This window comes from Artemia franciscana, chromosome 3 (assembly GCF_032884065.1).
Source record: "Artemia franciscana chromosome 3, ASM3288406v1, whole genome shotgun sequence".
Lineage (NCBI taxonomy): Eukaryota > Metazoa > Arthropoda > Branchiopoda > Anostraca > Artemiidae > Artemia > Artemia franciscana.
The window spans coordinates 53,015,985-53,088,073 of record NC_088865.1 but is presented as its reverse complement, the minus strand read 5'-3'; the positions used below and the strand labels follow the sequence as shown (position 1 = coordinate 53,088,073).

The 72,089-nt window shown below is 36.1% G+C and overlaps 2 protein-coding genes across 7 annotated transcripts; both read right to left on the bottom strand.

Moving 5' to 3' along the window:
- Nucleotides 1-786: 786 nt before the first annotated feature.
- Nucleotides 787-24,725, bottom strand: LOC136025405 (uncharacterized). 3 transcript variants are annotated; one of them, XM_065701418.1, is made up of 6 exons: nucleotides 24,580-24,725; nucleotides 17,346-17,513; nucleotides 13,245-13,405; nucleotides 10,847-10,977; nucleotides 4,868-5,035; nucleotides 787-915 (listed from the first exon to the last, which is right to left on the bottom strand). In XM_065701418.1, the coding sequence occupies exons 1-6, from the start codon at nucleotides 24,678-24,680 to the stop codon at nucleotides 793-795; spliced, it is 852 nt and encodes a 283-aa protein (XP_065557490.1). In that variant the 5' UTR covers nucleotides 24,681-24,725; the 3' UTR covers nucleotides 787-792. The 3 variants fall into 3 exon arrangements, with proteins under 3 accessions (XP_065557490.1, XP_065557492.1, XP_065557491.1); XM_065701420.1 differs by having other exon boundaries at nucleotides 24,611-24,702; XM_065701419.1 differs by lacking the exon at nucleotides 24,580-24,725 and adding an exon at nucleotides 20,807-21,302.
- Nucleotides 24,726-34,465: 9,740 nt separating this feature from the next.
- LOC136025404 (protein D2-like) lies at nucleotides 34,466-64,231 on the bottom strand. 4 transcript variants are annotated; one of them, XM_065701416.1, is made up of 5 exons: nucleotides 64,195-64,231; nucleotides 44,899-44,996; nucleotides 42,922-43,045; nucleotides 38,633-38,846; nucleotides 34,466-34,709 (listed from the first exon to the last, which is right to left on the bottom strand). In XM_065701416.1, exons 2-5 carry the CDS (start codon nucleotides 44,968-44,970, stop codon nucleotides 34,571-34,573), a joined length of 549 nt encoding a protein of 182 aa, XP_065557488.1. In that variant the 5' UTR covers nucleotides 44,971-44,996; nucleotides 64,195-64,231; the 3' UTR covers nucleotides 34,466-34,570. The 4 variants fall into 4 exon arrangements, with proteins under 4 accessions (XP_065557488.1, XP_065557489.1, XP_065557487.1 ...); XM_065701417.1 differs by having other exon boundaries at nucleotides 64,199-64,220; XM_065701415.1 differs by having other exon boundaries at nucleotides 64,118-64,215.
- Nucleotides 64,232-72,089: the final 7,858 nt, after the last annotated feature.

Here is a 72,089-nt window from a genome sequence, read left to right as displayed (position 1 = left end):
GGAGATTGAAGTTATGGAGAGTGAATAAATTTTTTCCAAATAAAATTCGGAAGACTGTAAAACTGTATTATTTGTATTATTATTTCTAACGTGTCTATTTTCAATTATTTTCTTTATTAATTTAGCCGACACATCAGTACGAGATAAAATGTCTTTTAAATAAAATAATTCTGGATCGCGATGTTCCTGGGAACAAATTATAAAAACCCTGTCAATTAATGAAATCACAACCCTCTTTTCACTGAAATTGGATGGTACGATTGAAAATTTAGACATCAGTCACTGTGTGTTTTCTTTATATTGAGAAAAGCAAGTGGTTATCTCTTTTAATTAATAAAATTACAAAAAATCGTAGCTTTTCATTTTCATCAAATTCAACTCAAAATTTAATGTTTTTATCAAAACTATTTAGATGTTCAAGAAAAAAAAAATTAGAATTCAAGTCCGTGCTTCTAAATATAAACTACGCCATCTATGAATCTACCCCAGAAACAAGAGCAAAGTATAAAACTCTGAATAATGGACGTTTCAACAAAATCCACGATAAGGTTTGCCAATAAAGGGCTAAGAGGGACTCCCATTGGTAAACCAAACAGCGTAGCTACCCCAAACTTTCATTTTTTTTAGTCACAAAAATTACAATTTTTCCATGTTTTTCCAGGAAAAGAAATTTACTTTTTAGTGCATTTGGATAAAAAGATTTTTTAGAAAAATTATTTTTTTCTCACCGACTTTTTCACTTGAAACCTTATCCAGTTCCATCAATGGCCATATTATCTGCATACATAACAATTACATTTTCATTGGGATAGTACAATTTAACAAAACAAACACTTTTTCAACTGCAAGAAGTAAATGACCAAGAATGTGTACTCGTTGTCTCAAAATTGAGGCTTGATGTTCTTGCATTTTCTCCTAAAATAAACAACCAATCATTAAAATTACAGACTTCAATTGAAATTAGTTAACATGACTAAAATCAACAATTTCATAGTGGATACTTTTGGAAAATGAGTGATTTAATTTCAGTCCTTTTTGGGAAGCTAAGAGCTAAAAAAAATGTAATTTTTGGTAAGGAGACACGGGACACACAAACACCGTTTTGTGATCACGAACAGAAAAATTTATTTTTGCAAAGTTGCAAGAGAGTTGAAATTGTAAGAATTTGAACTCTGTTCAAATTGTCCATGTTTGTCATTAATAAAATCATCTCAAAGTGCTGACTATTTTTTGTGGAATCATCAAATAAATTATCCCTAAACATGAATTTTTTCAGCTGGTCATAAACATCCCTCTGCAAAGCTCAAAGTAGGGCTGAAGACAATTATGATATTCTACTATTGAATTTCTGACCCCTGTATTACGAGTAAAATTTATGCGATTAAATTTTTAAACTGGCAAGAAAACAAGCGAAGATGAAAATATGGAGGAATTTTATGGAAACTACCAAATAAAGAGATTATTTTAAAAAAAATGTTTAGGTGTATCAGAGAAGAAACTGTTTGACCCCTTCCCCCTCCTCCCAGAAGAAAATTTGAAGTCCGCTCGACCCAACCTCTCCCCTTCTTATCAACAATACCTGAAAGTTTCAACTTTATCGCAAAAGCCGTCCCGATATACTACAGACAATCACATCGTTCGGGGGGGGGGGGCACAATTTGGAAAAAAATATTATACAGCCAATGCCACTTGACTCTCCAGATATGGATCACTCTTGCCCCCTCCCCTCCCCACAATAAAAATGTTGGAGCTAAGCTCCTGATTGCAGATATTCTATTTGATAACCTTGATCCAAATAATGCTTTCGATCTAACTGTTTCCTTCACCCGATTGAGAATTTGAGAGCCACTTGACCCCCCCCCCCTCAACATTCTATTTCGAAAACTCAGGGATACGTACCCAGGGATAGAGTACCCATGTCATTTCTGAAGTATACTCTTGGGAGACTCTTGGCCAAGCGAAGAGTCCCTCAAAGCTCCCAGCTAATTGGACGACCAGGAACAAACAAGACGGCCTTTTTACAAAAACCTATCTATAAATAACAGATAATTTGCATAATTAAGAGCCGTTATTTCCTAATTAAGAGTCGGGGATTTCGGGGATATCAACCCCGGAAGGTATACTTATTAGACCTTGCGATGTGCCTAAACAAAACAAGTATCTCAAAAATTCTCATCCAGCATCAAAGAGGCTACGGGGAACCGGGTTTCAGAAAAAGGCATAGAAGGGAGGTTGTTTGCCCTCCAACAGCTATCAGCCCTAAAAAAAGGGTACTCGCACTTTCAAGTTCTAGTCGAATGAGCTTGCCAAGTTTCCGCATCCACCCCCCTAAATACAAGACGGTCGAAGAAAAAAGTTTTTCATGTCCTTTTCCGATCAACCCTTCTGACTATGAGAATCCATAATCTTCAACCCTGAGAGTTTCGAGCCAATCGAATACCAAAATCACACAATCCCCTCCCCTCCTTTTTCTATTACAAAAACCTCAAACAATTGGCAATTTACATTATTTATGACGTAGAAACAGTGACGGTCATGCCAATCCCAAGGCATTCTTATTGGAACGTTCGACTATATTGAACAGAACTGGTATTTCAAAATTTTGATCGGATGCATTGAAGCAGCTAGGGGGAGGAGCTTAGCAAAAATGAAGCAGGGGGGTGGTTACCCTCCAATCACTTTCGACTCTTGAAAAAATTACACGAGTAATCAATCCAATGAGCTCCCTCCAATGTTTCCACGATAACATTTTTTCATAGAAAGTGGCCACAAAAATAAGAATAAAACAATATATTGAATGCATATAGCTCTTTGCTCAGGCAGCATTGAGAATAGATATCAGAAATTGAATAATAAAATACTGCAACTGCCTTCAGCCCTACTTAAAGTATGTTTTGTAAATTAGCGAGGTGTTTCCTCTTGCATCATTTCCCCTGTTTACAGTATGTACAACAAGCTCTCGGCTGTCATCCTGATCCCCTCTCCGTCCGGCACTTTTCCTTCTAAAGAAATGCTGAGTGTCAAGAAAGGCGTACGTCAAGGTGGCAAAACTTCACCATCACTGTTTAATAACACTATCATCGAAGCACAACAAGTAATAAAGCCGTCGTGCTTTTTCCGTGGGATCAATCTTTCCCTGCTGAACTTCGCTGATAACATTCTTCATGTTTCTCGTTCTATATATTTATTGCAACAAAATTACGACTCACTCGCAGCGGCATACAAGCAGATCGGACTTTCCTTCAACGAATCTAAAACAGAACTTCTTTTCTTCAATGGTTCTAAAAATGAGCTTTCAATTAACTTCTCCGTTAAAATTGGCGACACACTGATTAAGCCTTGTGAGTCCCTTACCTATCTTGGCCTTCCTATTTCTTCTACATTGAAGGACACACGCTCAGCACTGACAAACCACCTCTGACAAACCACCTCGTCTCTAAGACGAGCGTCTTACGGATTACTTGTTGCCAATAAGTATCGTTTCAACCGTCCTCTCCTTGCCCGGCTATACAATGCTTTTGCTACCCCCATCTGCTTGCTCTGGTTCCCTTCTGGAAAATATTCACAGCTACCGAAAAGAAAGCCATTTGTAGTGCATTCTACAGATATGCTAAGTTTCTCCTGCGTCTCCCTTTGTGGCACAGCAATGGCGACATCTCCAGGAAATATAAGGTCACCAACCCTTCCATGGCCATAGAGAGAAGAATCTCCAAATTCAGCATCAATGTTTTAAGAGCCAACCACCCCTGGACTAGTGTCATATTATAATATTTGTAGTGGAAGTGTATTTAAATTTTTATGCTTTTCTTTCTTTTTCTTTTATATACTCCGTCTTTTCCCTTTTTGACGGGTAAAAAATTAATAACAATAATAATAATTAACTTAGGCCATTACCCAACAATACCTTTTGTTTCTGAAACAAAAATTTTTCATAATTTAGTTACGCAATATAACTTTATTTCAAAACTAAATGTACTATAAATGTATGCAAACTATGTTTTTGTTATACTTTTGCCATAGAGACAATAACCCAAATCAAACCAAAATGAAGCTTTCTAAGGATCGGAGTGCAATTGGTACTAATTGCAAATTTTCATTACTGTGAAACTTCCAAATTGAGCCTAGGACTAAAACCAAAAGGTTCTAACGGTAAAAACTTGGAAATTTTCTTACTTAGAGAACCTGTTTGTGGTTGGTAGCTTAAGGGAGGCAAGAATACACAACCAAAAATTTGCAGAACCAATAAACTCATGCCCATGATTTTATTTCTCAGCTCTTCGTTTTTAAAATAAGTCTGAATATTTGACAATTTTCAACAAATATCTATAATTCTTGCAAGGTAAAATGAAGATGCTGAAATTCCACAGCTAGCAGTGAGTTGCATAAGACCAAGAGGAGAGGGGAACGCAAATCATAGAACGAATTCTATTATACACAAAACAATTTTTTTCTCATTTTTATGGAAAATGGCTTATTCTATATAAAATGTATAACTTTCCTCAGAGGTATTTACGACTCAACTACATTTTATAGGCCAAAACTTTCAGGTCTTTCGTTTGGACTGATTTTCCAGGATTGCCTAGAGATATAGACTTTTGCTTATATTGCAGTAAAGGTAACAGTATTACAGTGATTGCATACTGATGGCAAAATCCGAACCGGGTTTTTAAACTTTCTAAAAACCCAAACAATATTCGGATAAATCAAATGGGACACAATCGAACAGTCAAATGGGTCACCAACTCTCCGAAATCGTAGAAACAATTCGAATTTTCTCGTTTGGACTGATCAAAGGGGATCTCCCTGAAGATTGTAGACTACTGCTAATATTGAAGCAAAAGAGAATATGCTAATAATGACATCTTACTGGTGGCAAAACTCGAACAGTGTTGTAAAACTTATTAAAAATTCGAACAAACTCTTGACACCATCGTATAATTAAATGAGCCACCAAATGTCCATTACTAGTGTCACGGGTCCACTTCGAGTATCTATTAGGGAAATCACTTGTGAATACTTTCAGAGCCACGTCAACCTATAAATAATTCATTTGATAGAAACATATTTTCTTATTAATACCACTGCTAATACTGACGAAATTATAAACTCAAAACTATTGTATATACAAAACTATTCTAGGTACATTAGAGAGCAACAAAAGAGGCTGAAATGACTCGTCATAGGCAAAGGAAGAGGATGGGAAGGATAAATCTTAGCAGAACTAAGATAAAGAACATTTTTAGAAACAGAAAATGAAAATTTAGAGAGAAAAAAGGTAAAGTAATGCTGAAGAAATTATATGCTCAAAGCTATTCTATATACAAAACTATTCTAGGTACATTCGAGAACATCAAAAGAGGCTGAAATGACTTGTCATCGGCAAAGGAAGAGGATGGGAAGGATAAATCTTAGCAGAACTAAGATAAAGAATATTTTTAGAAACAGCAAATGAAAATTTAGCGAGAAAAAAGATAAAGTAAAATTAGTTTGAAAAGTTTGTGCATACCTTTGTGGTAAACCTGTCAGGTTTTTGTGACATAAGAGGGAGATTATCTTTTTTTGTGAGACTAAATATAATATTGGAGTCAAATAACTGAAATTGATTGTTAAAATAGCTGAGAGCAAGAGATATCAACTAGACATGATCAAGTCACTATATGTCAATGAAGTTTTCGAATATATTCAATGAAGTTCTTGGGTATACTTAAAAAATTCCTTGGAAAGGACATTTTCAATGAAGTTACTCAACAAAAGCATTTTCAATGAAGTTTGTCAAGAAAGAGTGCCCAAATTCAAATGTCAGTTTCTTTTTCTTTGTTCAGATCATCAGCTTTGAACACTGGGTCAGAAAATTAAAGTGCAGCGGAACGAAACTTTCGGCAATAAATCTGAAGTTCATACTTGGCCTGAGAAGTTGTTTCCACGTTCCTATCTTCATCTCATCTCGTCTCTAGTTGTAATCAGAGAACCAATTCAAGAATATATAGAGGTGGGGCCAAATATTTTTTTTCAGTGACGATACAAAAAAAGTATTTATCACAATATAGGAAGGGGGTTAATTTTGTATTTTTCGACTTTGTCAATGAAAATACCGAAAATAGGTACATAAGGGCAATAAATATATGGGTGAAATCTCCCCACCCCCCAATTGGCACCCCTGCTGGTGAGGTCCGAAAGAGAATATGAAGATCGGTCTATTACTATCTGGCTTATGGGCTTACTGAAGGTGTTTTGGGTTTCTCGAGAATCTGCGAATATAAGTAAAAACGAGGGGGGAGGGCAAAAGCAGAATGTAGACTTGGCTTTAAATGACATAGATATCAAATTGGCCTAGGCTATAAATGTACAAATAAAAAAAGTCGATGAGTTGCGGAAAACTAATTAAAAAGACCGAGTCGTGTAAAACCCAGTTCGTTCTACGACCCCCGTTTTCAATCCTATTCATAGATCCCTAGAAAAATTAATTACTAAATTTTAAAAACGAGTTTACTTTAATTTTTTATGTTTATTATTTTCGACTTTTTACTCTCTCGATTTTATAAATGTTATTTTTCTGCAGAAAGACTGCAAAGATGTTAAACGCCTCATCAGAAAGTAAATTTTCATTATTTTGCTTCTTTACTTTGACATTTACGGAAAACTGATCATTAGAAATGGATTGTCACTTGAAAGAGAAAATGTAATTCAAAAAAATTGTTTTATCTAAGATTCGAACCTAAGTGCTGTGTTCTGTTTATCATTTCTGTCAATTAAATAAGAGAATTTTAAATATAGGAAGTCCAATATTACCACACCACAATGTTTTACGATATTTTGAGTGTGATTAAAATTAACATACAAAGTTGGAATACTGCACTTGCACCTTATGCAAGTTATAACAATAAAGGAGGCAGGCTAGGGCACCAATTGAAGATAAATTAGGGGGTAGGACAAGGATTTTTGGGGATTTGTTTTATAAAATACAAAAAGGTGTGTTTCAAAGCCTAGGGAGGGGTAATTGCCCTTACCCCACTATCACTCCTAGAGGCAAGCACATTTGGAGAAAATAGGGATATTCAGGTCTAAAGGTCTAAGTCCCACTAAGTGTATAGAATCGTCCAGTTTTTTTCTAATTTGCCTTTCCCCTCTCCACTAAGAAAAAAAAGCTTTTTAACTAGCTAAAAGAAAAGCGAAAAATTGAAAAAGAGCGGTAGGAGGCACGCGGGGGGGGGATTTCTCTTTGATATTATATATAAGGTCAGTGGAATCGACTGAAAGCAAAGAAAAACTACGATTCGTTGCTTCTCTTTTCATGATTTAATCATTTTCTCCTCAATTTACACAAGAGTTTGAAAGCGAAAATAGAGAAAATTTCGCTACTGTTGAAATAATTCTTAAGAGACCCACTAGCTTAGCTTTGGGTAATTAATCTTCCCTTCCATACATCTGTTTATAATGCATTAGTTAAATTAAGAACAAAAAATTGATAATATAAGGGAACGACAAAAAATTTCTAGATATTTAGCACAAAGGAATTGTAGGTCCTAAAAAAAAACAAAAAACAAATTCATAAGTTTATTAACCCACATTCACAAGCAAATAAATAAGTTAAACAACACTTCCGCGGTGGAGATAACTTATGAAGGTTTGCGATCGCGCGAAAGTACACGTAACCACTGACCTATTAACTCGACTTTTTACTTAAACCTCAACTATTTAATTAAAATTATTATAAATAAACCAAAAAATAGATAATTATAGCCTATATATAATATATATATATATATATATATATATATATATATATATATATATATATATATATATATATATATATATATATATATATATATATATATATATATATATATATATATATATATATATATATATATATATATATATATTTTATTATTTGAAAACTTTATATCATAATATACGATCGTAGCTTTGCGACATAATTTGTTTACTAAATTGCGCTTTTTTTGTTTTTTTTTTACAATTCATACCAACCATCACTTTTATCATCTAGATATCTTTGATAAAACTCAATCTTTAGCTTTCTTTCTTCCAGTATTTCAAACATTATCCATGGCTTACGGGGTTCCTGTTTCTTCACTTTCATTACCTTAATAGGACATGAAATACAAAAATGTTAGCCAAAAACAAGAACTCTGAATCATAATTGGTGAAGGGAGGGTTCCGTATCATTATCTACTAGGTAAGTTTGAACTCACCGCGTTGGTCGTGAGAAGGAGTCTCCTGCGCCTTCGCTTTGGTACCAAGACCCTGTCTGTTCCCTGATGTTCCATCATCCCAGAACCCTACCTTCCCACCGACAACAGACCTTCCAGTTTAAAGTCCCAAAAAGTGCCCAAATTGACTCCAATCCCTGCTAAACCTGAAAGTTTTCGCTGACATAAGCATCAGCGATGACAAAACTTTTCTATACGATATATACTAGCTTTTAGATATTCTTTCAAATGAATTCAGATTTTGTTTTAAGTCTGCTTATGAGTATTTAAAGATAGAAACCCCCTAGAGAACCCCGTTTTCTGTTTATTATGCATTTTAGCCGATTTGTCCTTGCTCATTCTAAGCATCAAAACTTCATACTATCAAATAGTTAGTGGCGATGAACTGTAGGCAAACAATTACTCTTTTTTAAAGAAACTGACCATAAAAAGAAGAAATTTCAACTAAAATTTAAGCTTCAGAAAAATTTACTTCATATATTGCGACTAATTTTTATAAAGTTTAGTTTATCTTATAAAAATGCCACCATAAGTTTTGGGAAATCTCTCCTTGCTAGTTCCAAGCGTCCAAAAATTTAATCCCCTGCAGCCAACTCAGTAGAAAAAACATAACACCAGAAAAAAAAATTTTTCAGTGCTAGTTGTTAGTGTTACCTTGCAGAACTAACCAGTTTAACAAATTCATTCATGCCCTTTTTTATAGTGCCTTTAATATAAAGGGTTAATGCACTATGTAATAAGAGCTAAGAGCTCTAGGCAATTGTGACGAGGTCAGAAGAGCCTATGTAACAAAGCTCATATGGCATGAGCTCTAGCAAAATTCTAAGAATCAATAGATTAATTTAAAAAGAAAATCAGAGGCTTATTACCGGTCGGGGTTTAAAATAAGTGCTCGGAGAAACGAGTCCTTCTAAATGCAAAAATCCATTAAGATCCGATCACGCACTCGTAAGTTAAAAACGCCTCATTTTTTCTAATTTTTCCTCTCCTTTCAGCCGCCCCCCCTCATATGGTCGAATCAGAGAAAACAACTTTTTTAAGTCAATTTATGCAGATCCCTGACACGCCTACAAGTTTTCATCGTCCTAGCACGTCCAGAAGCACCGAACCCGTCAAAGCACTAGACCCCCCTAACTCCCCCAGAGAGAGTGGATCTAGTATCGTTACGTCAATTACGTATCTAGAGCATTTGCTTATTCTACCCACCAAGTTTCATCCTGAACTCTCCACTCTAAGCGTTTTCCAAGATTTCCGGTCCCCCCCCCCCCGACTTCCCCGAATGACACTGGATCCGGTCGGAATTGAAAATGAGAGATCTGAGTTACGAGGTCCTTCTAAATACGAAATTTCATTACGATCTGATCCCTCCTTTGTAAGTCAAAAAACCTCATTTTTCCTACCTTTCAGAATTAATACTCCTCCCAAATCCACCAAAGAGAACGAATCCGTTCCAGTTATATCAATCACGTATCTAAGACTGGTGCTTATTTTTTCCACCAAGTTTCATTCCGATCCCTCCACTCTAAGCGTTTTCCAAGATTATAGGTTCCTTCCTCCAACTCCTCCCAATGTCACCGGATCCGGTCGGAATTTAAAATAAAAGCTTTAAAACACGATATCTTTTTAAATATCAAATTTCATTAAGATATGATCACCCGTTCGTAAGTTAAAATTACCTCAATTTTTCTAATCTTTCCGATTTAACACCCCCTCCAACTCCTCCAAAGAGAGCGGATTCAGTCTGGTTATATCAATCACGTATCTAGGACTTCTTCTTATTCTTACCGCCAAGTTTCATCCTGATCTCTCCACTCTAAGTGTTTTCCAAGATTTCCGGTCCCCCCCCCAACTCCCCCCAATGACACTGGATCTGGTCGGGATTTAAAGTAAGATATCTGAGTCACGAGATAATAAGGAATTTCATTAAAAATCCGATCACGCCTTTTTAAGTTGAAAATACCTCATTTTTCCAGTTTTTTAGAATTAACCCTCCCCCCAACTCCTCCACAGAGAGCGAATCCATTTCGGTTATGTCAACTACGTATCTAGGGCTTGTGCTTATTTTACCCACCAAGTTTCATCCCGATCCCTCCCCTCTAAGCGTTTCCCAAGATTGTAAGTTCCCCCATCCAACTCCCCCCAATGTCACCAGATCCGGTCAGGATTTTAAATGAGAGCTCTGAGGCACGATATTCTTCTAAATATTAAATTTCAGTAAGATCCGATCACCCATTCCTAAGTAAAAATACTTCATTTTTTCTAATTTTTCCGAATTAACCGTCCCCCTACTCCCCCCCCCCCCTCAGATGATCAAATCGCGGAAAAGACTATTTCTTATTTAATATGGTCTGGTCCCTGATACGCCTGCCAAATTTAATCGTCCTAGCTTATCTGGAAGTGCCTAAACTAGCAAAACCAGGACCGCCAGACTGACAGACCAACCGACTGACAGAATTTGCGATTGCTATGTACCAAGTGCCATAAAAACCAGCACCATTCAGTTTGTGAATTTTTACGACTGATTACAAAGCTGTTTTGAAGTAAATTATTCTGATTCTAACAGAAAACTCAAAATCTTGGTACTAACCTGGTAAATTAAATATCTTACTTACTTCTGTCAACTTATCATTAAAGTTGTCTAGGTCTTCAAGCATAGAACCAGTGATGAAATTAAAGCCTCTTTGAGCGCAGTTTCCAAGAAGAACTTTCAGTCTCGAAGCATTATATAACACAAATATTGCATCTAAACAAAAATAAGTATGATAATTGATAATGTTTATTTCTCAAATATTATGAAAAATCAAGTTATTCAAAGATAATTAAAGAGCTAAAGACGAGCAGAAATAAAATCATACAATGAATTCAACATAAATGAACCGAAAATGCTATTGAGATTCAAAACGAACAGAAATGGCTAATTAAATCAAATCTAAAAATGAACAGAAATTATCACAAGAGTAATGCTGAAGCCCTCTAAACCTTTTAAAGGCCAGGGCGTCATTGCACTTTACTAAAAATAGAATATATTTAAAATATTTTCTCTTTTATAAGATTAATAGATCCAAAATTCAAGAGACTTCCAGGAATGAACATATTAAACAATCAGTTTGCTTTCACTAGTTCTTTTATTAAACTTAGTCATTATGGTGATTTTCTTTCTTTTTTGTTGTTGTTAAATATTTAATAAATAAAACCACCCTTTTGAAAACAAATTTTGGTTTCAATGAAATATGAGTGATACTCAAGCCGTTTAGAGGTTTTGAGAGGGAGAAAAAAGGACAAGTAATACCCCTCTTATTTGTAAACGTTGAATAGCCTTTAGATTTATTTCTCTTTTTGTGTGTTGTTGTTGATGTTGTGACAAATAAAATCAGAGTCTACACACAGTTTTCAGTAAAGCACAATAGACGCTCTGGCTTTTAGAAGACTTAGTGGGCGTTAGCCTTCCACCTGTTTGTGATCATTTCTGTTCGTTTGGGTTTCACTTAACTATCCATTTCTGTTCCGTTTCGAATCTCGTTTATTCAATAATTGAAATTTCTGTTCATTTAAGATTGAATCATTATGTGACTTTATTTCTCCTAGTCTTTGGAACAAATTTTAAAAAATAGTCTTAGAGCAGAATTTTCGATGGGCGGGAAGTTGGAATACTATCCAAATAGATTGAAAATCTGCATAATTTAGGCCTCGAATAGGGTGGAGGCCATCCTAACCTCATCTTGGTATCACTTTGGATATAGAAGAATATCGATTTTCTTTTTTCGAATCTTAATTTTTAAACAAACAGATTTTGAGCTCATATATTAGAAAGAGATATTCAGAGATAAAAATAAAACAAGACTTCAAGAACCAATGCGACTGGTTTTTTCCCTGGTTGAGGCTCCAAATTTTTCTAAAATTTTTAATCTTAATTGTTCAAAAAATTTTAATTGTTCTAAAATTTCAATTGATGCATCTTTAGGTTCTGAAATTTTCATACAGATCAGCATAAAGAAACATAGAATATTTAACACTAAGAATCAATAAGACCATATTTTTCTTAAAAAACGTATTATCCTTGGTAAGCTCCCCTTGCTGTCGTCAAGTCAAAACTTAAAGTCTACCTCCCCCCCTCTCTAATATTTTCTCAAAGTTTCAATTGAATCCTATAAGCTTTTAATTTCCGTTCCAGGCTATTAATTTTCATTCCAGGGTATTGCAAGTGTGGTGTTTTAAAAACCTAAATGCGTTTAGTGTCTTTCGACTCAATTATATTCTTTTCGCCAGGCCACAATTCAGCATCCACTTGCCCCCTACCACCCCCCAAAAAAATATTATAACCTTCAATTTAAAAGCCCACCGTGCATAAGTTATAAGTCTCATAGAAGCTTATTGTGCAAAAATGTTATCAATTTGCAGTTTGGATACAAAGATTGTTTAGCTCTTTCCCTCTTCCTCATGACCAAACTGGAATTTTTCATGTGCAATTCTCCACTTTTTTTTCTCCGACATTGCCTGACATCTCCACCGCCCAAGACATTTCCAAAACATTGCTGACATACTATTTCTAAGACCAAAACACATACTTTGCCTTCGATCTACCCTCCCCCCCCCCCTCTTAAGTCAAAACTATGAATCTTCTTGACATCCAACATTCCCTAGAGTTTCAACTTGATCATTTGGAACATTGTAAAGATATTGTAAATAATTTGAAAATTCAGGTTCACATCACCTATATCAATTTACTCAGGTAATTGCATCATTTCCAGAGTACATATTTGGGAAACTATTATATTATTTGGCACAGGAGGGAATAGTTACCCTCTAATCCCATTAGAACTTTCAATGACCTATTTCCATTTGGAGGTTATTGCAGATATGCCCATTCAGAGTTTTTTACACAGACACTAGAGGCCTTTAAATTTTTCCAACTTTAGGGGAGTTTCTTTTGAGCTGGGTATGTTTTCTCAAGTCATTTTAGTCTCTTTAGAATTTTTAGAGCCACAAAAAAAGAAAGCAAATTAATCAAACCTTTTAAAACTGAAGTAGATGCTTCACCAGCAGAAATGATAAGTGGTTTATTTGGAGGTACTCGAAGTAGAACATATCTTTCTACAAAGTCAATCACTGTGTTTAGTGGAACCTTTTCATCCTCTCTATTTGACAAATGCCGGATTTTATCATCTAAGTACCTATTAAGAAAACAAATCAAAAGTTAATGTTGTTTTTAAATTACCTTAAAAGAAAAACCCGGCAAGTAAAATTGGTAAAATAAGGTAAAAATTTGGTAAAATAAGGTACTGCCTAGGAAATATAAAGTAAAATTGCTGTTTTAGAGTTGGCCTGTAGCTAGAAGACAAGTTGAGCATTTTTTTCTACCATTTTTCAACTTTTAATGAAAATTTTTAATGATTTTGATTTTCCTAGGGTTAAAAAGGTAATGCCTACCCTCTAGAGTTTCCTCAGTTTAATTAAGAGTCTAGTTTATCCTTTTGTTAACTGTTTTGTCAGAGCTTTGATAGTCCCTAATTTCAGACAACTATTTTTTTTTTATAAATTTTAAAACTTTATTCTTGTTTTTCTAGTTCTTGCTTTATCACAGTTAATTTAATTCACAAGTACACGGGTTGAAACAAGAGAGACGCATTGGCAGAATGCATGGGAAATATGAAATTTGGACTATATTTTGCAAGTTAGGGGAGAGGGGGTTGGAGAAAAAGTATAATGGAGCTGCATGTAAAGTATGTTAGAGGCAATTGTTATGCATATTATTAGATAAGAATTGTTTTCTAAAAATGTTTCCTTCTCAATGGGTTCCCTTCTTGATTAAGGACGTTTCCGTCCCTAATCAAGACCTTTACCAAAATATTTGCTTATAGACCTTATACATCATACATGTAAAGGAAATAAAATTCTTGCTTACAGCCTTATTCTTATAAAAATCAAATAAAAATAAAATTTTCAACTCAAAGTAAGGAGTAAAATTAAACCTTAAAACAAACAGAAAATATTACGTATATGAGGTGGGTTGTCCCTATTCAACACCTCACTCTTCATGCTAAATTTTTGTTATCTTCTAAAAAGCTTCTTATTGGTCTAGCTAAACGACACTTGTGTATCAGGAGTCTTTCTTAACGAATTTGGACAAAATTCTAACTCCAAAGCAAAGAGCAAGGTACTGAGGAGGGGGCCGCCCCCTTTTACAGGCATAATTTCTGTTTGCTTTGAGTTTTAATGTAGCTTTTTACGCTCAGTTGAAAAAAAACTTTTTTTTAATATTTCTTATCGTTTTTTAAATGAAGTCGGGAAATCCGGCTCCACCTCCACGAAAATAAACCACCATGGAAAAATCCTCTAGACAATTCAACACTACTACTAATAATAATAACTCACCGCAGCACCAGGCCGTCTGAGGCCAACATAGCTACGCACGCTCCTTCTCCATCCCAGCCTATTCAAAGTCTCCCTCTTTACACTCTCTAAGGAGTTGCCCGTTCCCCTTAAACCTTTCCTTTCAAATTCCTCTCCCACCCCAACTGAAAATGACCTGCTTTCCATTTAACCCTTGACGGTTGGCCAAAAAGGACAATTTTTGGCAATCTGTCATTCTTTATATACAGAATGTTCCCTAGCCATCTCAACCTTTCTCTTATTATAGCCCTAGACACCCCACACTTTTCGTACAGCATACAGTTTGAAATACGGTCAGTCGGTTGGGTACCCAAAACAATCCATAAGCAATTTCTCTGGAAAAAAATCTAGCAAATCTTTCTTCATTTCTGGAGCGACCATACGTAAGAAATGGGCAAATTTTGTAACTTAAAGACCTTTCCCCAGAGGCTGAGGGGGGCGTATTATCTCCAATCTCCAATATTATCACAACGATGCTGAGCAAAATGGCTGTCCCCAAATTTTTATCAGACGTTTTTTTGGGGGAAAGGGGCATGGTACTCGCCCTCCAGTATTTTTTTTCACTTAAAAATGGCACTAGAACTATTAATTTCTGTTAGAAGAAGCCCTATCTTGATATTCTAGGTCCACTGGTTTGCTAAGATCAACCCAGGGGAAAAACAACAACAAAAAATAAACACACATTCATGATTTTTCTTCTGACAAGAAATACCAAATTCTACATTTTTACAGATAGGAGCTTGAAACCACTATAGTAGGATTCTCTGGTATGCTAAATCTGATGGTCTGATTTTCATCCAGATTCTTTTATCAGGCAAAATTTCTCAGCCTCATAGCCTCTTATGGGCAACACTAAACTTAAATAAACTTATACATCTGGAATCAGCTTAATAAGCTAATTCTTTCAATACACCTACTGGTATCACAATTCCGTTCTTTAGAGTTTTGGTTATTATTGAGCTGTGTTACTCCTTACTTACAGTTTGTTACCACGAGCTGTTTGATAAGACTATAAATTATCTTTAAAAACACACAGAATTTTATTTCAGGTAATATTCCAACATCTAAAAATTATAACCATTTCTACTTTTATACCCTTTATCATTCTGATATGCTTTATTAAGTCAGACGGCCTTTTAAGACCTGAGACAACTTGGTGGTTTTTACTGAGCGTTTGTTTTGCCAAGCATTTCTTAGAGGTGTCTAGGATAGCATTGCAATGGACTCATTGGACATTATAAAAAAAAAAAAAAAAAAAAAAAAAAAAAACTTGGTAAAACAACGGTAACAACTTAAATCATGACTAAGTAAAATCTTAAGTGTTAATTATAATTAAGAAGATGTTCACCAGCTCCTATATTGTAAGGATGTTTCTATATTATCTGACTACAACATTATGGTAATAAATATATGTTAGCAAATTTAATCATGATTAGGTCTATCATTATGACTAAGGTTAATCATGATCAGGTCTAGGGGCAATACACCCACTAGGGTTGTTTTGCCTCCTGCCTGAATACATTTTGCCCTCCTCCCTAAATTTCGTAAATTGACGCCCCTGACTTGAGGTAGTTAATCAAGGGTAACACTTGTCGCTATGATTAAGAAAATACTCTGAGTATTATTGCTGAAATCTTAACCGTTTTGCAAAAAAGGTAGCAAAATGAGACTGTGATTTATAAACGTAATTAAAGCAATTGGCACATATTGTCACTGCCATGCCTAAAGGCTGTTTCTGATGTTTTCACACTTTTGAGATTATTACCAAAAGCCATTTGCTTTCTCTTTGCATCTCTTTTCAAATGGAGGATCAACCAGGCAGTGTCTGCTGAATCACTCTTTGATCCGCTTGTGCTACACTTTTGGCTCATCCTTCCTTTGACAACAGCTTGGTCAACAGTTTCTACCATTATTTCAGAAATAGAACACTTAGGTATGACAGTGACAATGTGTATCACATGCAACAAACCTACATAGCAGGATCGAAATGAAATAGAATTAGAAAAAGTAGCTATTGAACAAAGTTATGGAAAAGAGAGTAATTGGGTAAACAAAGTAGCAGTCTAAACTATTTTGCACCAAGTTTTCCTTGGGGATTTGAAATCATAACTGGATACAAAATAAATGAAATTAGAGTTGACATGGACTTAAAAATTATTGGGCTATCAAGGATAATAGCAAAATGCGAAATCAAACATATTAAAAAACCAAAATAGAACTAAATATTGGTGTTATTTTTATTTATCAGAGCTAATTACCATTTTTAGCCAGGAAGTTATTCCATTCTTGGCACAAACCATATTTTACACCCAACTTCTGACAGAATACCATAAATTCCATCAACCCTCAAGACAGAGTTATATCACTACGTTAATTCCAGCTGACAGACCTGGTTAAAACAGAAATTTACCTTGTCTTTCCCCCAAGTTTCTTTAAAAAAAAAACTATTTGAACAACTGTCTTTAAAAATTACGAATAGTACCTTTTCACCATCAAGATACAGGAAGATGTTATTCATTAAAGGATGAAATTACTAGCTATGAAAACAATTTTTTAGACTCAGATCCAAAACAGGAACAAACATAATATATGCCAGCATTTCTTTCTTTTTTTCATCAAGAGCCAGAAATCTGGCTGCCCAACTAAAATTCACTCTCTGTTAGAGCTCATTGTAAGAGTACAATTAAGTTATGTTTAATACAAAAAATAAAAAAAGCTTACCCAGACAAAGATTTGCCTTTAGCATCAACATCTTTAATGACAACAGGAGCTATATGAATCCATTTAACTTCACCAACTATCTCACAACCTTTGGGCTGTGATCTCTGAGAGAGCACAAAATGTTTTCTTTCAGTTTTGTTGTTTTCCAAATATGAGATGCTAGCAAGTCTGTAAGGATATAATTTAGCAGTTTAAAAGTGTCAAAATTGACCTCTAACCCCTTGCCTCGATTCCCCTTCCCATCCAACCTTAGGCTTTGGAAAGCACTTTTTAGGACATCTTTGTAGAAAAAAAAAATAAAGAACAAATTTACTCCCCTGGAATCTGAAAAATTGAATTAACCCCTCCCCTTACGTCTTTTTCAATTGGAGCTGCTGCCTGGGCTATATACAAGAGTTTGTGGATTTTGTTGGTTTACACTATTTCTTATAAATAATTGGCTTGTTCTTATCAACAACATAGATAAAATTTGCTTCCCCCTCAATATATTTTCCATGCATAGTGCCATAATTAGCTGATCAAAACCAATTATTGAACTAAAGATTGGTTATATTTGTAAAGAGTTGATTATATCTGATTATGCCAACTGTCAAACTTCAGGTCAACAGATATAATCAACCCTGAACTGATATAATCCACCTTCAGGTTGAGTTTGATTCATTCAGCCAATTTTAGCAAGCAGATGACTAACAAAACTATATTAGGGGGGTGAGAGGGGGAAACAAAATTTCCCAGAGTCATAACCTATATATATTATTCTTCACACCAAAAAATGGTAGCAGTCTGTGATTATCATTACTATTCTTAAATGTTTAATGTCTGGACTGTTCAAGTGATTTTTCAATGTTAAAATGATCTAGATAGATCAAAACTTTGGAAAAATTTGTTTAGAGCCTTAATCTTGAAAAAACTTTTTCAAATGAATGACACCACATTGTTACATGTATTTGTTATTATTGTGTTTCATTTATTAGCGTTCACAACTCTGCTTAGCATAATGGACAGCATGTCAGACTTATAAACTAAAGATCATGGAATTTACCTCTTACTGTGGTCAAAGATTTCATTTGAATGTTTCCATAGTTGAATTCTTCCAGCATTTTTCATATGAATGATGTCACAAATATCTTTCAATAGTTATAATAAATTTTGCTGTCTGTGCTAAATATTTTAAAAAGCATATTACAACTTAAATTTGATTTTCAATAGCAACCTACAGGATAATTTTTCAGTAAAAATTTGCAAAAAGGTTTGCTGAATAAAATAAAAGTTCTTAAGAAAACTGTCTCTCTTTTAACTGAATAAGCATTGGTTCCCTTAGTTATTTCATTAATCTGCAAACTTTCACATATAACCAAGGGTATGCCATAGTAGTAGGGGACAGGGGGTAAATTTTTTATAGTGGTGAATAATATATTTTGAAAGAATGACTAGAACAGGAACCAAATGGTACTAATTTTTTGGTAGTTATTGTAGATAGCTTTGAAGTCTTGTACCAAGACGACCAAATCTGTTTCCTATTCTTTTTTTTGCTTACTACATGAGTTTGATTGAATAATAAAGAAAATAGGGTGAACTTCAAGATGAGGGCCTTTGTCCATCTTGGAAAGTAGTTGAGTTAGGTAAATGACACTTTCAGGAACTAATCCAAAGTCTAAAATATATCCCTAAAAGCTGTCAACAACCTATTGCCTCTACCATTTCCTTATTTCTAGGGCTTAGGAAGAATGCACTAAAGACAGTTTATACCAATTAAAACTAAGATAATCTTTCAATCTTCAAACTGGTACTTATAGCTGAAACTAAATCCAAGTATTGATGTTGACAGGGGGGGGTGCAATCCTCATACTAGTGTATACTACATTTAGGAAGAGTGTTTGAATTAGGATTCAAATGGTATTACTTTTTGATTATCACTGTAGGTAGTTCTGAAAGTCATCTGCCTATATGAAAAGATCGTTTCTTATTCCCTTTCTCTGGATTTCTACATTATTTTGACTGAATATTAAGGAAAATAGGGCGAAGTTCTAAATTAAGGCCTGCCCCATCTTAGATAAAACTTTCAGGAATGAATCCAGGGTCTACATGGCCCTAGAAATTATTGACAAGCTACTATATCAATTAATTTGTTATTGCTAGGGCTAGGAGGAATATACTGAAGACAGGTATAAATCTATTAAAACTATATATGTTAATATCAAGCATTACGAAAAATTTATTTTGTCTTAATTTTTCATCTTTAGTCTCTTTTTCTTTGGTACTAGGTTTTTGATTCTTAATCAATCAATAGGACTTTAAGCCATATCAGTGTTTTTTTTTCTAAATTTAAGAATTAAATATCTTTAGTGTTATGTATCTTCAAAGCCTTATAAATCAGAACACTTTCTTTGTGTCTTATTTGAACTATAGATATATTTCTAAAGATCTTACTTTTATAACAAAAAAAAATCTTAAAGCCATGCCTGTTTGAAGTAGGAAAGGGTGGAGATAGATAATTCACCAAAATTTTCTAGGGTATCATTGAGGCTCAGGGTCTCTTCTAGATAATCTTATTACCCAAATTCAGTTACTTTCTAAGATGGTCAAAAGCCTCCCATCTAGAATGTTATGGTTATAATTTCTTTATGTTTCTAGGTAGGCCTAGAAAGCCTCAACCATTAAAAATGATGGTTGGAAATGGCATGAAACAGGATTCACAACTAAGGGTTAGTTTTTCTTATGCAACAAAAATCAAACAAAAAAAAGCAAATATACAATTCAATGTCCTTTCTAAATATAGGCTAATAACTGCTGCAGCAATTGTGTCCCAGGCCTCTTTAATGGGGCCAGATAGCCTGAGGAGGTTGCATATATGGGGAGCAATACCTTGCAATACCTCCTGATCAATACCTTGCTCTTTATGCTAGAGTTAAAATTTGTGCACAAATTTCTTAAGAATGGCACCTGGAACAAGAGGGTTGTTTAATTGGAACAATAGGAAGCTTTTTTAAAGCATTAAAAGCTTGAGTGTGAAAAACAAGGTATGGAGGGGGGCTACTCCCCCATCTCCATATACTCAATAATTTATGTTTGTTTTCAGTTTTAATGCTATTCTTTACTTTCAGTTGAAAAAACTTGTTTTTCTTATGTAATATAAAAAAAAGATTTTTAGTTCAATTTAGTTATTTGGTTGCATTTGAATAAACAATATTTATAATTTATTTTGGTTCAGTTATAATTGGTATAGCTTTTTTCAGTTTCAAAATTTAGACTTTGACCTATTTATATTTTAGATGAAAGAAATTACAATTTTTTAATGATAGCTTTATAATAGAATTTTTGGTGTGCTGGAAGGGGGGAATGCAATTCAAATATTTTGAAAATATATATAGTTTTGAGGACCCTGTAGAGCTGAAGCCATCCTAACCCACAAGTTTTTACAACCATGAATATCAACCCTTTTATCACAAAAAATTACTTACTTAATCGTCATGCCAGGGTGGCATTGAAGAATGTTGTCAGCCTCCTCCATGTTGAGCAGTCTGCAACAACGGTCCCTGCATCAACAGCAAAATTCCAACTTTGTTTAGGAAATTCCTAAGATTATCACTAATGCTTCCAGCCACTACTGCTTAGTTAAAAGTTGTAAAAAATCTAAGCCAGAGTGTCAGCAGTCAATCACAAAAGATGTCCCAACGAACAAAGTATCAGCTTGGCAACCAGGTGTGACAAAGGTGACTAGGAAGTCATACTTTGAAGGTGGTGATTGCTGACAAAGTCTGTCCATTGGATACCTTCAATTGTTTGAAGCCACTTGGATTGAAGAGTGTTGAACCAGCACTGAACAGTTTTAATTGCAGGCCAAAGTTTCAGCTTTGTATAGCAGGATTGAGTAGACTGATCCTCCAAGAATTTTCATTTTGGTGGCTTGTTTGATCATTGGCTTCTTCCAAACATGGCTCAGTCTACCAAAGATGGCAGAGGCCTTGGCTGCACAAGCAGCAACTTCATGGTCAATGCAGACATTGATGATATTGTGGAGCCAAGATAAGTGAAGTGGTCAACTACTTTGATTTGGTTTCTGGTGACCTAGTAATTATAATTGTCAGCATCAGACTTTGGCTGAACTACCATGTAGCTGCACTACCTACTTTTTTATTTTTATAAATATATTTTGAGCTGATTTATTAAAGAGTTCTATTTTGTAGCTTAAAAATTATATTAAACTATTAAAAAACAAATTAAAATAGGATATCAAGAATCAAGACAATTAAATTTACTAAGTAAGGTCTTCTTGGTTCTGCAATTTCAATCAAACATGCAGTCCTTGTCAATTATAAAATCTATTCATAAATAATTTTTTCAACTGAAAGTAAGAAGCAACAATATAACATAAAACAAACATAAATTATTCCATATACTAGGGGGTTACCCCGCCCCCTTCCTCAATACCTTGCTCTTCACATTGAAGTTCTTAGTACTTTTAAAAAAGCTTCTTATTCTAAATAAACAGTCCTTGTGTTTCAGAAGTTGATCTTAAGAATTGGGACAATCTGTCAAAATATAATAATTGAGTAGGGGGGTAGCCCATCAAAAACAGAATAATGTGTGTTTATTTTAAGATTTAATGCTGCTCCTTACCTTAAAAAAAATATTTAATGTTTTATCTGCAGCTCTTGTGCAAGCTCTACAAGTTATAGCAAGACAGCTCAACCAATTCTAAATAATTGTTATTTGGCCACATAAAGGGAAAAAGTTTACAATGAAAAAGACAGGGTGACCCTTTAAGGTGTGTTATCACCTTATGGTGGAAAGTGATAGGAACAGAACCAGACCCCTTCCCACAGCTTTTTTAACATCCTGCTCCCTCTAGATACAGCCTTGAAGGCAAGTATTCAAGAAGAGGGGCCATAAACCTCTACTTAAGGGATTTTTAAAGTTGCAGAGGGGATGATTCCAAACAAATCTCCATTTGAGATGATTCATTACCTTAATTTGGACTTCAGAGCAAAATTAAGGTCTATACCAGATCTGCTCTGCTCTGTGTCAATGATTGTAATTTGGAATGTCACTGTGATATGGGCCCAGTGATGTTGTATTAGTTGGCAGCTGAGAATGATGGACGGTCCAACGTATATTTCCATGGCTTGTTGTTCCATTCTTTGTCAAGTCTTGACTTGAAGGAGGCACTAGTGGGTTCAATCACAGTTTTGTCTTCAAGGTTGTTCTAGTTGTTTGAAATACACTTGATAAAAAATTTTGTGCATTCTGCTGTTCACTCTTTGCTTTGCTTGCTTCTGTAAGTGTCCTTTAGTGTTGTGTTGACCTGTATGTTTTGTGAGGAATGTGTTGTTTGGTTGACTATTATATTTGTAGGTCACCATCATATCACATCTGCAATGTCTGAAGACTAGCGTTGGTAGTTCTAAAGGCTCTAGTCTCTTATGATATGGCATATTTTGTAGACCTGTGATGCATTGGGTGTCATGTCTTTGAGCTCCTTCAGTTATTCTGGTGTCATCCTTGTAAGATAGGAATGTCAGACATGTTCCAAAATCCAAGAACAGCCTAACAATAGTCTTGTAAGGTTTCAGGAAGACTGGATGGGAGCAGCGTGTGATAGTGCATTTCAGCATGCCCAGACCTGAGATTGTTATTGTTGAAATGGAAAACACTGCATTTATTGATGTTAAACTCAAGCAGCCATTCACTGGTCCACTTCTGGATTCTCTGGAGGCCTGACTACAGGCTTTGTTGAATGGCTGGTCCAAAAACTTGGAGTCATCAGTTTAAGAAATAATGTTATTTGTGGCTTCCATGCTCTAAATTTGCTTCTGAATTTTTCATTTTTCTAGCTCTAAGCACTTTATATATTGAGTTGGGAGGGAAGGAGCAATTGAAAACATCTTACCAGAGCATAATTTAGATTCTAAATTCAGTCCTGATATCTTCATTATTTCTAGTGTCTCAATTTCACTTTTCATTAATTAAGACCAGGTGTAAAGTAAGAACAATGTATGTCTCAACCTAAATAACATAGTTGACATCTCATAAGTGATCTATGTTCTTGAGCAATTAGATAATACAAACCTTTAGACAAGTTTCATTGATTAGTAAAATCAAAAAAAAAAGTGTAGTACAGCTGACACTACATCAGGTATTGACTAAACATTTGGCTGTTATTGCAAGAGTTTATTATAGAATATAAGTACTGTAAAAAAGGTTAAGAGCTGGAATTTCTCAAGGTAAACACAGATTTACACTTTTAACACTATTATACAATCAAACATCAGCTGCATATAAGCATTAGACTAATGTACAATAAACTGCATTATATGGAGGGGGAAGGATAGAGTTAGCAACATTAAAATACCTTCCCAGGACATACTTTGGTAAATATTTTGTTGTTTATATTATTGACCTACACATTAAGTGATCATACTGCTAGATGCTATTTTTAATGATCTTCCTGTAAATAGCAATTACTTTTCTTGTAGATTGAATTTTAAGCTCTTTTAGGACTCTTAAAAATTATAATTTCATTCTTTTTTTTTAAATATAAATGGGTTATAACATTTGTCTCAAACTTATTCTCACCATAAAGCCATTTTGTAGAAATGGTATGATTCAATATTGCTTTGTCAGGATTAAAATAGAATAGAAAATAAATTCATAATAAACCTCCTGTTTTTTTCTTATTCTGTTAAGCCACTTAAAAAACTGCTTTTACACCAAAGCCTATATGTCAAAAAAAAAATCAATGCTGACAAAGGATAGGCTACACAAGATAGTTTTGAATTTTTTATCCAAATCAATTGTGATAGGCCTAAATCAATGCTTGTGGATTATAAAACCTCAAAAAAAAGGATTTATAATCAAATAGCAGGTTTGAAACCAATGTTTAAAGCCTTTTTATATCCAAAACTATAAATTGCTTGATCATTTTCAAGGGTTTATAAGGGGCTTAAATTTGAAATTATGTGAGGAAAGAGATTTTTATAATTGTAAAGAGCATACAAAAAGGCATTGAGTGACATTGTTTCCTTTAGGGGTAATGGAAGGGATGAAGCTACAATAGCAGCAGTTATAATTATACTGAAAGGGATATTTAACTTTGTAAATTTGTATATTTTTTCTCATTGATTTCTTTACTAAGCTATGAGCAACGTTCAACCTAAATAAGTCAGGGCTAAGATAGTCTAGGGCTATTTCAAACACTCAAACAGTAATATCTACAGTTTTATCATATCGTAACCTTTGAGAAGCCTTTTGAAGTTCGACATTACGTGAGAAACACCATGATCCTTTATTGTGTTCAATATCTACATCGTAAATCACTGTCTCTGGGCTTGTCATGTTTTTAAGGTTTTGAATTTTGTCGTACTCTATATGCAGGGCTGCCGAATTTTTTCCGAAAATGTGCTTTTTGTGTCATCTCAAATTCCATAATGTGTCACAAAATGTGTCATATATTTTTTGCTACAAGTGGTATCATATTTAATTGTCAAATCTTTATTTAGAGTTTTGAATATATAATCTATTCCAAATCATTTCAAAAAGGAATAAACTTAACCTTAAAGTATTATCTTGGGATCGAAACGTTTTCATGACGTCATGAAAGTAATAGGAACATTCGATTAAATTAATGTTACACACTATGAATTTGTGTCTGGGCGGCCAACGAGGCAAGTTTACATTTATAAAATTTTTTGGGACGCTCAATTCCGACAGTAAATTAAATACTTTTCGCATGCCGTCGTAATCGTAATCGGCTAAGCTTTAGTTGACACCTTTGAAAATGGAAAAATACAAGACCACAGTAGTGTTTCTAATGAACCTAGAGGCCGAGGAAAAATGTAAGCCAAAATCAGTTGCATATTTGTACTAAAGATTACGGATGAATATCAGATATATAAGCACTAAACAACTTGATAACCTCTTACACACAGACCCCCTCCCCAGAACTTCAAGTATATTCGAGCTTTTTAGTTTGCAAGCATAAAACTTGTCCGAGACCTGGATTCAATCGAGAATAAATATTAAAAATGAAGTATAACGCCAAAACACGCTTCTTTTTGTTTTAACATGTTTTGAGCCTATTTTTCTTCTTTTGTACAGTATGTCACTTTGACTCGGCAGTCGGAACTTGGTTCCCAGAAAAAACAGTTCCAACTATCTCTCTATCAAGTTGTCTGTGGTTCATTGTGCCCTCATTGAAGCTTAGCTTGAACGAACAATACTACTAAGCCGTCTTCCTGTCTTAATGGTTACAATCATACTTCTAATGAACCTAGAGGCCGAAGAAAAATTTAAGCCAAAATCAATTGCATATTTGTACTAAAAATTACGGATGAATATCAGATATATAAGCACTAAACAGCTTGATAACCTCTCACACACAGACCCCCTCCCCAAAACTTCAAGTATATTCGACCCTGGCTACATCTAGGGTTCATTATTATAGGAGGAGACTTTAACCAGACTAAGAAGAGTTGGTTATCATCTTGTTTGTCTTTAAAACAAGTAGTACACATACCCACCCACTTTTTGGGGGGCATATTGGACCTTATACTCACAAATTGTGATGATTTTTACTCCCCTCCCTTTTCTCTTGATCCCGTTGGCATGTCAGACCACAACGCAATTCTTTGGAAAGTAAGAGAGTCTTTACCAAAGCCCAAACTATCCCGTGTCACTGTTCGTCCTTGTACAGAGTCGGCCATCTGTGAATACGGTCGATGGATTGGCACATATGACTTCCCTGAAGTGTACAATACTGGCCTCTTGGAAACTAAGGTATCCGATTTCAATGCCACGTTATACAGTCAATACCTAAAGATCTTTACAACAAAATCATTTGTTGTTAGTGAATACGACAAACTATGGATATCTCCAGCTATTAAATCACTAATAAAAGAGAGGTCTCACCTCTACTCCCGTGATGATATTATCAACGGCAAGAAATTGCAAAATCCAATAGTCTTTTTGGTAAAGAAAGCCAAAGCTCGCTATGGTCGTGAAACCATGCCCTCCCAATTACTTACTTCAGACCCCCAAAAAGTGGCACAACGCTGTGAAAAAAGTGGCCGGCCAAGCTTTTGACAGCAGTGTAAAGATCAGCAATGATGGTGGGTCCTTAATCAGTGCAGAAGAAGTGAGTGAATTCTTCACCGAGATCTGCACTACCTATCTAACTATTACGGCTCATGAAAAGTCCACCATACTTGAAAAATGTGAGCTTGAGAACAACACAATAGTCAGTGAGTTTGACGTTTACACGGAATTACGGAAGATCAAACCGAATACATCTTCATACCCTGGTGAATTACTTGCCAAACTGCTACGTGAATATGCAGCCTTCATAGCATTACCACTGTCCAGCATCATTAACGAGTGTTTTGCTTCTGGCTATTTCCCGTCACAGTAGAAAAAGGCCTATATTAGAATTATTCCAAAAAAGCGCTCCCCTAGTGCATGCGACGATCTCCGCCCTATCTCACTTACACCTTGTTTGGCAAAAGTAACTGAGGCCTTTATACTCAAGTTTCTTCTGAAACAAATTCATGGGCGTATTGATAAATTCCAGTACGGTGGACTCCCCAAGTGTAGTACTACAATCTACCTAGTACGAATGTTTGACTGTGTCCTCCAATGGCTTGAAAATGGTAGCTGTTTCGTCGACATTTGCGCAGTGGATTTCCGAAAGGCCTTTGACCTAATCCGCCACCTGACTGCAGGCATGAATCTCCGGAAAATGGGGGCCAAACGACGCACCCTTGGCCTTGTACTTTACTTCTTAACTGGCCGAAAACAAAAAGTCTTTGCACTCCACGAAAACGATTCGGATTCATCATGGTCAGATACTTCTTGCGGGGCCCCACAAGGCACGAAATTAGCTGGAATAACTTTCCTGGCTGTAATTAATTCCCTGCTTAACCATCACGACGACCGTTACAAGTTAGTAGATGATCTGTCCATAGTGCTCGCTTACCTGGTCGAAAACACTATCATAACAAAGCAGTTTTCAGACCAGTTATTTGATCAGCTAAAGACCGAATGCTCAAGTCATGATCTTACCATTACCGTAGCCAAGTCGAAGATAATCCGTTTCAACCCTCTCAAGCGGAATATAGATATGCCTCTAGTCCCTTTCCCGATTGTGAACGAAATAAAAATCTTAGGAGTAACTTTCACTGGTGACTGTAGTTTCAGTGCCCATATTAATTTTACCGTCCACATGGCTAATGCAAGCCTTCAGACACTTACCAAAATAAGGTGTTTTAGGTGTGATATTGAAAGTCTTCTCCATGCCCACATGTGTTATGTTCGCCCGTTGCTCGAGCACGCGTGCCCGGTGTGGGGTCCGTCTGCTATCCAAACAGCGTACCTATTACGCGACATAGAGTGCGTCCAGAAAAGAGCAACAAGGATTATACTCCGAAACCCTGACATACCCTATGATCAAGCCCTCGCTAAATTAAATTTATCTCCACTTAAAGTCCGGCTTGAACACATTATTCAGCAATTTGGAAAACCCATCCTAACCAATAAGAGCCACCGATCAATACTACCCGAACCAGCCTCTCCCAATAGCCGAACTCGGTTACAAAATAAACTTGTACCCCCTAAAGTAGGAACTAATCGTTACACCAACTCCTTTGTGCCTTTCTTCATATCATTTTTTAATGCTGAGTCGTAGTGTGTGATTTTTTTTTAAATGTATGATTTTTGTAAAAAAAAACTGAATTTAGCTATGCTACGATAGTTTTTAAATATACCGATCTCTCTCTCTCTCTCTCTCATTGGTCTCTTCTTCTTTCTCTTTGTACCAGGCTATAAAATTCTTCCGCATATCGGTTCCTGAGGTATGAGAAACCAGCTGCTTTGCATGCATCAGTGAGTCTATCGTGTCGAGAAGTAGACTGTTCCTGAGTTTCGTTTTTATATTTGATAAAACTGAAAATTTACGTTCTGCAGCAGCACTGGAATGCGGAAGAGTACACAGATTTAGCATGAAAAGGGACAGCTCTTTGAACTGTGGCTTGCCTTGAGCATCTTTCGTATTCATTAATGTCTTCAAAAAGACCAAAGGAGACTTTTCAGTTCCCATGGTTCTGATAATCTTATCCCTATGCTGACTCATCAAGATCCACTGAGTCTCTATTACATTCCTTGACCTTTCTACTTCACCTTCATGTTTCCCAAGTAAGCTGCTGAACCGATCAGTCTGTCCCACTAGAGTGTCAACTTTTCAGCTCAAAGCAGTCACTGGGTCTAAACAAGCCAGAGCTTTTAAAGTGGGATCAGAATGATCAATTCATTTCCCCATTTGTTCGATAACTCCTACACGGAAGTTCAGGCAGCTCAACATAAACTGTTTGAGATCATTCAAGGGTATCACATTTGTATTTCAGCACGTGTATTTCGGTATTTGGACCAAAAGAAATCTCGGAGATTTCCTTGAAACAGCCTGAGATCATGGGTATGACAAAAGCATCATCATTCTCTAAGATGTCAATTTTGACAAAAGACTTCATGATAGACTTCATGGTTGCCCTTAAGGTGGAAATGAGTTTGTGAAGGCGAGTGTCACTACTCTGGAGCTCCAAATTCAAGCAACTAATCTTGTTGATTTTTTTCATCCTTTTTAAGTGAAAACAGGTAAGGTTAGAATGAAGTAAACTTGTTTGAAAATAGAAGTATGTTCAGTTAGAAATTTTGAAGCTATATTTATTTACTCAATATTTAAGCCATTGAACTAGCTTTAATATAGTATTTTGTCATATTTGTTGGTGCCTTTTTAGGCCAAATGGATTATTCTGAAGGAGACTTCTCTGGAAATTTGTAATCTTATCCGAGGTTATATACCCCTCCTGTACTCTTAAAATATGAGTTGTTGCTTACGCATACAGCTTTGGTAAACTGCACGCTGTTTACTTTTTACTATTAAGTACGTACCAGTTGGCTACATAGCATACTCAATCAAGCAGCCAATTAAGTTCGATAATTCAATGTGCATTTTGATTTGAAATTTCCACCTATGGCTGCTTTCTTCTCATGGTTTAAATTTTAAATATGGTGATGGTATCTGTCCTGTAGTCCGCACTGTTTGTGTACTACTGCCACCGTTAGGTAGTGCTATTCTCCTCCGTTAATTTGTAGCTTTTCTGGAGATAGAAAACTGAAATTTTACTTTTTTTATTACCATTTAAAAAACAAGACTTGGATGACAAAATTGTGTCATTTTTTTTAAATAATGTGTCATTTTCGTCGATTGTGTCAATTTTTATCGAAAAATGTGTCATTTGCGTCGATTGTGTCATCATTTCGACTGAAAGTGTCATTGTGTCACGCAACATCAAATTGTATCATTTTGACACAAAATGTGTCAATTTGGCAGCCTAGTCTATATGTGCACTAAATTACTGTTGCCAACTTTTCGTCCGTGAATGTGTTCCCAGAGTATTCAAAACTTTCGTCAGTTTTTAGCTAGAATGTGTCCATCTTCATATCTCAAATACTAGAGGTTTGTTCTAGTTGTATTATTAACCAAAAGACATTTTGTAAACTAATTTCATAATAGCCCGTTAGCATGACAGATGATGAAAACCAAAAAAGTCCATATAAAATTCTTACAAAAATATTAATATAAAACAATTATACAAAATGACTTAGTGGGAAAGCACGAAACTCGTATAAACACATAAAACCCTTTTTTTTGAAGAAAATTCTTTGCTTATGACCTATCTGGCAAAGCCTGGATGCTAAAAAAAATACCTAGAACAGACGTTGCTTTCATAAATGACATCAAAATAGATATCCAATTGTAAAATTTTTTGTTTTATGTCATAAATTTACAAAATGTGTCCCTATTTTACCTTTTTTGTCTAAAATTTTTAAAGTTTGTCAGTATTTTTCCCTTTCATGTCATTGTGCTCCGGAACATGGGATATACCCCTTTAACATAAAATGTATCGAGTTGACAGCCCAAGTTGCGAATAACAGGAGAAATAGATGTCACTAAAAGCCTTAAATACTATAGACGTTTTCCATTGACGAAACGGAATCTTAAAATAAGATTGACAGCTAAGTTTATAAAACCGGTTTCTTAAAGTAAATTGTGGAATCACAACCTTCAGAAGGGCAAAGCTTATAAATTCAACTAGCGATAGGGCAAAATCAACGATACAAATCCACAATCTTCCTCTCGGGCGTGGTTGTCGAATTAACAATTTACAAGGTAGATATGACATCACAATCCTGATTGTCGGTGATGCAGAATTTTCATAATTTGTACCATCATTTGAACAACAAATTTACAATTGTGATTTTACAATTCGGTTTGTTGGTAGAAAAGGTCTTATGACTTGAAACATCGGTGAAAGATACCATTTCTCCTTTGCGTTCTACAGAGTTTATTGCGATGTCCTACAAATTCTTAATTTTACTCGTTATTTCAAAGAAAAACCATAATTTTAGCCGAAACTGATCTGGCAAATAGTAATAATAATTTATTGGAGCAAGCAGTTTGGAATCGACATGATTGTAGAACCGAAGCGTCAGACGCTCCCCAAAGCCCTCCCATCTCTCCTAGCGCCAAGTTTCATAGCTTGTCCTAATAACCCATTTCCGTTCGGTAGTTACTGTAGATATTCCCACACTGTGTCTTTTATACAGACACTAAGGCTCCAACTTTGGTCTAAACCTCAATGTAAACAGGCCTTAAAACTTTCAAAATTTGGAAGAGTTCCTCTAAAACTGGATATGTAGTGTATAAATCATATATGCATTTTTTCTCAAATGGTTGATGAAACCATATCTAGAATGGATTTTGTCAATAGAAATCAACCTCCATTGCAGACTAGTATATTTTTCGAGAGTTTTATCAAGCTTACGAAATTATTGAGTAGAAAGATGTGAAGGGATGGAAAGATTTGAATATCTAGGCCAAGAGTATTTAAGACTGATCAGAGAGGTAAACCAAGTTCGTTTCGGAACAAAACGAGCAACTAGCATTATCTAGTAAGATCAATTATAAAAACTACAATACAACCTAGATGTGGTCTTTTTCAAACAGTTCGTGTTAATGAACTGTAGTAAGGAGCGACCCGACTCAATAGTAACCGAAACTCTAAAAAACGAAAGTTTGATACCAATAGTTACAGAAAAAGAATCGCATTTTTATGCTGATTTTAAATATATAAGTTTCATCAAGTTTAGTCTTACCCATCAAAAGTTACGAGCCTGAGAAAATTTGCCTTATTTTAAAAAATAGGGGAAAACAACCCCTAAAAGTCATAGAATCTTAACGAAAATCACATCATAAGATTCAGCGCATAAGAGAACCCTACTCTAGAAGTTTCAAGCTCATATCTACAAAAATGTGGAATGTTGTATTTTTTGCCAGAAGTCAAATCACTGATGCGTGCTTATTTGTTTTTTTTTTTCAGGGGTGATCGTATCGACCCAGTCATCCTAGAATGTCTCAAGAGGGCTCATTCTAAAGGAAATAAAAAGTTTTAGTGCCATTTTTAAGTGACCAAAAATCAGAGGGCACCTAGGCCCCCTCCAACCCACACTTTTTCCCCAAAGTCACCCGATCAAAATTTTGAGATAGCCACTCTGTTTGGCTTAGTCGAAAACCTAACAACTATGTCTTTTGGTACGACTTAATCTCCCACACTCCCCGGAGGAGGGGCTGCAAGTTACGAACTTTGACCATGGTTCATCTATAGTAATGGTTATTATGAAGTGTACAGACGTTTTCAGGGGGACTTGGGATGGGGGTCACACGGAAGGATCTTTCCATGGAAGAATTTACCACGAGGGAAGAAAATTTCCATAAAGGGGGCGCAAAATTTTCAAACATTATTATAAAAAAAACTATGAGAAAATAAATAATTTTTTTTCAACTGGAAGTAATGAACAGCATTAAAACTTAAAATGAACATAAGATATTACGTATATAAGGAGATTTGTCTCCTCCACAATACCTTGCTCTTTACGCTAATATATTTTTAGTAATTTTACCTATTTATTCAGCGGCCTTTGTGATTCAGGGGTCATTCATAAAGGTTTGGGACACAATTCAAGCCTTAGTGTAAAGAGCGCGGTATTGACGAGGGGGCGAACCCCCTCATATACGTAATAAAAATACACAAATATAGAAGTTTGTTACGTAATTTAATTCGTAAGGTACATATGTTTATTACTAACAAAAACTTTCGTAAAAAAAAATCTAGTTGCGTTTTTATGAAACCAAAAATTGGAGGGCAACTAGGCCTCCTCCCCCACCATTTCTTTATTGTCAAAATAGTCCGATCAAAATTTGAAAGCCATTTAGCAAAAAAAAAAAAAAAAATTCAAATTTCGTTTTAATTATTCACGTGCAGTGAGCCAAAATCAAAACAGCCAATAATTCAAAAACGTTCAAAAATTAAATATAAAAAAAAAACAAGTTTTTTTAACTGAAAGTAAGGAGCGACATTAAAATTTAAAACGAACAGAAATTATTCCGTATATTAACAGGGTTGTCCCCTCCTCAACACCTCGCTCTTTAAGCTAAAGTTTTTTTATTGTTTTAAAAAGTAGTTGTAACAAAGAGTCAAACTTTAGCGTAAAGAGCGGGGTGCTGAGGAGGGGACAACCTTTTTAATATACGGAATAATTTCTGTTCGTTATAAGTTTTAATGTCGCTCCTTACTTGCAGTTAAAAAAAACTTGTTTTTTTTTATTTAATCTTTACATGGAAGGAATACAATAACCACATTTACCAAAAGGGCAAAATAGGCATATTTATGTGCATTTCTCCCTAAAATAAACGGTACATATTAACCAAACCATAACTTTAATAATACAGGAAGGACTCAAAACAAAGCAAAAAATCTGGCTCATTTTATACAATTTAAGGTTGGACTTGAAAAAAAACTTAAATCAGATAATTATGATAAAATTTATTAAATTGAAATTGAGCTTTCTTTTAGTTTTTCTAGTGCTGTTGGGTAATACTTCCCTCCCAATGGCATTGACAATTACGGAACAGTGCATTTTAAATACATGATAAAGCAACCAAATTCTTATTTTTACAGTTCCCTATACTCTTTGGGCTTGCGACTAGACATAACCAGTTACTAAGAGATTACGTGGAGAAATACAAATAGTTCGTGTTTTCTTATCTGCCTTATCCGCTTGACTTGTATAAAAAATTGATGTAGGTTGATAAGACAGACTGATTTAAACTAGGTGAAAGATAAAAGAGCCAGGTTTCCCTAAATGGTTTGTTTTCACCAGGCATATGCGTTAAAAACAAATTTATTCGATAATTTGAATAAAAATTGCGGGATATTTGATAAATATTTTGGGTTTTCGGGGGTAGGCGGATACAGACACCCGCCCCCCCTACGTGCCTGCTTTATTTATCCCCTGCTATTTTATAATAACTAAAAACAAATTTATATCAAAGACCTACCATATTTTGGAAAATTTTCGGATGAATCCAAATAAACATTGAGCTTTAACAGAAATCTAGGCTAAAAGTAAAATTAAACTTGTTTTGAATTTTTTTTTTCAATTGTGGTCGGTGCAGCTGCATTGTCAGATATACAAACAGTTTTTAATTCCAATAAAATCTATACAGTTTATAGGAATAAAGATTTCTCTCTTATGAGTTTTACATAGAGTGCGTATCCATCTTCGTGTAAAAAAAAGTTCCATATATTCGTCGGAAACACTGCATGAATATAGTAAAGTAAAAGAAATTAAAAAAAAAATGTGGGAACAAATGGTAAGTGCGGGTATTGCGGAAAAGAGGATAATAATTTAGCCCATTTCCTCATGGAGTGCCAGGAGCTTGAAAGTCTTAGGGATGAAATTTGGGGGGACCATCGGTTGGTGCTACTTTCTGATATCCTGAGGTCTTCGAAACCTGGAACCATATGCAAAATGGCACGATATGTGGAAAAGGCGGGAGAGGCTTAGTCGAGCCCGAGTGAATGAAAATAAGTATTGTTTTATATTGGGTTTGTGTTGTATGCAGTGCTGTATTATTAAATCATGTTGTGTATAGCCGTAGGGCTCAAATAAACTTTCTTTTTTTCTTTGTACTACATTCCATTGTTAGGAAAATAAAAAGTAAACTCAAGCAGTCTGCAGCACAATTTTACTTGAAAGGAGAATATATATCACAAGGCCAAAATATTGACAAAAAAAATCACAAAATAATACGATTCAGTCTCTCCAAAGAAACATCAAGCTCCCAGCTGTTTATACAGCTCTGGGACGTAGTCATCATATTGAGCTTGAAAGAAGTTCCCAGCGATCGGCTGATTGAGGTTGTACTTTTGGGCGAATTTGCGAATTGCAAACTTTCCTCGATTATCCCCAGACCTTAAAAGAAACAAGTTTATTAACAATGAAAAACAAACTTAGCCATAATGAAGAATCTCTTGATTAAGCGAAAGGTAATTCACTAGAGAACCCCCGGAAGAGGACGGGGAATGTGGAGGGCGTGCGTCCTCGTGACTCACAGGGTTTAATGTTTCACAAACAATTTCTATTGACAATTGGCTAAGCATACTACAAGTAACAACTAACTGTAGCGCTGAGCTACCTGAGACTAACATAGCAGCACACTCTCCTTTTCGACCTCTATCTATTCAAAGCTTCACTCTTTAGCTCCGCTACCACGAAGTTACAGTTTCCTTTAAGTCCTTGCTTAAGACACCCTCCCATCCCATTAGGGAAACGAACTGCTTTTCATTTGGACCCCACATGGATGGCCAAAATGCACACTTTTTAACGCTGTTATCCTTCATTCCAAAAATAACCATATTTAAGTTTAAATAGGGAAATGTCCTTTTATTAGACAGTGAAAAAGATACAAAAGGTTCTGGACATTTCAATGATATGCACAGTGACCGCCAGCAAATAAACCAGCGTTAAAATTAAGACAAATGATATTTATGCTGACAAGAAATAACTTCCAGATTACAAATGCTATCTGGTTCATTGCCTGAGAGGGTTCAACAACAAGGTTCATTCCAGGTCTCGAGTTATAAAGTTTGCTTCTTAATATTGCCCCTAACGTAAATTGAAGTTTGAAAAAAAAACGTATCCTGAAAAAAACGTATAAATCATAAAACGTATCCTAGCCGTCTTAACCTTTCTCCACTATAGCCCTAGAGACTAACGTCGAGCCACATTTTCCGTGCAGCTTAATGTTTGATATACCGTCAGTCAAATGAGTGCCCAAAAACTACCCATGCACAATATCTCTGGGAAAAATTTAATAGATTTGCTTCTAATATTCGAACCTTAGTTTGCAGAGTTACCTTCTTTTTCTCATCAACTTTTTTTCAACTGGGAAAAGACACCATGCCTTGGCTATTCTACTCTGCATCTTCGCTGAATCAGCCATTTTTACTACGCAGGAAACACTATCTACTTTATCAATTTTCTCGGTACTTAAAATTACCCTCATTTATCCTCGGTCTAAAAGTTAGTCTTGGTGGTACTCATTTTCAAACACATTTTTGTAAATTGAATTCTCAAAAACTCGAAAATTTCAATACTTTTGGTAACATTTCTATCGAGGACATTCAAATCATCTGCATAATATAAGTCTAAGGGAGTTTTATCTTTCCATTTGGTACCATGTTCTCCTAGAGCATTTGTTAAGACAAAGTTCATCAAAATAATCCACAAAAGCAGAGATAGGACACACCCCTTCTAACTCCTGATTCAACACGGAACCAACTAAAAACCACAATTCCACCTCACACCAGCAACAGCATTTTCGTATATAAATATAAAATAAGTCCAAAGTAATCAACTAATTCAAAATCGTCAGATGCTACAAATTCGCCACACATTTGCTACAAATTCGCCACAAAATGCTACAAATTCGCCACACATTTCTACAAATTCGCCACAAAATGCTACAAATTCGCCACTAATTTGCGAAACATATAAGACATATACTAAGCACCATTTTTGGATACTGACGTTGCAAATATAGCCTCACATAATTTGTACTCGCTGTGTTTTATTTAAGAAAATCGTATTATAATCTAAACAGTTTTTAATAAAAGATTCCAATATGACCCCAAGATGAAAAAGGTGCGACATGAAAACTCATACCAAATTAGTACCTGGGTTTGGATCCTTGTTTTGTTAAGATTTTAACAGGCTGTGACATGTCCACCATTCTGTAAGAATTTATATACGAAGCCTCTTTTGAAATGAGTTAATAATTTTGTGCAGTTCATGTTGCCTTGGCTGTTCTGTTTTGACTGAATATCTCGAAATATTGATTCAGGGTCATATAAGGGTACAGGAGGGCCCGAAAAGACAAATGCCAGTTCGGTTACCCCTTAATCTGTTTCTTCGCTGACAAGGGCAATAGGTCTCACAATTTGTGAACTAAGTTTATTTATGATCCGTTGTAAACGCAATACCAAGATGAGCATATGAGAAGAAAAAAAAAACAGAAAAGAGAGAGATAGAAAATGACAAATATAAAAAAACAAATCATAAAATAAGTGCAGAAGCACAATAATTAACCATGTAATTACACAATACACATAATGAGCACAATAATTAAAAAAAAGCGATACACTTACTGTTTTGAAAGGGAACACAGTGGGTGTACATTAATTCCTTTGTTATAAGCTTCGATGCATCTGCTGATAGCAGCATTAGGGTCCATAATACCGTATCTCCTATTGGCCCAAGGTAGGACACCCGAGGAGATATTTAGCATACCAGTAATAAATTGACTGGAGTGGTTTTTTTTCCTTTATTGAGAAGGAACGCCAAAAAGATGCATGTTAGAAACGATTTGGCAGGGCATATGAGTTATACAATTTAGCTAGTAGGCGGCGATTAAACGAAGTTTATTAGATACTGTGCTGCCGTAGGCACTGGACGTCCGGCGCTGGAGCTGACGGATGAGGAGCTCAATTTATGGTAAATTGATTTTAAAAATGAAACATGGACAAGCACAGGGACCCATTTACGGGAGTGAGGGGGGGATGGAAGGGCTAAAATTTGAAACTTCACTCAGTGAGAAGTTCCTTCACTTACTGTCGTGCAGTATTCTCTTACTTTTTTTTTAGGAATTTGTCGCGAAGACCCAGCACAGCAGCAATCTAACTTCTGAACAAACTCTTTGATACAGCAAGTCTTCTGGACCGCAGCTTTATTCAACCTCGCCCTGGAGGGTGTGCCCTTTAAGGGTATGGCAGTGAAATATGCAAAAGCTTAAGGATAATAACCTTCGAAATAAATTTATTTATGGACAACCCTTACAAGAACAAAAAAAAAGGTTACCCCTTTGTATGGCACTATGGGCTACAGCATTAAAAGGTGTCAATGTAAACTAGATCAAACTTACCCCTTTGTATGGCACTATGGGCTACCACTTTAAAAGGTGTGAATGTAAACTAGATCATACTATGCGTTTTTGGAAAGAATAGAACTTCCACATTATATTAGTTTTATAATAAAATAGCTGGATGCAGTATTTTTGAAAGCATAGAAAAATTTGTGTTGGAACTATTTCCCCTATAGAAAAAGCCCGAGTGCATAGAATAGTTTACCAAGTAGCGCACAAGATAGAAAAGAGAAGGACTGCAGCAGCTCAAAAGGTGTTATGTTTCTCGCCTTACATTCCAAAGGATAAGGAACTCTCTTGAAATCCGTTTTGAGCTTTTCAACCATTACTTATAACCACTCGTTTACATTCTGGTAATGGTGTTTATTGGGGGAAGGGAGGAGCATGGCTTTTAGATATTGAAAAATATGCCTAAAACAAGGTATTTACTTTCTGTTTTTTTGGTGGCATGTTTGCTCCATATCATTTTTATTTTGTCTTTTCATTCTAAAAATCCCTGTCCACTCCTATTTCATGAATTGACGGTAGTGTTTGCTGTGTGTCAAAGAGGCAGCAAAAACAGTCATTGTCTTAAAAACTTCATTTCGCAACCATTGCTGTGAGGGATAAAAAGGGGTATGTCTTGGAAAGTATGAGAGTAGTAAAAACATCAGAGAATTAGACCAGACAGTCAAACCTCCTTCAAGGACCGGGTTGTAAGTCCTTTTCTTTTTTTAATGCTATAACATCTTTGAATTAATACAGCCAATTAATTCAAAGCCCTGACAGTTGGAATGTGATGTAAGTGTAAAGAAAGACTAAAATCCTTCGAGAAGTGGCTTCCCAGAGGTTTTCAACAGTGGGATCGTCAGCGAGTCAAGCATAGACAGTCCAACGTTGCAGTGAGTTTTTAGTGTTAATAGAGATGTATAGCTACCTGTTTGTCAATCGTGGTTCATCTGCACTTATTTTTTCCGCTTGCTTAAAAGCAAGGAGGACGTATCTATGGAGTCCAGTGCCTTGGGGAGGTCCTGCCCCAACATATTCCGAGAGGACTTCGCCCTTGCTAATGTCTTCGCCGGGAATGTTAACAACCAGCCAATGGTGCCATTCTCTAAACTTTGGCTCTTTTCGGCTTGGTGCATCTGGGTCTGGAAAATAACGACCCATTAATCTACAATGCAAATGATAATCATCTATGTTTATAGGAAAATACATTAACGAAAAGCCCTTTTCTTTGTAACGAAAGGTGTAACCAAATAAACCAAAGGTGTAAAACCAAATATCAAGCGGTTTCACCCCCAGCGATAGTTTTAGTTTTAGAATATATTTCTTTTTGAGTAAAAGCTGCATATGCGATTAAAATAATTGACATTAGACTGTTGTATACGTGCTGGTAGATGAAAAGTTAAATTAAAGAGGTAGTGTGGATCCTTTCTCCCTATAGTTTTAGTAAGTTTACCTTTTTTTGCTTCGTGTACACTACAACTATTTCGTAATGGGCGAGGGAGGTGAAGGAGGGGAGCAAGGCAGCTTTGAATATGTGTTAGAAAGGGGAACAAATTTTGCACCGATCCTCATAAAATAGTATAAACCACGGTTTTTTTTGTCTGTCTTCCAAGACTCTTCGGCTAGTAGGAAAATAAGACATAAGGGGTTAGGGGTAAGATAGAAGGAGGGAGAGAGGAAAAAAGATTACTGGGGACAAAATTTTCAAGATTAAAAAAAATTTAGCATGTGTGAAAGAAAGAGAGATGGTAATTTATACACAGAAAAAAAGTACTGTAAATAAAAGGATGGGGTATCCGTGACAGTTCAAATGGTCAAACAATCAATGTAATTTTACCAAGTTTTATAACAGTAATAATTTATTGATAAACCGCTATATAAACAGTAGAAGTGAAGTAACACAAAGAAAAGAAAAACATAGATAATAAATAGATAAACATTCCCTACGACACAGTTACAAAAGCAAACACATTTGCTCATTAAAAACGTAATTTCACAACTTATAAAATCTGCTTACAAGGCATACTTAAAAATTCTTCTTGGTGAAAAGACAAGTTATAGGCCCCAGACATATACACAATTCGCCACTACACCAACTTTGAAGAGATGCTTCATGAATGAACTAAAGGAAAGCAACTAAATCTGTCACTTCGAGTTCGAATGATTTGGAGCGTTCCAAGTGATCAAGTAACCTATCACTATCTTGTACCATAAGTGGAATTTGCAAGACATAGACACGAAATTATTTACCCTGACGTTCCATCAGCTATCCACCCTATACCACACTCTGATCAGCATTCTTTACCCATTTTTAAAAATTGAACAGATCAAGATGAAACAAGAGCTAAGAGCTCATATGGCACTTGTGACAAGTTCGGAAGAGCCAAGAGCTCATATGGCATGAGCTCTAGCCAAAATTCTAAGAATCAATAGATTGATTTAAAAGGAAAATCAGAGGCTTTATGCCGGTCGGGATATAAAATAAGAGCTCTGAGACACAAGGTTCTTCTAAATATCAAAATTTATTAAGATCCGATCACCCACTCGTAAGTTAAAAATACCTCATTTTTTTTGGATTTTCAGAATTAATCCTCCCTCAACTCCCCCATAGAGAGCGGATCCGTTCCGGTTATGTCAATCACGTATCTAGGACTTGTGCTTAGTTTTTCCACCAAGTTTCATCCCGATCCCTCCACTCTAAGCGTTTTCCAAGATTTTAGGTTTCCCCTCCAACTCCTCCTAATGTCACCAGATCCGGTCAGGATTTAAAACAAGAGCTCTGAGACACGATATCCTTCTAAATATCAAATTTCATTAATCACCCGTTCGTAAGCTAAAAATACCTCCTTTTTTCTAATTTTTCCGATTTAGCCGTCCCCTCACTCCCCCCCCCCAAACGGTCGAATCAAGGAAACGATTATTTCAAATTTAATCTGGTCTGGTCCCTGATACGCCTGCCAAATTTCATCGTCCTAGCTTATCTGGAAGTACCTAAACTAGTAAAACCAGGACAGATAGACCGACAGAATGATCAACAGAATTGGCGATTGCTATAGGTCACATGGTTAATACCAAGGGCCATAAACAGTTAGTAGTGACAGCAATTTATTCCATCCCAATTAAATGACTTGAGAAGTGGTCTGGAAATTTCCAAAAAAGCATTGGGGCTTCGACTGAAAGAAATATTTATCAAATGGATGCACAAGAGCTTCACTGTACACAAATCGAGAGCAGGATTTCCTTTCCTTTTCAAAGAGCGAAATCAACTTGTATATTGCCTGGAGTCTAGGACCTAGACCTTCAAGGACATCTGTATTTTGAGTTACTTATTACGATCCACGAGAATGAAGATTGTTTCTTGACAGTTCAAAGCATAGTCTAAAACGTGTAGTTTTTCGTATCAGGTATATTTCTGAAGTAGTCCAAATTAGACACTCAGCTAAGTTGATAGAAGAGTATGACGATATCAAGATGATCATGAAATTCCAAAAAAAACTAGATAATTAGTGTGAATCAAAAGAAGATGGATTTTCTTCTTGGTCAGCAAAAAAATACACACAAGTTCCATCTTTCATTTGCATGTGGGAAAATAGAGCCAAAAAGAGGCAATGGGATCAAAAACACTGGCGAATTCATAAAAAGCTTGAGGCACGAAACATGTGTTACCCATGTTCTAACAGTCAGTCAGGACCAAATCGCTTTTCTATATTTTCACTTTAACCTAGATCTGATGGAACTATTTTTGAAAGCATTAGACTAAGATGAAGCGTGTTTCCAGAGACTTGGGTATCTTGTTCCAAATCAATCAAGAAAAAAAAACTTAAAAGAGGTATTTTGTGAGCTTTTCATGGAGAAGGCCCATTTTTTGCACCAAGACTACGTCACGCGCGAACATCTTAGCGTCACGCCAGGAAAAAGTATAAAAGATCTACACGACTAACGGTGTGAGTAGAAAACGACGGGACCAACGCTGTAAGTAGAAAACGCCGCATCAGGAGGATGCGAGAGTGAGTCTGAAATCAGAAGTGATGAGTCGAAAAGTCCTGGTCCTTGAGGGTGTATCCAAAATTTTTGTTCAAGATAGAGATTTTTTTTTTTTTGGAGGGGTTACAAAAAACAAATCAGAAATTTGTTTGTATGCATTTTTATTACTTTTTTACAAGTCAAAGGAAAATTTCTAGGGGAGGGGGATAACGGCCTAGCTGCTCCTTCTTCGCTGGCAAGCGGGGCAACAGCTGAAACAGGGTCAAATTACTCAGCAGCCAGCGTAAATGAAAGTTGGTTCATTGCTAAATTCTTTGTAGATCGGTGTGCACAAGTATTTTGTGGTGTTGGATCATCCTATTTTCCCAGGGTAACACCCAGCATCCATCCGTCCAGATAAGGTAAAGGGAGATCTTCTAGCCCCCCCCCCAGCTCAATTATGGTACAAAATTTGTTTTTGGACACGACTTTGGTCTTATGATAGTTCACCAATTTCATTTATTCTTTGCCTTTTAATTTCAAATGTAATACCGCATTTCCCGTTTTTTTTCACTAAAAATTTTACTCCATAAGAGTTACAACTCCTGTTAAAAGTATTCAAGCGTTCAAATACCATCAAAATTAACTCTAAACACCATCTTTGGGATTGTTATAGCTCTTATAGCCCTCATAATATGAACACTAGCAGTTTGGGACAGTTGACGCAGAATGACGTTATCCCCAAACGCAAAAAATAGATTCGAGTTAATACAAGAATAGAGAAGAATAGCGCAAAATAACCTTAATTCTTCACACTTCTTAGATCTTTGTTACCCGTTTCTACAGTAACGTCTTATAATTAGTTTTGATATTTTCAAAAAATCAATTCATATGAAAAAAGAAGAAATAAAATAGATTAAAATAAAAATGTTTTCACTTCGACTAAATTTTACATACAGCTTGTTACTTCCCCAGCCCCTTTGAGGTTTGTGCCCTGGAAATTTGTCCCTTCTTCACTTCTAACTTCTTTTTTTCCTATGTAGGCCTACCCTAAATGTTGGGTTTACACCAATCATTAAATTTTGCTAAATTACTAAATAAAATTACTAAATTTAGCTAGATAATTACTAAATTTACCCTAATTACTACACTAAATTACTAAACTGTGGGTTTTGACAAAAACATAAGTCGTTCCATTAATTATAAACGTAAATAAATAAATATAAAAACTCCTAGGAATAGATAAATACTAACCTGTCATACAGAGGGTGTAGAAAGAATTCGGATCCGCATCCCAATGAACAGTAGGAGGATTTTTAACCTGAGTTGGAGTCAGCTCATTTCCTTGATCAGCATTAACACCACTATCAAAGTCAACCTTGTAAAATTTAATGATACATTATAATTTTAGTATAATATAATATAACTCATTTAATTAAAAAGGAAATAATTTAACAAATAAGAAAATATTTAATTAATAATAAATCATACAATCTTAGTAAAAATCGAAAAATATTCAGTCAATGAAATTATAACCTTTATCATTTATTTATTCTGAAAACAAAAATATTGAACACATATCCAGGTTGGTTTCTCATGTTGCATCACCCCCTAACGGACAGCATAGACCCTCTTCAAGACAGATCAAGCTTCCTCAGAGGCACAGTAGTTGGGTCAAACTCACGGAGATGTTTCAACCAGTTTGACCCCCCCCCCCAAAAAAAAAAGAATCTTACTCGTAAATTGGTCGTAAAAATTCAGGGAAAAAATATTATCCCGCTCGTTAGAGGAGTTTCAGAACGAAGGTAAAAAAAACTCAATGAGAATTAAACCCCTCCTTATTCCTTCTTTGGTAACCCCGTCACCTTTTACTGTTTTTTGTATTAATCAAGATAGTTCATTAGGAGATTTGACATTTAACATTCAGTAGATCTTAGGATATTTCCCTTTGGTTAGTCAAGAACCACTCCTTTGCTCAACGCATTAAGGAAGTTAGGGTAATATCTTTACCCATTTTTGTTGAAATTAATTTGCTTGTCATCTTTCATATTGATTTGTTTATCTGTCTTTATCACACTTTGTTATGCAAACCTTCCATAAACTAATAACATTCACGTATTAAGGATTTTATCTTGGAAAGAGCCAAGGTTTAGGACGACGCTTCAACAAAAATGCAAAGTATGAGGAATATAGGTGATATTGAAGGATACATTGCTGAAATCTTAGAATTCTGTATGTCAAAATCCAAAAAAAATACTCTTCCCCTTTCTAAATCCCTGATCAGCTATCATAATAAGCCAATCTAAATTTTGGTATATTGCCAAAAAGCATAAAAAATAACTTTTATGGTAAAAAAAAACAATTAGAAAACTCTTTTTCTTGTTTTTGATAAAGCAGAGAATCAGAATTAGTTTCATGTTTTTCACTATTTCTATCACTTTCTATTTTTTATTAACAATTTTTCTGTTTCTGTTTTCACCAAAAACAGGAATGTTTCCAACCTTCTAATCCATTCTTATTTTATTTTCTGTTTCATAATCACCAAATCTCCTTTTTTGAGCATTTTAGCTGCTTCTGCAATATGTTATGATTGATTAGCTTTCGATGTTCCCCAAGTTTAAATTCCTGAGGCAATTTTAGGCTCTAGAGATAGTCAAAGAGTTGCTCAGAGCAACTTTAAAGTCAAAATTCGAATGTATTCCCAGTCAGCACCCATCCAAAGTGAATTAATCCCTGTATTGCTGTAAAGGAAACAAACAACCTTTTTTTTTTTACATTCAGAACAGAGTATCTTTCCAAAGTCCTAAAAAAAAATTGTTAGTAATGCTTTTGCTAATAATTATGCTTACAAAGCCTAACATACAATTGTGACTAAAGATATGTAATAAAATTTTTTAACAATTGAAAACATTCTAAGAGAAAAAACTGAAGAATAAAATTCATGTTAGGTTTGTGCACCCAGAGGAGAATACCATTTTGGAAGGAGTCAACAGTTGTATTTTCACCAAAAGAATTAAATCCTTACAAAACTAGATTCATTATGTCTACATATGATGAAACTAAGACCTCTTACATTATGCTCAAACTTACATTAGAAAAAGAAAGTTCCTATTTTTGTATCTTTTCATGCCTTTTGAGTGTAACGTTTTATCTAAAAGAAAATTATTAACTATTAATAATTAGCAACTGGGACCAGGGAAACAGGTCTATACATAAATATTTATTTGGTACCTTCATGACAGCTGGAGGGGCAATATTAATAACATCTGGAACAACATGATGCTTTCCAAAACTTTCAGTCATTGCTTTAGAGCTGTAAAGGAGACAACCTAAAAAGACAAATATTAAAATAAAATTAGACAACAGAGAATTAAATAAAATATTTATTAATTAAAAAAATTAACTAAAATAAATTTTATGTTTAAAGTAAAATTTATTTATGACCCACAAATGAACATCAAACAGTTCATGGTAACAAACTGTAAGTAAGGAGTGACACAGCTCAATAGTGACCAAACTCTAATAAACGGAATTTTGATACCATTAGATATATCAAAAGAATCAGATTTTTATGCTGACTTCAAATGTTTCATTTAGTTTAGTGTTACCCATCAAACGTGACACGCCTGAGAAAATTTTTCTTATTTATAAAAAGGGAAACATCCCCCCTTGAAGTCACAAAGTCCTAATGAAAATCACATCATTAGATTCAGTGTATCAAAGAACCATAATGTAGAGGTTTCAAACTCCTATCTGCAAAAATGTAGAATTTTGTATTTTTTTTTGCCAGAAGAAAGATCATGGATGCATGTTTCTTTGTTGTTTTTCCCAGGGGTGATTATATCGACACAGTGGTCCTAGAATATTGCGAGAGGGCTCACTTGAACAGAAATTAAAGTTCTAGTGCCGTTTTAAGTGACCAAAAAATCGGAGGGCAACTTGACCCCCTCCCATACTCATTTTTTCCCAAAGTCACCTGGTCAAAATTTTGAGATAGCCATTTTGTTCAGTATATTCAAAAAATCTAATAACCATGTCTTTGATGATGACTTAATCCCTCACAGTCCCCACTGGAAGGGCTGCAAGTTATGAACTATGCCCATTGTTTAACATAGTATTATTACTATTACTGCTACTAACAACTCACTGCAGCGTCAAGCCGCCTGAGGCTAACACAGCTACGCACACTCCTCCTCCATCCCAATTTATTCAAAGCCTCCCTTTTTACACCCTCCCAGGAAGTTCAGTGGCCACTGGAAAGCATACACACACTTTCAGAGTGGACTTTTCTGGTGGTGGGGGGGGGGGTCTTTGGGATGGGGTTACATGAGAGGATCTTTCCATGGAGAAAGGGAATTTGCCATGAACGGGGCGCCAGATTTCCCAGCATTATTTAAAAAACAATCAGAAATTAAACATAAAAAAAGTGTTTTCAACTGAAAGTAAGGAGTAAAATTAAAACCTAAAACAAACAGAATTTATTACGTATCCGTGGGGGTTTGCCTTCTAGTCAATACCATGCTCTTTACACTAAAGGTCGAATTTTCTAATTCTTTAAGAATGATCCCTGAATCACAAAGGCTGTATAAATAGAATATCTAGCTCTTTTGAAAGTACTTAAAAAAAACTATAGCGTCAAGAGCAAGGTATTGACTAGAGGGCAAACACTTTCATCTGCATAATAATTTCTGTTTGTTTTAAGTTTTAATGTTGCTCCTTACCTTCAGTTGATAGAACTAATTTTTTTAAAATTTGATTACACCCACAGATGAACACCGCAGAGTAGTGAAAAATTCAATAGAAAAAACTAACAGAACAATATCATAAACAACATATATAACACAACAACAAAAAAACAACACAACACACAACAATGAAAACGAAGATATCATTACTGAGAACAAAAACAATTTAACCAGTATTATTGTGGAAAAAGCTGATTATAGGGTTGTTAACAGAAACAAAAGATATTTGCAATAATATTGCAAACAACCCACAATTGGTCACACTGACCAGGTCTGACAAACTGACAAACCTGGTCACACTGACCAGGTGAGCAAGGTGCTAGCATAAAGAGACTTGATTGACTCATAAATGAATGCAGTAACAAAACTTTTCCAAATTATTATTTTAAACAAGAGCTAAGAGCTCATATGGCACTTGTGACGAGGCGAGAAGAGCTAAGAGCCAAGAGATCATATGGTATGAGCTCTAACAAAATTCTGTGAATCAATAGATTGATTTAAAAAGGAAAATAAGAGGCTTAATGCCGGTCAGGATTTAAAAAAAGAGCTCTGAGTCAAGATGTCCATCTAAATATCAAAATTCATTAAGATCCGATCACCCACTCGTAAGTTATAAATACCTAATTTTTTCTAATTTTTCCTCTCCCTTTAGCCCCCCAGATGGTCGAATCTGGGAAAACGACTTTATCAAGTCAAATTGTGCAGCTCCCTGACACGCCTATCAATCTTCATCGTCCTAGCACGTCCCGAAGCACCAAACTCGCCAAATCACTGAGCCCCTCCCCCCAACTCCCCCAAAGAGAGCGAATCCAGTACAATTCTGTCAATCACGTATCAAGGACATTTGTTTATTCTATCCACCAAGCTTCATCCCCATTCCTACACTCCAAGTGTTTTTCCAAGATTTCCCCATCCAACTCCCCCCAATGTCAAACGATCTGGTCGGGATTTGAAATAAGAGCTCTTAGACATGAATTGTTCCTAAAAATCAAATTTCATTAAGATCCGATCATCTATTCGTAAGATAAAAATACCCCAATTTTCACGTTTTCCAAGAATTCCAGTTTCCCCCTCCAACTCCCCCCAACGTCACAGGATCTGGTCGGAATTTAAAATAAGAACTTTAAAGCACAAGATCCTTCTAAATATCAAATTTCATTAAGATCTGGTCACCCTTTCGTAAGTTACAAATACCTCAATTTTCAAAATTACCCCCCCCCCTCCAATTCCACCAAAGAGAGCAGATCCGGTCGGTGGTTATGTCAGTCACGTATCTTACACAGGTTTTTATTCTTCCCATCCAGTTTCATCCTGATCTCACCGCTTTAAGTATTTTCTAAGATGTCCAGCCCCCCCCCCCAATTACGCTTGATCCGGTTGAGATTTAAAATAAGAGATATGAGTTACGAGGTCCTTCTAAATATGAAGTTTCATGAAGATCCGATCACTCCTTCGTAAGTTAAAAATACGTCATTTTTTCTTATTTTTCAGAATTAACCCTCCCCCCCCCCAATAGATCGGATCCATTCCAATTATGTAAATCACGTATGTAAGACTTCTGCTTATTTTTCCCACCAAGTTTCATCCCGATCCCTCCAATCTAAGCGTTTTCCATGATTTTAGGTTCCCCCACCCCAAACTTCCCCCAACGTGACCAGGTCCAGTCAGAATTTAAAATAAGAGCTTTGAGACACGATATCCTTCTAAATATCAAATTTCATTGAGATCCGATAATCCGTTCGTAAGTTAAAAATACCTCATTTTTATAATTTTTCAGAATTAACCCCTCCCTCAACTACCCCAAAGAGAGCGGATCCGTTCCGGTTATGTCAATCATGTATCTAGGACTCGTGATTATTTTTTCCACCAAGTTTCATCCCGATCCCTCCACTCTAAGTGTTTTTCAAGTTTTAGGTTCCACCTCCCAACTCCCCCCCCCCCCCCCCCAGTGTCACCAGATCTGGTCGGGTTTCAAATAAGAGCTCTGAGCCACGATATCCTTCTAAATATCAAATTTCATTGAGATCCGATCACCTGTTCGTAAGTTAAAAATACCTCATTTTTTCTAATTTTTCAGAAATAACCCCCCCCCAACTATCCCAAAGAGAGCGGATCCGTTCCGTTTATGTCAATCATGTATCTAGCACTTGTGTTTATTTTTCCCACCAAGTTTCATCCCGATCCCTCCACTCTAAGTGTTTTCCAAGTTTTAGGTTTCCCCCTCCCAACTCCCCCCCCAATGTCACCAGATCCGGCCGGGATTTAAAATAATAGCTCTAAGACACGATATCCTTCTAAACATCAAATTTCATTGAGATCCGATCACCCGTTCGTAAGTTAAAAATACCTCATTTTTTCTAATTTTTCAGAATTACCCCCCCCCCCCCCAACAACCCCAAAGAGAGCGGATCCGTTCCGATTATGTCAATCATGTATCTGGGACTTGTGCTCATTTTTCCCATCAAGTTTCATCCCAATCCCTCCACTAAGTGTTTTCCAAGATTTTAGGTTTCCCCCCTCCAACTCCCCCCCCCAATGTCATCAGATCCGGTCGGGATTTAAAATAAGAGCTCTGAAACACAATATTATTCCAAACATCGAATTTCATTAAGATCCCATCACCCATTCATAAGTTAAAAATACTTCATTTTTTCTATTTTTTTCCGAATTAACCGACCCCCCCCCCCCCCAGATGGTCAAATTGGGAAAACAACTATTTCTAATTTAAGCTGGTCCCGTCCCTGATACGCTTGCCAAGTTTCATCGTCCTAGCTTACCTGGAAGTGCCTAAAGTAGCAAAACCGGGACCGACAGACAGACAGACCGACAGAATTGGCGATTGCTATATGTCACTTGGTTAATACCAAGTGCCATAAAAACTTTTCAAAAATATAGTTTTGCAAAGAAAGTAAAGAGCCATATAAAACTTGAGAGCAGCAGAAATGAAGTCCAATATTAATTCAAACTCAAAGCGACAAAAAATTACTATTAAAGAATAAATGAAGCTTGAAACAAACAACAATTAAATAAATGGTCATATCAAACATAAAAAAATTAGATACTGATATAAATATTTTAAAATGAGTGAAAATTAAATTGAATATTCAAGCCTAACTTAAAACAATCAAACATTACTTCCAGCAGGAGTTTGGTTACTACCCCAACTGTAAAAGTTACAAAGCATATTGCATCGTTTGCATTATATTGAAAACTATTGGTATTTTGAACAGTATGCTTTGTTTTTAAAAAAAATCAATGACAAATTAAAAACAAGTCACTATAATAAAAAAGAAGGCTGGTGAGATTTAGTGAAAATAAACTGAATATGTAATATATAATGATACTAATCTCTGGAAACTGAACAATTCTAGATTTTGTTTCACTTTTTTTATTACCAAGTCTGTTATTGGTTAATACACTGAAAATTTCTCCGTTTTTCATGTCTTTGACTGAAGAACTGAAATATTTGATTTTAATTTAACAGTTTCAATTAGTGTCTTTTGATTTCCCTGAAATTTTCAACATAGCCTTAGCCATTCATGATATATTGCAGATAGGCCTTTTTGACAACCTGGATGCACTATGCCATTCTGACAAGCACAATACAAATAAACCTTTTGACTTAATTCAATAGTATTAGCTGCAATATTAATAGTTTCAGTAGTATTTACAGTCACAGTCCAAATCGCAGTAGCAGTAGCATACTAATAGTAGTAGTCACAGTTACAAGCAGTTGCACTCACAAGTTGTAGCATTTGTAGTCACTATTGCATGTAGTCATGGTCAGAGTTGCAAATAGTCGCAGTTGCAGTCACAGTTGTAGCAGCAATAGTGGTCCTGAAAGTTTTAAGTTAATACCCTCAGTCATTTCAAAGATATTGCAAATATGTCCTTTTGATAAATTGGATGCACATAGTATCTTTTTACTTAGTTAACCATACCCTTCAACAATTCCTGAAGTTTCACCTCAATATCCTTAGCCTTTTCTGACACACCTAGGATCAAATATTCATTCTTTTTTTCCAAATGATAAATTCTGTGTGTAGACAATGGACACATTTCATAATTTATAACCCTTCTTCAAGGAGCTGTAGGGGGCATAATATCCCCACTGGCAAAGTTATTAGACTTTTGACTATTTTGACCAAAGTGGCTATTTTGCAGTTTTGATAAGTGATTAGACTCTTTGGCCTCCAAGCACTATTACACATGCCCAGAAAGTTTCAACTTAATACACTCAGCCATTTCAGACACATTGCCAATGCACCCATTTGACAACCAGCATGCACATAGTGTGTTCAGATTTTGTTCAGCAGCCCCCTCAATATTTCCTGAAAGTACCCACAAGCAGATGTATTTGCAGGCATAAATAGTTGCAGTCCCAGTTGCAAATAGTTGCACACAGTTGCAAATTGTAGCTGTCACTGTTGTAGCAACAATAGTAGTAGTGCTGGCCCTGAAAGTTTTATGTTAATAGCCTATGCTGTTACTAACATACGTCAAATTCACCCTATTACTAGCCTGGATGCAAACAGTGTCTTTTAATTTAGTTTGTCTTTTAACACCCTTAAATTTTTTGGATACACACATGATCACATATTCTCTTTTTTGAAATGATAATCAAGTTTGCAAACAATAGCCAAGTTAATAGTTTACAACCCTCTCCCTGGGGGTTCTGGAATGCATGATGACCTCAGGGGCATACTTATTAGACCTTTAGACTACTTTGAATAATTTTTTTTCAAATTTTGTTCAATATCCCCCTCAAAATTTCCAAGAGTAGTTGGAAAATTTGTGCTTTGGTTTTACACATAGAATACTTATTTTTATTCAATAGCCTCCTCAAAATGTCCTGAGGGTAGTTGCAAGTGGTCACCACTGAAAATCACCTTAGTAACTATAGCAGTCACAGGTAGTTGCACAGTAGCTATTGCAGTAGTAGTGGCTGTGAAACTTTAAAGGTAACACCCTTGCCCATTCCTAAGATATTGCAGAAATGCCTTTTTGATAATCTTGGATGCACAGTGTCTTACACTCTCGCTCAACTTACCCCTCAGTATTTATTGAACCTTCACTCCAATACCCTTGGCTTTTTTGGGTACACCCAGGATCAAATACTCCCCTCTTTCCCAAGGTTAATCTTAACATTAAAAAAAGACAAATTCAATAAATCACATTCCTTACCTGAGGAACTATGGGTGCATGGCATCCCCAGAGGCCCAATTGTTAGACCTTTTAACTATTTTGAAAAAAATCCATTTCAAAATTTCTCTCAGTGTTAAGGGCGACATCTAGAAAGACAAGATGAGGGGGCTGGTTGCCTTCTGATCACTCTTCAACATATGCCTCAGCATGTCTTGAAAGTTTCATCTTAATATCCTTAGCTGTTCCTTAGATACTGCTGTTGCACCCTTTTAACAACCATCCTGCATAACCTTTGGCCTGCAAGCCAAAGCCTTTGACAAAGTTGAACACTCATACCTGTTGCTGAAGCTTAAAGCTTACCAGGTGCATGAGGATGTGATTGATTGGATTGGAGCATTCCTAACTGGTAGATCTCAACGTGTCATGATCTACACTGATAATGGCGATCCAGTTTTCTCCTCCACTTCCCCGGTTATAAGCAGCGTCCCACAGGGAACCATCCTTGGGCCAACGTTGTTCAGCATATATATTAACGACTGTATACAACTTATCTATGCAACCTTTTAACATTATATGCTGACGACTGTAAGCTCATTGGGCCTGCTGAAACTGAAGAAGAAAGAGGGTTTTGAAGCTGAGGGAAAAGTTGGGGCTGTACAAATTATATTTTAAATTCTAATTCCAGTTATCACTGGTAATTTCTGCATAGTAGCATATTAGTCCATGAGCCCTGCAGGCAGCAGGGCAAGGTCTGCATTCTGATTGGTTGAATTGTTAATTAATCAGAATACAGACCTTGCCCTGCTGCCCATGAGGCTCATGGACTAATATGCTTTGCTCTATAGTAATGTTATTTGTAAACAAAATCAGATGTTTGTTTTGTTTAGATACAGCTGGCTAGTTTAAACTCATAAGTGAAAGTGGACAATCTTGGATATTAACATTAATGGATACATGAGTTTTTTTTACTTATCTTTTGGCTTCCTACAATACAGAAATCACCAGTGATAACTGGGATTAGTATTTAAAATATAATTTTATTTATAGTGTACAACCCCAAAATTTCCCTTGGCTTCAAAAACCTACCCATTTTATGCATTTTTCACAGGGTAGTGTTCTTGGCCCCACCATGTTCAATATTTTCATAAACAATGCTCCTCTAGTGCTTAAAAGCAGGATGACGCTATATACTGATGATTCCAAGGTAATTGGCCAAGCTAGCACTCTGGAGGATACTTCCCAACTTCAAATAAACATTGATCTCCTTAGCGTGTGGGCGAAATCTTGGCTACTCACTTTCAATGTGTCAAAATGTCATGTTTTACACTTTGGGCACAAGAATATCATTACAACTTACTCTCTTTATGGTCAGCTCCTTTCTCCAGTATTGGAAGAATGTGACCTAGGAGTAATTCTCAACAATCATCTTAAATATAGCACTCATGCAGAGAAGGCAGAAGCATCAGCTAGCTCATCACTAGGGCTCATAAAAAGAACAATTTCCTCCCATTCTCCTAAAATTCTGAACCTTTTGTATAGAGGACTTGTTTGGCCAAGGCTTGGGACAGGCATGGTCCTTGCACCCCCCCCCCTTTTTTTCAAAAAAGAAGTTAAAATTCTTGAAGATGTCCAGAGAAGAGCCACTAAGATGGTGAGTGGACTGCATGAGCTCCCTTACCCTACAAGGCTATGCAAGCTGAAACTCCTAACTCTGGTTTACAGAAGAAGATGGGGTGATGCCATTCTGGTTCATAAACTTATTAATTCAAAGGCAGTTCCTGATCTTCTTCCTCTGGCATCTCAGGACTCTCATACAAGGGGACATAACTTGCAGTTATCCAGGCATTTCTCCTAGAAGCAGCAACATGCCCATTTTCTTACCAACTGTGTTGCCAACCTCTAGAACAAATTACTGCCAGATACCATTGCTGCCCAAACCACAGACAGCTTTAAGAACCATCTTGACAATGAATGGTCAAAAAAAGAATGGAAGTATAACTGGGAAGCACTCAAATTAGCAACATCAAACCACTAGTAAATACAAAGTGTATTTATTCAACTATGTGTTATGTATTATCAACTCTGGAGTTTCTACAAGGAAAAATCCTTAGATTGCTCCAAACTGCAATTTAAGGTAATTTAGTTTGTTGAAGGGAGATTTTAGAAAGCTAAAAGAAGGATGTATTTCTAGAATTAACATTTCTAAGTGCTATAGTATGGAAACTATTCTGCTTTGTAGCATAGTTTCCAGTTTATACAGCTTGTGCTGAAACTAAAGCTTTACTAATCATTACTGAAAGTTTCATTTTCTTAAGCTAAAACTAACTGCAGTAAAATTCTTGTTTAGTGACTTCTTGCTATCTAGGAAAGGGGTTAGGTTAGAAAAATGAAACTTTCAGGGATGGATCTACAGGCTAAAGTATGTCCCAGGAAGGTATTTTGAAGAACCTACCTCCACTCCCTCTCCCTCTAGAGGATCCAGACATTTGATGACCTTTAAAAATATGTGCTATAAAAAATATGTGTTGTAAAAGTGAAACCTTGCAAAATAGATCTTCTGCTTGAATGAAGTACAGCAAAATTGTTTTCAGCTTCACAACTTTGCTCAATCCCAATTTATGAGGTTTTAAAGATATGCAAATACATTTCCCAAATTTTGAAGAAAAAAAACATTGATATGGCTCAGAATTCTACTCAAACAACAGGCATTGCATTTTCAGAACTAAAGGCACAGAAAAAGCAACTGGTAATTTAAAACTAAGGTAAAATGTTGTTTTGTCAAAATTTCTACAGGTATAGACCTGTCATGTAGGCAAATTTCAGGGCTCTCTGAGGGAGAAGAAGTAGAGATGGGTACTTTAAAATACCTTCATGGAATATACTTTAGCCTGTAGACCCATCCCTGAAAGTTTCATTTTCCTAGCCTAACCCCATTCTGAGATAGCAAGAAGTCACTCAACTAGAATTTTACCATAACTGCTTATATAGCTACGTGGAGATAAGGAAACATGTTAAGAAAACAATTCTTACTTTATAATATGCAGAATAATCATAGCTAACACATTTTGCATGCAGTCTCTTTATGCTTTACCCCTTTATACTTTAGCCTGTAGACCCATCCCTGAAAGTTTCATTTTCCTAACCTAACCCTGTTCTGAGATAGCAAGAAGTCACTCAACTAGAGTTTTACCGTAACTGTTTATATAGCTACTTGGAGATAAGGAAACATGTTAAGAAAACAATTCTTACTTTATAATATGAAGAATAATCATAGCTAACACATTTTGCATGTAGTCTCTTTATGCTTTACCCCCCCCCCCATAATGTGCAAATATAGCCTATAACCCAAATTAGGTCTATATATTTTTTAAAGCATGATAGCCTACCACCTGTTATTTTTATTTTGTTTTTGTTTCACCACAGTTGATTCAATTTACAGGTACTTGGGGTTGAAACAACTGTGACACATACTGAGAATAGATACAAAATATACAATTTGGGCTGTATAGGATATTTGCAAATCAGAAGGGGGGGGAGGGTAAAGTGTAGCAGAGCTGGATGCAAATGATATTAACTATGATTATTATGCATATTCTACAGCAAGAACTGTTTTCTGAAGATATAAACTAAATAATTTGGGCTATATATTTGCACAATAGGGGGTTTGCAGGTAAAGTGTAGCAAGGATGCATGCAAAACATGTTAACTCTGATTATTCTGTACATTACGAAGTAAAATTTGTTTCCTTAACGTTTCCTTATCTCTAGGTAGCTATCTAGGCAAATACCAACCCAACCTCTCTTCAAGATAGCAAGAAGTAGGCAATCTAAACTAGAATTATAGGCATACCATTGTTTTTAGGCTTACTGTGCAAGTATTAAGCCTAATTCATTGGACATTTACCTTTAATGGTAAAATTCTAGTTAATTGACTTCTTGCTATCTCAGAAAGGGATTAGGTTAGGAAAATGAAACTTTCAGGGATGGGTCTACAGGCTAAAGTATGTCCCGGGAAGGTAATTTTAAAGTGCCCACCTCCAATCCTTCTCCCTCTAAAGGGCCCTAAAATTCGCCTACTTGACAGGTCTATACCTATTGAAATTTTGACAAAACAACATTTTACCTAAATTTTCAGTTACTAGTTGCTTTTTCTCTGCCTTTACTTCTAAAACTGCAATTCCTGTTATTTGAGTAGAATTTTTAGCCATATCAATGTTTTTTTTCAAAATTTAGGAGATGTATTTGCATATCTTTAACACGTGCTTCCAATCATTGTACTATGAGAAATTTCATAAATCTTGTAGTACAGGGAGGAAGAAGCTGACTGAATATCCCTTTTGGTCGAGTATTTTCTAGCTCTATATATATAAGTTATAGTGCCTTGTACATAGTTTACTCTCCTTTTGCCTTCCTTGACTGAATGTCAAAACTAGATGTGCCTGGCCCCCTTCTGGAAGTGGGCCAGCCCTGGGGGGATGTACATCCCTCTGATGATGATTAAGCCAGTCATGATGATAGTACAGCCACAATATTAGCTGTTGAAGATGTTTCACCTTGTACTAGAAGTCAATCAGACTCCAATGATGATTTTCAGCTAGTTGAAAGCAGAAAGAGAAAGAAAATCTCCAATACCCCTCCTGAAATTACCCCTAAGCCAGAATTACTGAGAATCAACCTGAAACAAGCTACAAGATCCCCTCTACCCAAACCTCTTGTGCATTTCACCCCAACTAACAAATCAGAGATGTTCACAACTAAAGAAATTTTAAATATCAGGATGTACCTTTACAAAACATTGAAATGCAACTTTATTGCAAATATTACAAGAGATGGAGTCCTAGATGTTTTGTTACTGGATGGTAAAGACAACAAAAAAGCCCTAGAAATTAGCTGCATCAATAACATATATGTCATAGCTAGTTTAAAATCAACATTACAAACAGGACAACAACAGAAAATTGTGATTTACAATGTCCCCCCTGAAATCCCACTAGCAGATCTTAAAGAAGGGCTAATGAACTCCAAAGGTGAAGAAATACCAGTGCTGGAGGCCTTCCGACTGGATAGGCCAAATGAAGCTAGACTTGTATTGAGCAAAAGTGTCTGGTTAATTTTACCTCTGTCAACAATGGTAGAAAAAATTTTCCTCTTTGGCCAGCCAAAGCCATTTAGATTATACCAAGAAAAGCCTATACAGTGCATCAAATGCACTGCCCAATAATAAATATTACCCAATGTAATATTTGTCTTGAAGAGCACTCACACCAATCCTGTGGTTCTAAGCCTAAGTGCGCCAATTGTAAAGGAGATCACAACTCATTTGACAAAAGAGCATACCCCAAATATTTGGAAAGGCATAAAGTTTTGAAAATTTCCAGGAAAGAAAACCTACCAGTGGGAATAGTTGCAAAATCATACAGCAATATTCTCAAGGAAAACATTCCTACTTTAAAGGAAAGTACTAAGACTCTTCCATGGAAGTGGGCCCCTAGCATAATTAGTACACCACAGCAAAGATCCTCAACAAGTAGTATTGCATCTCCATTGACTAGCCCTAAATCTCTTCTGGCTGATTTAAATTTCACCCCTTCAGGAAGAAGTAACAAATCTAAAAATAATGACTCCAAGCCTCAAAAAAGTAACAATGCCCCCATGCCTAGTGTACTGCCTGATTCTGCAATATCTGCCAAAGATCATATTGCTCTATCCAAGCTGATACAGTACCTGATCTCAGTCACCTTTATTTCCCAAATAGATATACCAAAACATCTGAAGGCCACCATTCTGAGAGAAATAGCTGTACACTATTTTTCTAAATCTGTTGTTGAAGAAGCAGATAGTGAGGTTATTAGTATCCTCAACCAATGTCAGGCTCTCCATTGTCTCACAGAAATACATGACTAATGATATTTCTGTCCCTTTAAAGATACTCCAGTGGAATTGTGCATCAATTAATACAATGAAACTAGTGGACTTATCTGATTACATAACACAGAACAATGTTAATATTGTGTGTCTCCAAGAAACTAATCTACATAGACTAAAAAAGATTACCCTGCCTGGTTATAAGTGCTATCGTAAAGACTGGGGTACAAACAGGAAAGGCGGTGGTGTAGCAATTTTTATAGATAGTAATATTATCCATTTCCCTTTGCCTACAGTTTGCTACGATTTTGAAATAGATGTGATTGGAGTATCTATCAACTTAAATAATGGTAAACATATAAAAATCAAATCCTTTTATAACCCATGAGGTGAAACAGATATCCTTAATATTCTTGAGAAAGAAACAGTTGGAGGAAAAACTCTTATACTTGGTGATTTTAATGCTCACAGTCCATTATGGGAAGTAACTACCTATGAAAATAAGGCTGGAGAAAGTATAGAACAACTTCTGATAAATGATACTAATCTCTCTTTGTTTACTCCTTATAACTTCCAGACCAGATTTGATTCTTGTAATAATAGTTTGTCCACAATTGATCTCCAGATTGGCCCCACATATCTTAATGCAATGTTTAATATTACAAAGGTCCCTGAACTGCAAACAGATCATATAGCCATTCTTACTTCATTAAGCAGCACACAAGTTATGTCCACAAATCCCAAGCCAAAGTATAATACCAAAAAAGCAAACTGGCCACTTTTCCAAGATATACTTGTATCTTTTGATTACTCAGAGGTATATAACCTACTAGATATAGATAAAAAAGTTGAGAAATTATCATCTTGCATGATACTGATTCCCTCATTTGTAATAATTATTTACTGACAATTGCTAGTAGTGACCACCTAGTTATTCTGTCTGTGCTGTCCCTAAATAGTCGTCCTCAGACTTTCACCGACTATGAGGCAATACAGCAGGAACTTTCATCTGCAAACTGGTCAATGCTTATAACCAGTGACATCAATGAGTCGTGGCTAAATTTCAAAAAAACTCTTCTTGCTCTTGAAAAGAAACATTCCAGGGTTATTTTTAGGAAACAGCCCAAAACACTTCCCTTCCTCACTAAGGAAGTTAAGAAGCTGATTAACCAGAAATCTAGAGCTTGGAAACGGTATATAAAGAAGAGGAACCTGGAGACCCTGTCATTTTATAAGGCAGTACGGAATCGTGTAACAGATTCTGTAAAAAAAACTGAAATCTGCCTACAAGGAAAATTTGGCTTCTGAGATCAAGTTAAACCCAAAATCTTTTTGGAGACATGTCTCTTCTAAAAACCCAAATCATCATACTATTCCTGACCTTGTTGACCACAGTGTATTACACTCATCTCCAATAGATAAGGCTGACATTCTAAATGCACAATTTGCTTCTGCCTTTACCCAAAATTCAGGCACCTCCTCACCAGATCCTCCATTGTATGAAGTGCTTTTCCCTATGCCTGATCTGTCAGTAGGTGAATTAATGGTTTTCAATAGCCTTGAGAAGCTTGATGTAAATAAGTCAAAGGGACCAGATGGTGTTCATCCACGTCTTCTTAGGGAGTGTTGGAAAGCTCTCAGCTACCCCCTGTGCATGCTATTCCGGTTATCTCTTCAAAATGGGGAACTACCGCATGATTGGAAAACATCTTATATAACCCTGATCCATAAAAAGGGACGAAGAGACTGAGCAGAGAATTACCGTCCCATAAGCATCACCTCTGCAGTTGTTAAGGTGCTTGAGAGATTTGTTAATAAAGCTCTAATTGAACATCTTGAGGTCAATAATATCCTTTCCACATCACAACATGGTTTCAGATCTGGTAGATCTGTGGACACTAACCTTATCCAAACATATGAATTAGTGACTACACTGCTTGATGAGGTTTTTTCTGTCGACATGATTCTTCTTGATCTGTCCAAAGCATTCGACAAAGTTTGTCATGAATTCCTCATAATCAAATTGAGGGCTGCAGGTGTCAACAAAGGTGCTGTACAGTGGATTATGGGCTTCCTTTCTGAAAGATCACAGAGTGTCAGAGTTTTTGATTTGCAAGGAACTCCTCATTTCTCTTCTCCCACAACTGTATTAAGTGGCGTGCCCCAGGGCACTATTCTTGGCCCAAAACACTTTTCAACTTCTGTTAACAAATTACCCACCCTTCTTTCAAATCTTATTACCCTTTACGCTGATGACTCAAAACTAGTTGGAAAAGCAGCTACTCCCTCTGACCAGCAATCAATTCAAACAGATCTTGATAGTCTAGAAAGATGGGCTAACATGTGGCTTCTGACTTTCAATGTTGACAAATGCCATGTAATTCATTTTGGCAAAAATAACAAGCATCATAAGTATCTCCTTCAAGACAACTTCCTTTCTGCTGTTTCTGATGAAAGAGATCTTGGGGTTATTGTAGATCACCAATTAAAGTTTAGCAGCCATGCTAAGTCTGTTTCATCTTCTGCAAATAAAACCCTTGGTATCATAAAAAGAACCATCTCCAGCCAACACCCTAGAGTTCTTATGAAGTTATATAAGGCGCTTGTACGTCCACGCCTGGAGGTTGGAATGTCATTGGCAGCCCCTTTCTTCAAAAAAGATAGGAAGTTGCTTGAGGATGTCCAGCGTCGTGCCACTAAGATGGTTACCAACATGAATAAATTTCCATACAAAGAAAGACTATGTCGTTTGAAGCTGCCGACGCTGACATACCGATGGAAAAGGGGTGACATTATTTTAACCAAAAAAATCCTCTCTAAAAATACCCTTCCCGGTCTCTTTGCACAGCCCTTGCATTCTGGTACTAGAGGACATTCTTTGAAGCTCTCCATGCAGCGTTCCACGAGTAGACATAGAAGCCACTTCTTCAGCCAAAGAATCATCAATATGTGGAACCAGCTCTCTGAAGAAACAGTTTCTGCTACTTCAATTGACATGTTCAAGTCCCACCTTGATAGGGAATGGCTCTGCCAGGAGTTCCTTTACAATTGGGAAGCTGCAGAGTCCTCCACAAGAGTCTAATCTAACAGCCACAATCTACACCAAACGAATTCTTTTTTTTCTCATGGAGCATCACAAGGATGGATAATCCTTATATCGCTCCAAGCTGCGATTTAAGGTAATTTAAGGTAGATATAGATAAAAAAGTTGAGAAATTATCATCATGGTTAGTTGCTGCTGCTGATGCAGCCATTCCAAAATACTGTAATAAGAAAAAGCTAAATCTTAAGAGGCTGCCTAAGACATGGTGGGATGATAACTGTTAATTAGCAAAACAAACTAGAAAAAAAGCCAGAAAGCATTTTCAGAAACATCCCTCACCTACCACACATCTTGAGCATAAACATGCAATAGCAAAGCTCAAAAGAATATGCAGAAAGTCCAAAAAGATAGCATGGGATAGGTTCTGCTCCCAGATTGACTCCCAAACAGCCTTAACAAAAGTCCACAATTATATCAGCCAACTGAATCGTTACAATAAACCTATTGATGATAGGAAATATGATATATGTGTTAATAATAGATATATTCTTAGTGACAAAGAGAAAACTGAACTGTTTGCAGAGCATTGTAAAAAAGACATTGCAAGACAGTCCCTAAGACAACCTCCCTTTTGTGTTCTGCCAAAATCCTGCTCACATAAACTTTCTCTTGAAAAGCCCTTCCTGTTTGAAGAAATGAAGCAAGCCATCAGCCTTAGCAATCCAAAATCAACTCCTGGACACAATGATATCCATATAAATTGGATTACAAAAACGCCAGATTTATTTAAATATGCACTTTTGCACATTTACAATCATATATGGGCCCGTCACAAAATTCCTAGATCTTGGAAAAAAGCTATAGTCAATCCCATTCTTAGGCCTGGCCAGCCTTCAAACAATATTAAATCCTACAGGCCAATTTCAATGTTAACAACAATAGGAAAAATCCTGGAACAACTGATTTTAAATAGGGTTGAATGGTTTGTAGGAGTTAACAACCTCTACCCCCCTGAATAAACAGGATTCAGAAAAGGGCACTGCTCACTGGACAATGTTGCTTGCCTTGAAAATGATGTATCCAACTCATTTAACCAAAGGCATTCAACCATCGCCATACTTTTTGATTGGGCTGATGCCTATGGTAATGTCATTCACCAAAAATTGCTGGAGGTATTAACGAATCTTGACTTTCCTATTGGCATTGTTAACCTGATCTATGATTTTCTAAATAATAGAACATTTGTTGTCCAAATTGGTAATTGTAGGAGCCACAAGCACCCTATTAAAGAAGGCTTATCCCAGGGAGCCATCCTTAGTCCTATACTGTTTAATCTATATATATATCTGAGTTTCAATTAAAACATGCATCATTTGGGCTCTATGCAGATGACCTAGTAATCTGGAAATCAAGCAGAAATGTCACTGATTTAGTCAAAGATCTTCAACAAGATATCCACATAATCTCTTGCTTCTCAGAAGCATTAGGTTTGTCTATCTCCACTTCCAAAACCAAAGCAATCCTATTTACCAGACAGAGACATTCAACCATACCAAATATAGTTGTGAATAACTCTACTATAAACTATGAATCTTCAGTGAAGTTATTGGGAATTGTTTTTGATTCCAAACTAATATGGCATGATCACATCAAATCACTCAAGAAGAATATAATCCAGAAACTGACCCTACTTAAACAACTTGCTAATTTGAAATGGGGTTCATCACCTAAAACAATGATAGATTTTTATAAAGTTTATATAAGGGCAAAAATGGAATATGGTATTCAATTTTTTGCTAATAGCTTGCCACAGATTTTTAACATGTTGGAGTCATTGCAAAATTCTGCAATCTGTATTGCTATGGGATTTCATAAGCATACTCCAATAATTAAAATGAGAAACCTGTCAGGGATCCCCTCTTTGGAAGAAAGAGCTTTACTTCAGAGAAGAAGATATTTCACCAGAATACAAGCATATGGTGATCAACATTATGTATACCAGAAAGTCTTTCATAACACACCCTCTATGATTTTGGTATCATCTACCTGGAATCTTTTTCTAAAGGAGGTTCCAGAGTGGTCTTCTCAGTGGATGGATACTTTTCCCTTTGTGGATTCCCCACCATGGGAGATGGACCATATTGAGTGTCACATGAGTATGCTAAAAAAGAATAAATCCTGCTATTCAGCAAAGGAAGTCAAGATAATTTTTTAAAATTATGTGAATACACATTTGCCCAGTTATATGCATGTTTACACTGATGAAGATTCTAAAGCTGGGGCAGCTGCCTGTATCCCTGATCTAAACCTGAATATTTTTGCCCCCTTCGAATTAATTCATCAGTACTTTTGGCTGAATTATTTGCAGTTTGACTTGTATTAGATGCTTTAAGTAAGCTTGGGACCTCTTCAAGAAATGTCTTGTTCCTGTCAGATTCCCTTTCATCAATTCATCTTCTCAACAAGATAAATTATCAAGCTGATGATTGTGACCTGAAAAATATATGCCTAATTGGATATCTGTTTTTGATGGGATGTGGTATTTCATTCCTTCACATTCCTAGTCATAAAGAAATCAAATATAATGAAATGGCAGATAATTTGGCAAATAAAGCTGCTGAGATCCCTCTGGCAAGAAATTTGAGAACAAAGAATTACAGACATGTTGTTAGAGCTAGAACAAATATTACTTACCAGTAATTTTTGTATCCTCCTTTCAAGTCTAAGGATTTTAATATGATCTACTAGCCTATAAGTTAAAAAGTGGAACAATTTTACTTAACACTGAACTTTTTAAATGGGGAATCCACCACACCCCACTATGTAGAAAATGCTGTCAGACAATGGAAAACGCTCAACATGTGCTATTTGATTGCATCCCAGGAGACTGAGGAATTATTGCCATCAATTAAAGATCCCCTTAACTTTTGATGCTCTCATCAATTGCTCCCTATCACATGACTTAGCAGCTATTATTTATAGGTTGATGATATCAATCCTGAAAAGACGCCATTATTAGCCTACTAACAACACGTTGCTTGTTGTCAACCAGCAGATTTTTTTCTAGGAATATTGCCAGAAGCTTTCAATAATCAGTGAAGTTTTTCCTGTAATGTCTAAGAGGTGAATGGACATCATACTGATCCACAGACCTCATAAACATAAGAAGAAGATATCTTTAAAACCTTATAGAATGGAATTGAACAAAGTTATGAAGCTGAAAACAATTTTGTTGTACTTCAATTAAGCAGAAGATCTATTTTGCAAGGTTTCACTTTTATAACACATATTTTTGAAGGTCATCAAAGGTCAGGGCCCTCTAGAAGGAGAGGGAGTGGAGGTAGGTACTTCAAAATACCTTCCTGGGACATACTTTAACCTGTAGGCTAGATTCATCCCTGAAAGTTTCATTTTCCTAACCTAACCCTTTTCAGAGATAGCAAGAAGTCAATTAACTAGAATTTTACCGTTGAATGCTATCAATTATCAAACATTTACATACTCACTGTTTTTATTAGGCAACCACATTGAAAGCTGATAAGTTCCCAAAGAATGTCTCCCAGGGGTAACTGACAGATTTCTGATGGTATTTACATGGCCTAGTACCCTCCACCGACCATTAGTCGCAATAGAGGGAATGAAAGATCGTTTACTTAGTAACCCCACGGTCCGAGTCAGGTTTAGGACATTCCCTGTAGAAACCATTGCCAGAAAAAAAAAATTCAAATACTTGCTTATGCCAAATTGAATGATGGTGATGAAATGGCTAATTAATATATACTGCCATCTATTAGCTTGCAAAACTGCGGCTTATCAGGAATTGTTACCACAAATTTTGTCCAAACTATCTTGTAATTCAACATTTTAGTTTGATAAATTCGTAGTTGACATCAAAACATAGCTAGAATGAAAATGAATGAATCAACTGATGCCTTTTTATGCTCTTTCATTGTTCAATAATCACTTTGGGGGTGAAATTACATTGTGAGTCTTTAATGGTGCCGCAAAAGATAAAACAGTCCATTGTAACCAACACAGTTTACAAACATGTTTCTAAACAAAAGGCCTAGTGTTAAAAATCGCCAATCACACCTCACTCAGAAATGGCAATTTTTATTTTCCTTAGTCTTAACAGTAAAATTTTATTTTGAAAACAAATGTGCAAATTTTTTTCAAAAGAGCCTAAAACCCTTTGAAAATGACGTCGAAGTTTGTCGCTTTAAAAAAAACTGTGCCAATTTGTTTTTATACTAATACTTTACTATTAAGATTAGTTTAAAAAATAATTACTTTTCTTGAATCAGCTGTATATTTTCATTTGCCGTTTTTTTTAGAAACACATTTTTTAAACTTTTGGTTACTAATTTACTAAGGACTGTTGTGAGTCCTTTTAGCTTTTTAAGGGCTCGAAATGTGATTTTTCCCTGCCTTTAACAATTTTTTTTTACTATTACTTGGATGCACTTACACTACTTTGATTTAATTCAAATTCTGTAGCATATTCAGTTCAAGATGCCCCTGAAAATTCCACTAAAGATTCTTCTTATTACTTTAAGTATATCTTTGGGTATTGCTGATGTGCCATTTTGACTACCTACATACATTGATTTCACTATTCCCTGAAAGTTTTACTTAATACCCTTCGCATTAGCATTAGCAATAGTAGTAGTAGTACTAGCAGTAGCAGTAGTAGGAATAATAAAAGGAGTAGTAGTAGAAGCAGTAATAGAAGTAATAGTAGGAGCGTTGAGAGTGGTACTAGTAATAGCAGTAGTAATAGTAATAGCATTTACATTGCGCCTTTCCTGTCTAGTTCAATATTCCTTCCTCCTGCACTGATTTTTATTCAATAAACTTAAAGTGCTACACCAGAAACTATCCGACTCGATACATTTTACTATTAACCCTTTTCATGGTCTTCTAAAATGTTTTCTACAGTAATTTAATGTGTTATCACAAGTTGTTGTTTTTTTTTCTGTGTGTTTGTCTTATACTCCACTGTTTCAAGTGGGTCTAAAATAAATTATTCTTATTATTATAGTTTCAGCTTAATACACCATTTTCTAATAAATCACAAACATACTAGTTGGGAGGAAAAAAAATTCAAGCTCGGGAAAAACTTTTTTTTTCTTTTTTTCCCAAGGGTGATCGTATCCACCCAGCAATACTAGATAATTGGGAGAGGGCTCATTCAAACTGAAATTAAAAGTTTTAGTGTGCTTTTTAAGCTACCGAAAAATCAGAGGGCAACTTTGCCCCTCTTCCCACGCCACTCTTTTCTCAAAATTGTCCGATCAAAATTTTCAGGGAAATTTTACACTGTGGGAATTTACCGGATTGCCTGTACGAAATTCTTGTTATGTCTGGCTTTCTCTTTGCCAATTCAGTTTTACACGTGAACATGTTAAGTGTAAGTGATTAAATTTACTTACACTTAACTTTAATTACCAATACTGGTGAATTTTCACCAGGATTTAATTGTCTAGACAATAAGTACGTGGAGAGGAAGGATTTATCCATGGAAGTGTAGCAAAATTTCCTGGCATTATTTAAAAAACGATCAGAATTCAAATAAAAAAAGTTTTTCAACTGAAAGTAAGGAGCAACATTAAAACTTGAAACGAACAGAAATTATTACGCATATGACGGGGTTGCTCTTCCTCAAAACCTCGCTCTTTACCCTAAACTTTGAATTCTGCTTCAACTCTTTAATTAGGACTCCTGAAACATTATGTTCATTTAATTAGAACAATACGAAACTTTTTTTTACATACTGAAAATCTTTAGCCTAAAGAGTGAGATGCTGAGGAGGAGTAAACCACCTCATATGCCTAATAATTTCTGTTCGTTTCAAGTTTTAATGCTGTTCGTTACTTTCAGTTGAAAAACCTTTTTTTATTTAATTCATTCAAAAAGAACTTCACATTCTCAAATATAGCCTAAAGCCAAAACCTAGTAAAATGGTAGGGGGTTACGTGAATTGAATATAAAGCAGAACATTCATGAAATATATATTTACCGAGTAGCTTACAAATATCAAACAGTTTGTGGCAACAAACAATGAGAACCGACTCGGCCGAATCGTAAGCGTAACTCTAAAAAGAACTTCACACTCTCAAATATAGTTTGAAACCTAAACCTGGTAAAATGTTAGTGGGTTAATTGAATCGAATATAAAGTGGAACATTCATGTAATATATATTTACCCAGTAGCTTAAAATATCAAACAGTTCGTGGCAACAAACTGTGAGAACCGACTCTGCCGAATCGTAACCGTAACTCTAAAAAATGAAATTTTGGCAACAATACATGCATCAAAAGAATTAACTTTTTATGCTGATTCCAGATACATAAATTTCATTAAGTTTAATTTTACCCATCAAAAGCTACGAGCCTGCAAAAGTTTGCATGATTTGCGAAAAAGAGGAAACACCCTCTAAAAATTCAAGGAACCTTAATAAAAATCACATCATCAGATTCAACACAGTTTTGTGCCCAGGGGCGTCACTATGGGGGGAGGGGAGATTTTCCCCCTAAAGGTCTTAAAAATACACTTTCGTCGGGCGAAGCCCGACTAAAGTTCAATAGATTGTCGGTGCGTAGTGTCGACAAGCACATAATAAACCAACTTTTTTCATATTTCGTCGGGCAATGCTCAAAAGTTTACTAGTCCGTCGGCATAGAGCGCCAACAAACCCATAAAAAAGCTAATTCTGTAAGCTTTCGTTGGGTAGTGCTTGAAAGTTTACTTGTCTGTTGGCACAGAGAGCCAACAACCACAGATTAAAGCAAATTCTTTAAAGCATATACGAAACGAAAGTTTGTCAACTTTTGTCGGACAACGATCGAAAGTTTACTAGTCCGTCGGCACAGAGCACCAACAAATACAGATTAAAACAAATTCTTTAAAGCATATAAGAAACAAAAGTTTGTCAACTTTCGCTGGATAACACTCGAAAGTTTACGGGTCTGTTGGCACAGACCACCAATAGCAAACACAAAATGAAGCTAATCCTGAAAACTTTCATCGGGAAAGCATACAAAAAAACATACATACCACCACACCATTAGTGCCAACAAACACATAATTAAAAGCGGGCGAATCCCGGCAGCCATCTCTGTTTTAAACCTTAAAAAAACAGCTGACCGGAAATTACAGCAATTCGGAATGTCAGAAATACAGAATCGAGGATGAAACCGATGCAGCCGAAGATCTCGTGGTAAATAATACATTAATTATATTCGTTCTTATTCTAAATTATAAAGAAAATATTGTCCGATCCATATACAACCCTAAGCAAATTCTGGATGTTGATTCCTAATACAGGAAATACTATTTCGCTAGGAAACCAAACTGGTATATTGTGAACGAGGGAAGCTCAAATTAGGCCACCAACAATATCAAGTTCCAAAATGACAAAGTAAGTGTGATTTTGAATTAGTGCGACATTGGGTATAGAACTATAAGATACGAAAGTCTGGTGCATTGTATTGTGTTGCGCTTCGATAAGGGAAAATGTTCAGAGGACAAGGAAAAAGAGCCATAACCAGGACGAGGCTTGTTTGTGAAGTGTGCAAGGAAAAAAAGAAAGATGAGCGATATTTTGAATTTGACTCAGATTATAGAGCTACCCACTTGCAAAAGCATCATTCCGAAGAACTGAAAAACGGAATTGAGGTGAAGATTAAGCCAAAGAAAGTACAAAAGACGACACTGTTTGACATTCCGAAACGGCTCTGGCCAGGTGGCCCGCAGAAAACCCCAAAAGAATCCGTGGTGGGTGAAAGTGATCTTGAACAGCAAGATGCAATATTGAGTCAATTTAATGCTGCAAAAAGCATTGAATCAGTCTTTAGCGGTGCTTCTTGTTTTAGTGCTTCAGAGTCGCAGCCTCCTCGCGCTCTTGTTGTAAGTATAATTATACACGTAACAGTTAGGGAGGCAAACCTCCCAAAATTTGGCCATTAAACCCATAGACTAGCTGTCACAAACTTATCCGATTAACTAATTGTGGGTAAATCTTATCGTCAAACAGAGCTGAAAAATATATTTTTCCCTAAAGATGTAGTTATCGCCTTCCAAGACAATTTCAGTTGTACGTAACTACGGCGAATTAAATACTAAAATTAAGGAGTATCAAGATTACCAGGTAGGGAAAAAGAATGATAATTTGATGTAGAACTGGAATTCCCAGAAAGGGCAGACTGGATATGGAATATGTTCAAGCTATACTAATCTTTCTCGGAGCCCTTTTTTAGAATTAACTCGGGAAGCCGGAACAGGAATTTACTGCAGAAACAGGCGATGCTAGAGACTTGCCCACACAGGAGCACACGGACATTTATCTTACATCGTGTAGAAGTTTTCTTAGCCTATTTTCACGTGAAAGCTTCTGCTTAACGTGGATGAAGCATTTCAAATAAGCTGCGTAGAGGGATTACGGTCTGGTGATTTTAATGTGGTTCTTTAGCGGGACTTTCAGATGTGTAAGGAAAAGACACAGATTTTAGGCATCACTTATTTTGGACAACAAACAGCTGCAAGTAGAACATGTCTGTCTATGTTTACATATGGCTTCTATTCACAAAAAGTGTTAGTTGATATCGGTCTGAACTGTTTCGTGGTTATTTCTTTCTTGTTTTTAATGTACGAAACAGCGTAATATAAAATTGTCTATGGCCTTTGGAAGAAACGTCTGATAAATTTGATGTCGTTTATTGCCAGATTTCGGAGGTCTCAGGGCTTCGGTCCTTGATCGTGAAAAGATATTTTTCTTGAAAATATGAACGTTAATGGAAAATATGACGAGATTCAAACTATCCACATGAACATGAGAATTTGGTGACAGAATAAAACACAATGGGGCAGGGGCTGACAAAAGAGTAGATGTGAATGATACTGGCATGGCTGCCTTAAACGTCAAGATAGGTGCATCCCTATACGGCTACACCCTTTGTGACTGAATTAGAACTGATTCGGTCGAAACTTTTGTGCAACGTAGGCTAAGCCAGTGGCTTAGGACTGTGAAACAATCAATGTAATTTTGTAGACATCGTTTGAAAAAGTTCGTCCTGGTTCATCCGCTTCAAATGCAGCAACCTCAGTAGAAGAAAATATGGCCGAAACAACTGGAGCTACGTGTGATCCGCTAACTGTTACTGTGGATTCTGTTGAAAGAGGAGGAGCCCGTAATCCATAAACTGACCTGGAAGAGACGATAGGAATCAGCAATATCTTCGCTCTTCTTTCTTGTATTATTGAAGGTACGGAGGCAACACAAAAATTGACACTTGCAGCTAGATCAGATTCCGTTACAACCGAGTTGGATGCTGCAATACAGGCATTAGACATCGGACGATCGTATACTGAATACGGAAATAGACTTGTTAGTCAGTCTGAGAAATTGATTACTCAAAAAGGAAAGGGAAGTGGATCGGTCGAGTCAGAGGCCGAAATTCTATATCGGGTTGGAATTATAAGAATCGAGGATGATCCTGGGTTGAGGAAAGAACAACATTCCGACTCTGAAAAGCTGAAACTTATTGAGCTAGGACCTTTTCAGCCAAATCTCAACTTCCTAGTAAACGAGGTAATCCAAGCACAGAGTTCCAAAGACTAACTTCGCCTCGTTAAAAACTGGTATAATGAGTACCCGCTCTTAGAGTATAGTATGGAAAAGAATTTGGCCTCCTGTTTCGTCTGTTTCTTGTTCCCAACTGGACCTGGATGCGAATACAAGAACAAAGATGCGGCTTTCGTTGCCGGAACTAGAAACTGGCATAAGATGCGTAGCAAGGGGGTTAAGCCTAAATGTTCGTCACTCATTTCCAAGCAAATGGCCATAAAGCTTCTGTTGGTGATCTCATTTCTTTTGTAGCAAGAGACAAGTCTTTGCCCTACTTAGATGACACCTTTTCAGCCAAATCTCAACTTCCTAGTAAACGAGGTAATCCAAGCACAGAGTTCCAAAGACTAACTTCGCCTCGTTAAAAACTGGTATAATGAGTACCCGCTCTTAGAGTATAGTATGGAAAAGAATTTGGCCTCCTGTTTCGTGTGTTTCTTGTTCCCAACTGGACCTGGATGCGAATACAAAAACAAAGATGCGGCTTTCGTTGCCGGAACTAGAAACTGGCATAAGATGCGTAGCAAGGGGGTTAAGCCTAAATGTTCGTCACTCATTTCCAAGCAAATGGCCATAAAGCTTCTGTTGGTGATCTCATTTCTTTTGTAGCAAGAGACAAGTCTTTGCCCTACTTAGATGACACGGAGAAATTCAGAAGGGATATAGAGTCAGAAAAAAAGGAGAGAGGACGTCGCATCATACGCATGTGGCTCGACATCACCACCACGCTAGGTAAACAAGGTCTTGCGTTTCGCGGCAAAGGTCATGATGGGGGCAACTACATTGAGCTAGACAAGCTGCTTTCAAGGCATAAAAATGAAATGAATCAATGGATGATTTAGAAGATCAAGCCACATGTCACCAGCTATCTGTCGGGATGGAGTCAAAACGAATTGATTGCCATTGTTGGAACAGAGCTGGTTCAGAGAATCGTAGCAGAAGTCCATGAAGCTCACTTCTTTGCAGTGTTTGCAGACGGAACACCGACTGTCAGCCACGAAGAACGTTTAGCTGTAGGTATCCGATATATTGATGTTGAAGAAGCCGCGAAAGAGCGCTTACTCACCGTCGTTGATTCTGAGTCGAAGAAAGGAGTCGATCTTTCCGAAGAAATTCTACAAGTTATGAGGAATCTTGGTATCAATGAAGAAAAACAGGCATTTCAATGCTATGATTTTGCCAGCAACATGAGTGGGTGTTTTGAGGGAACACAGGATCACATTTCCAAGAAGCTGGAAAGAAATAGTCCGTACCTCAGATGCCTCTCCCACAGAGGGAGCATTATAATGGAGCATTGCTGTGAATCAAGCTCCTTGACCCGTAACATGTTTGGTGTCTTGCAGCAAACCTATAATTTTTCACCGGGGGATCCAAGTGCCTCAATCTGTACCGCAAAGTTGTAGAAGAAGTTAAAGGCAAGCTTCATCTAAAGGGAATGTCAGAAACAAGGTGATCTGTAAGTTCGGAGTCGCTTGAAGTTTATTAGAGTTTTCCAACAGAACTTGTTGGTCTGCTGAAAGACATGGCAAATTCAGACACCCTTGATACAGACACCAAGTCGAAGTCCAACGGGCTTCTTAGTGCCATTACTAGATTTGAATTCATAGCACAGCTGATGTTCATGAGGGCATTACTTTCTCGAACAAACGTCCTGATTCGCGAATCTCAAGCAGTAGAGCTGGATATCGTCAGTGCATGCAACTTGATGAAAGCCACGGTGACTGTCATCAAACAATCCTTGAGCAACGAGAGTGAACTCCCTGGTCAAGTAACGACATCTGTCAGTATGGCCAAGCAATCAATTTGTGGACAAGAAGACAATGATTGTCCCATGACTAACGAAGAATTCTACTCTTGGTTGGAGGGGGATCATAGACAATACCATCGTCAGCGCGGCTTCCTCGAAGATATGCCGATGGCAACAGAACAAGTAAAGTGTTGCAGATGACGCTTGCCACATTTTATGCTACTTAGTTTGAGAAAATTTTAACCGTCATAG

What these genes read in the sequence shown, in the direction of transcription:
- LOC136025405 (XM_065701418.1), bottom strand. Translation starts at nt 24,680, where the DNA reads ATGACAAGCCCAGAGACAGTGATTTACGATGTAGATATTGAACACAAT. An exon ending in CTTCAAAAGGCTTCTCAAAG is followed by an intron (nt 17,514 to 24,579) that starts GTTACGATATGA and finishes ATATCCTTACAG; the next exon opens with ACTTGCTAGCATCTCATATT. An exon ending in TTAATGATAAGTTGACAGAA is followed by an intron (nt 5,036 to 10,846) that starts GTAAGTAAGATA and finishes AATTATTTATAG; the next exon opens with GTTGACGTGGCTCTGAAAGT.
- LOC136025404 (XM_065701414.1), bottom strand. Translation starts at nt 64,169, where the DNA reads ATGGTTTCTACAGGGAATGTCCTAAACCTGACTCGGACCGTGGGGTTA. An exon ending in GTGGTTGCCTAATAAAAACA is followed by an intron (nt 44,997 to 63,970) that starts GTGAGTATGTAA and finishes TTGTCTTTTTAG; the next exon opens with GTTGTCTCCTTTACAGCTCT. An exon ending in CTACACCCTCTGTATGACAG is followed by an intron (nt 38,847 to 42,921) that starts GTTAGTATTTAT and finishes GTTATTTTCCAG; the next exon opens with ACCCAGATGCACCAAGCCGA.